This window comes from Pyrgilauda ruficollis, unplaced genomic scaffold (assembly GCF_017590135.1).
Source record: "Pyrgilauda ruficollis isolate IOZ18807 unplaced genomic scaffold, ASM1759013v1 scaffold85, whole genome shotgun sequence".
NCBI classification, from domain to species: Eukaryota; Metazoa; Chordata; class Aves; order Passeriformes; family Passeridae; genus Pyrgilauda; species Pyrgilauda ruficollis.
In genome coordinates, this window is record NW_024530488.1 from 2,497,668 (window position 1) to 2,568,581 (window position 70,914).

The 70,914-nt window shown below is 45.6% G+C and overlaps 3 protein-coding genes across 6 annotated transcripts in view; 1 reads left to right on the forward strand and 2 right to left on the reverse strand.

The window, feature by feature from the left end:
- Positions 1 to 14,123: 14,123 nt before the first annotated feature.
- Positions 14,124 to 30,276, reverse strand: DDX3X (DEAD-box helicase 3 X-linked). Of its 2 annotated transcripts, XM_041487883.1 has the most exons (17): positions 30,105 to 30,276; positions 27,978 to 28,035; positions 26,947 to 26,997; positions 23,299 to 23,422; positions 21,985 to 22,128; positions 21,801 to 21,900; positions 21,115 to 21,250; positions 20,678 to 20,763; positions 19,950 to 20,048; positions 19,714 to 19,874; positions 19,391 to 19,535; positions 19,126 to 19,270; positions 18,626 to 18,807; positions 18,418 to 18,535; positions 17,826 to 17,982; positions 16,952 to 17,079; positions 14,124 to 16,644 (listed from the first exon to the last, which is right to left on the reverse strand). In XM_041487883.1, the coding sequence occupies exons 1-17, from the start codon at positions 30,147 to 30,149 to the stop codon at positions 16,562 to 16,564; spliced, it is 1,962 nt and encodes a 653-aa protein (XP_041343817.1). In that variant the 5' UTR covers positions 30,150 to 30,276; the 3' UTR covers positions 14,124 to 16,561. The 2 variants fall into 2 exon arrangements, with proteins under 2 accessions (XP_041343817.1, XP_041343818.1); XM_041487884.1 differs by lacking the exons at positions 26,947 to 26,997; positions 27,978 to 28,035 and having other exon boundaries at positions 21,985 to 23,422; positions 30,105 to 30,263.
- Positions 30,277 to 55,651: 25,375 nt separating this feature from the next.
- On the forward strand, positions 55,652 to 59,524 carry RPL8 (ribosomal protein L8). The gene is made up of 6 exons (XM_041487845.1): positions 55,652 to 55,787; positions 55,944 to 56,087; positions 57,496 to 57,637; positions 57,934 to 58,152; positions 58,951 to 59,066; positions 59,325 to 59,524. The coding sequence occupies exons 2-6, from the start codon at positions 55,950 to 55,952 to the stop codon at positions 59,481 to 59,483; spliced, it is 774 nt and encodes a 257-aa protein (XP_041343779.1). The 5' UTR covers positions 55,652 to 55,787; positions 55,944 to 55,949; the 3' UTR covers positions 59,484 to 59,524.
- Positions 59,525 to 69,816: 10,292 nt separating this feature from the next.
- Positions 69,817 to 70,914, reverse strand: part of USP9X (ubiquitin specific peptidase 9 X-linked) — a 96,704-nt gene continuing 95,606 nt past the window's right edge. For all 3 annotated transcript variants that reach the window (XM_041487923.1, XM_041487921.1, XM_041487920.1), the window contains one exon: positions 69,817 to 70,914. This exon is cut by the window's right edge and continues 754 nt beyond it. The gene's annotated coding sequence lies outside the window, so the exon portion shown is untranslated.

Here is a 70,914-nt window from a genome sequence, read left to right on the forward strand (position 1 = left end):
GAACCTGGAAGGCATTTTCCCAGGCTGCCTGTAGTTTTATTTTGATATATTTTTCACCAAGAGTTCATTTACAGCCCATTAGAGCCAGGCTTGGGTATTTTATGAATGTAATACAGCAGCACACAAAGAGCACTTAATGCCTAAAGTCTTTAGAAGGCTTTTTAATTTTGTAACACAACTGAATTGTTTCATCACCGGATTTCTCATGCACCAAAGTGGGTAAGGCCTTGTGCAAACAGCTTTGCAGCATGTAAATAAAGCTTTCAGTCTTGATCTGTGCATGGTATAAAGCACCATCACTCTGCTCTTGTCATTTTGCATCAGCAGCTGCTGAGTTTTCCACTTTGAAACCTTAGGGACATTTTATTAATAGGGTGGGAGGAGTTCTGTGCAATAAACAGGATGTGATGTATTAGCAGTACATGCAAGCATGTTGCTTTATTTATTTTCCTTCTCCCTGGCTTAACAGCACCTGAGCTGAGCTGTGCTGGAAATACAGGGTGCAGTGTTCACCTGGCAATGCACCACAAGCTTGACCCACTGCACACAGCAGTGAGAACCTCTTGTGTGCTTTCTAGCTGCTGATTGCTCTCTTTAGGGTCCCGTTTGGAAGGCAGTGACACAGCCCTGGCTCTGCATTTTGCAAAGCAAAAGCCTTTTTGAGCAGGTGGGAGTGCAGCAGTGCGTGCACAGAGTTGCTGCCCCATGACTGACACTCGTGATAGACTGGTCCCTGATAAGATATGCACACACTCCTGGGCACTGGAAGCCATGTCCACAGCAAAGCCAGGACATGCTCAAAGTGTGGGACTCGTAAATCAGAAAGAACAAACTGTGCTGTGACCTACCAGAGCCTTCATGCTGCAGCTCCAGCCAGCCAAGCCATGCTTCCACAGCTGCAGCCCTTGTCAGCTTTCTGTTCAGTGATCCCTCCTTCTCTTCCCTGCTCCTAAGTGTCTTCCAAGTTACCACTAGTAACTGAATATATTTACTGAATATAACCAAGGTCTCCAAGAACCTCATGCACATTTGACATTCTTGTGCTGAACAGTAACATTTATGTAATTGAGGCATGTTTTTCCACTGCTGGGTTTTAAACACAGTGAATCCGGTCTGGTTTTAATGCTGGGTTTTTTTTCCTGAAAGGTCTACCAGGTCTCAAACAGAAGCTTTATCACCAGCATATCACTTGATGAAAAGCAAAAGTAGTGATTTATTCAGCCCCTTTAAAATTCCTGTATCATTAAACCAATGCAGCTCAAATGTTTGAGAAGCGTTGAGAGGAAAATATGTCTCTGTTAAGGCTCCAAGACTCTTGTCTTCCTGATTAAGTAAAAATAATTTAATACTTCTGAGACCTCCCACGCCATATTCTTCTCAGAGGAAAGGCAGGAAACAGTCTATCTGATGTTCCCTATTTGGGGAGAAATAGAAATACTTCAGAATTCCTTTATCTATCATAAGCTAGCTAAGAAGAAATTATTGGGGTTTTTTTACTTTCTTGCCAGCTTTAATCCACTGATAAGCCTGGAAAACTCAGTGCTCTCACCTGGGACTGACATGAAAGGACAAGTGAAAGTTGCAGATAATCATCCCTAAATAAGAGAAGTGGCATCATTACCTGCCATCCAGGCACAGTGTCTGTGGTGCTGTGTATGAGGTAAAAGGGGACACAGCAGTGACTCCACTTGGACAAATGACACTTGTAATTCAGCACTGCCTATTGTAACCACTAAGCAGCTTACAGAAATTTCCTCCAAATACTGTTATTCATCTGCCTAACTTGTGCTGTCATAAATACACTACACGGGGGGTTGCTGTAAGGGATGGCCTTTCTTTTCCATCAAAGGGAAAGTCATATACTGAGATTTAATCAAATGGCCTGCACAGCAAATTGGCAGCAAGCCTTTTGGCCCAAACATTTGATTCTATACCTGTGAACAGACACCATGATCCAGTCTGAGGTTTACAGTCCAGGAAGGTCACTGGAGGACTCTGCCCCTATTAAGCTGGGCACAGACATGTCCTATTCTAGCCTTGCACACAGAAGACTGCAATGCAAACACTGCAAGGCATTTCCAGGCTGCTGATGGATTTTACTTCCTTTTGTCTTTTATCTCCTAGAAGAAGCTGCATCTCCATCTCTCAGCTGTAACAGGTGAGGGGTGATGAGGAGGTCATAAATGGCCTGGGCAGGAGCTGAGAGCCCTGACACCAGCACTGGCTGTGACTCTGCAGAGGCCACTGGTGGCTCCTGTGGTCACTCATCACACCATGGGCCTGTGCAGCTGGATGAATATTTTAAACAACTGGGTTTTTGCCAAGTCAGAACACTCTCACAAACCAAGAGACCATCTCAGGACAAAGCCTGCCCAGGAAAAAGCCTGTTTCTAATTTGGCACAGCAGCTTGAAGCAAGAGGGTTCAGATCCCAGGACTGCCACAGCTGGAGTCTGTTTATGGAGGGGGTTTAAAACACAGCCTTAGCTGGTCCCTGAATTTCCTACAGCAAAGTGTAAAACACTGCTTGTTTATTCCCCAGACAGGAATTTCTGCTCAGGTCTGTAACATCTGGTTACAGTTTGTCAGCCACACTCTCACAGGTGAGACCAGAAGAGAAGAAGACCTCAGAGACCACTATGAAACAACCTCTCTAAGAAGCTCTCTTTAGCATCACTCTGAATTACAGAGTTAGACCTCCCTGCTCCCATGACTAATCCCATGGATTTGCATGGCAATTCAGATACAATGCTACTTCCCCAGATGCTGTACAAACATGGAGCAAAAGGCTGCAGGACATCACAGATGTCCTGGGACTGTGTTCCTGCTTTCCTATGAGTTTCCCCAGGTTTCCTGTTACTCCATGAGTCCTGGAATGCACACTGTCACCCTCCAGAGGGATGATGCCAGAGAGGTTTGCTCAGAGAGGTGCATTTCCTGTTCCTGGAAGTGTTCAAGGCCAGGCTGGATGGGGCTCTGACCACCTTGGTCAAGTGTGAAGTTCCCAGCCCACGGCAGCAAGGTTGGAACTGAGTGATTTTTAGGGTCCCACCTAACCCTAATTTTTCTGATCCCATTTGGGCAAAGGAGGTAAATAATGAAAAGGAGACATATTCCACAGCTGACAAAGTGAGATCAGGTATAAAGAGGTGGTCCAAGAAAGAGTTTATGCAGGAGTTCTGTGGTGTTAAAACCAAAGCACCTGGCAACAAGGTAAGTGAGAGACAGTGAAACAGATGGAAGAAGTTTGGAGCCTGGGACATGGGCAGTTCTCTGCCTTACACCCTGTGTGCTCTGGGGCCTCAGATCTCCCCTGAAATTGCTTCTGTCCATCAGAACACAGGGGAGCACATGAGCAGCTGTAACACATGTGACACCAAAACAGGAAAGCTGGAAGGGAAGAGTGAAAAGCTGTATTTGAACGTGCAAAATCCTTGTCCAGTTCAAACGGAATTATCCTCAGTTAAAAAGGAAGGACTCTCACACTGTTTAAGAGCCCAGCTCCAAAACTAATAGAACATCCAGTTTCCAATCCACAAGCTGTCATTTTTGAACAGACTGAGCAATCTGAGCAGACAGGTCTGTCTCTGCTCCCCTGGGTAACCATCTGCTGTGTGACTGTAGAGTGTGAGGGGCTACAGCCCTTGAAGAACAGCACCTTTAATCAAAAGCTGAGCTCTCAGCTAGATGAAGAGGCACTGGGCTAAATTAAAGATTAATGTTAGAAATTGAAGCATAAATTAAGCTCACTATTGGCTATATGGTGTTGAATTTGAAATGGAATTAATTTCTCATCACATGAAAGGGTCTTGAGCACTGTCTCTGGGATTTTTAGTGTCTCCCACTAAAGGACAGTAGTTTTATGTTATTTAAGTCAGCTAGGAGAAGCCTGGCTCCTCTCTAGCCTGGTTTACTGGCACTTCACAATGCAAATATGCACCCTGCACCAGCTGGGCCATGGAAACTTGAGGAGACATGGGAAGGAATGTTCTGACCCTGATGCACTCCATTCCTGCCCATCAGCAATCACCCAGCCAAGCCTGACATCTGTCTCTACTGTAGTGAAATCACTGTTTCCTCTCTCCCTAGCTGCTTCATTTCCAGTTTGATCTGCAAGAATCTGAACATGTTTTTTTCCTGCCTGCTCCTTTATTAACACTGCCATGCTATCCTGCAGGTAAGCTTCCCAGCAGACTTGAAAATGTGCTCTGAAAGTCACTGGTGATATAATGTACAGGAACAACAGAAATCAAACCCATCAACACACTCATTTCAGCTGCTGCTTTGCTCACTCTCCCATGCCCAGCACTATTCCAGGCCAGAACTCCAAGGACCAAGTGATTCCAGCAGAAGCACAGTGGGAACTTTCTGCTGGGAGAAAAGGAGAGGTACAACCCACTCCAGACTAATTCTGAGGGCAGCACCAGAGGTTAAATCTGGCTGGGTGGGAGGTGTCACCCCAGAGCCAAGGTTTTCCTCACCTCCCAGCCCAAGGAAATACAAATTTGAACTTCAAGGGAGATAATGGGAATAAAGAATAACACCAGCCACTCACAAGTTAAAAGCCTAAATAACTCCCACTATGAGAAGGAAAAAGATAATTTCTGTATGGAGAGGATCAGTTTAGTGATGTTCAAAAGAAAAATGTGGTATGCACCTTGTGAGGAGGGGGACTGTGGAATGCTCTGCATGGAAAACCAGGGAAGGACTCACTTCCACCACTTGAGTCTCAGTATTTTTCTCACTTCATCTCTTGCCAGCACGAGCTGATCCAGGACATTTTCTCTACCCACAGAGCTGATCAAGCACATCCTCCTGCCAGCCTGCAAGCGTCAGCAGGCAGCTTGCACCAGTGCCAGCACCCACAGCTGCCATCCCTCCTCCCTCCCCGCCAGCATCTCCGCTGCTTCCAGCCAGCCCCCAGGATACACGGACCGGGACACAGTCTGGGATCTGTCCCGTGACTAAAAGCAGGAAGATCCAAAGCTTTGATCTCATTTTGACGTTGCTTTTGACGTTGGAGGGCAAAGCCTACGCTGCAATTTCCTCAGCAGGGCTGAGATGCCTCCTCCTAGGTGTCAGACCCACTGCAGACCTCACTTAGAGCAGCCAGGACCAACCCCATGACTGAGCACCTGCTGCCTTCAAGGCTTGAGAAAGTCCCCTCCTTCAGACCAGCCCCTTGACACAGCAGAGGATGGATCACCCTCAGCTGCCCACCAGGAGCTCCCCATCGGGAGTGGTGGGAGCTGCTGAAATTTCTTCCCACTCAGCATCAGCAGCAAACTTTCCTTTTGAGAAAATGGCAAAAGCAAGGACAAATCCAGGGCTCAGGAATTGCCCTGACCCAGAACTTGGCACTTGGCCTTGTTGAAGCTCATGAGGTTCTCATGGTCCTGCTTGTCACCTGCACAGCTCCCCTGGGAGGCACAGCAAAAACAGCACACATTGCAATCTGGTCTGGAATTCCAGTTTCCAGCAAGGAAAAGATGTTCCTGCCCTCTAAGGCAAAGCTCTGAAAGGGCTGAAACCCAAGAGGAGCAAGATCTTACAATGACATTTCACTGCCAGCCTTCATACCTTAATCCAGGGCTGTTTTAGCACATGGATTGGGAAAAAAAGTCAGGGGAGGTTTTTTGGTTGGAGCTGCCATGGGTAAAGACAGATTGTGAAAGAAACAGAGCAGGCAAAGAAAGGCAGAAGAGAAAGGAGGACACAAAGAGCACTAAGATGAGAAGGTGCTGCTCTGAAAACCAAAGTGGAATTTACTGAGACGGAAGGGGACAGAAATCAAGAATTCTGAAACTTTTACTACTTTTATTTACTATCAAAATACAATTTCCTCCCTTGATCACAAGCCTCCTCCTGATAACAAGTCATCCAGTATAGCTTTCAGAAAGTGCTTGGTTTGAATGGATGTTGCAGGCTGCAGACACAATGAAACACAAAATGGCATTTTTCCTCCTTCTGGTTACTTTGACATCGCAGGACAGGAGACACTGGGAAGAAAAGGGCAGCCCTTTAATAGAACAGGATGGAGTAAAAAGGTCTCCTGATCTCTGTAGCTGCTCCCACAGGGATGTGAAGGCTGATGCCAGACCCCCAAGGGTTACATTAAGGGGTGTCTTCATGCAGCTGCTGGGTATTGAGGGGCAGCACTGCAATTTTATTCACTGGGCTTTGTAATTCTGCCACAAGCCAGGTGAGCAGGCCTCAGCCTCCTGGACACAAAGATTCTGTGCTCTTTCTATTTTGGAGGAGAAAGCCAGGCCCATTGGTAGCCAAAGCCCAGTGCCCAGAGGTGACACTAGCAGGGTTCTTTATCGCATGAAAAGATGTGTGGGGCTGTTCATTTAACTCTGCAGTTATTGCTTAGTGTGCCAACAGCATCACTCAGTAACACTGAGGGAAAGGGAAACCTTTCCTTTATGAAAACCAACAAAAACTCTGAGTTTGGCACTGGTATCTTTGGCAGGCCACTGAACACCTCTCCTGGCCCAGTGTCCCTAAGGAAAGTCCCCTTTTTGCCCGACCTTGGTGCTCTTCTCATCCCTTTTTGCCTGACCTTGGTGCTCTTCTCATCCCGTTCTGCCCGTGCTGGGTTGTGGGGCAGGGTGTCAGCAGAGATTTCTTCCCACTCAGCATCTGCAGGGAACTCCTTTCAAGAAAACGGTGGTGAAGGCATAGCAAGAGGCAGAATGCTTTGGAAATAATGCCTCAACTGTCTCTTGTGAGCCTGGAAAATTGCTTTGCAAGAGCAGTAATAGAGATGATGTAACACAAGCGTTGGCATCAGCAGAATCAGCCTTGCACAGTGCACAGAAGGAGACAAATTAACCCGGAGCTTAAAGGACCACTTTTGCTCTTGAAAATCCAATAGACAGTTTCTCTACATTTCTGACACCAGGTTGGGGCTATAAATCAGATATATTTTACAATCCACATACTGAACACATAGACTGCTGAGGCTGTACGTTTGTAAATTGGTGCTAACTTTGTAAAATGAAAATATAGAACGGTACAGTGAATAGCAAAGCAAAACAGGAACCCTGCTGCTCACTGGAGCTAAAATAAGGTTTTTCTTGCCAGGTGTCACCCACACAGGAGCCCTGAATGTGGTATTTACATACTTTTTAAACAGAGAGAGACATAATTCTCTCTCCCAGGATTTTTCTTGGGGAAGCTAGTGAGAAAGCTCAGAGAAGAAAACAATTCTTACCTCTACTTGTTGTTCTTGTTGTTTGGCACATGTGCAATGTGTTATAGAGATTGTTTACCAAAAGGGATTTGTTAATTAGATTCTGCTGCTAGTTGTTTAGACTGATTGACCAATTGGGTCAAAGCTGTGTTGTGACTGTCTGTAAGGGTTCATGGGTTTTTCTCTAGTATAATGTAATATAGTAGAGCTTTATAGAGCATTTGTTCAACCTTCTGAATCATGGAGTCAAGACTCTTGATTCGCTACGTTGGGGTCACCCTGCATCGATACCTGAGCCTACAGCAGCCAAGGCTGCACTGGTGACAGGCACTACAGATGCTGAGTCACACTGTGACAGAGAAAATGGGGTCACACACTGATACGAAGTGACCACACAGCAGAACAGCAGCTGTTCAACAAAACCATTCTGTGGCTGTTAGAAAATGCTGATACTTGAAAAAACATTTATAAGGTGGGGGCATTGTGAAAACCGGTCCAGAATTGTCAAAATGTCACTCTTCTTTAAAAGGGTGTGTTTTGAGAATTGGATTTAGAAACTAAAACCATTTTACTGCAATTTTTAATAAAGGAAGCAGTAGAAAAAAGCCCAAAGCTATCAAACAACCAAGACTTTATGTTATATCAAAGACATGCTATTTTGATCTGTATTGGCAAGGAGAAAAAAAAATTTAATTTTAAAGTTGAAAGATTGCATGGAAAAGGAAAAACATTTCATCCAGGTCAAATTTTAATAACACAGCATGCTCTAGTAAACAAAATTAAACATAAAACATAAATAAAAACCAGCCTCTTCCTCACTTTGGAGGTTTATCAGTCATTGCATTCTTGTTATTTTTATGCTATTGGTAAAACTGTAGTAAAAACCCCTAAGCAGCTGTATCTTCTCCTGAACTGAGGAGAATTCAAATACCACGTAGTTGATAAAGCAGTTTTTGAGGACCACATGCAAATTTGACAGCCATATCCATTTAGAGTTCTGCCAGCTACTGCTCTGGGCTGAAAGAATTCAGTGACCCAGCAGAGCTACGTTTAAATAACCTACAGTAACAAATCTGTTGAGGAAAGCCTTGCACAGCCATATTCCTGCAGCTATTACTTATCAGGTGCTGCCTGAGCAGCCCTGCAAACTATTCCTCTAGAAGCAGGCCTGTGGGAGCAGGAACATCGAGGGGAACAACAGCATGGAAAATTTCTGACTTTTGAGAAGGCAGGTGGATCTCTGAAATTACCCAAACCAAGCAGAGGTTGCAGATGGTGGGCAGAAAAAAGGAAGGGTACCTGGTTCAGAAGGATGAGGGCAGGTCTTTGTGACTCAGAGGAAAGTCTAAGTTCCTGGGCTTAGTAGAAAGAGCCAGGGAAGACAGAAGGAAAACAAAATGGTTTCAGGCTAGTGGGACAAATGGCACAAACACACAGCAGTAAATGACTGGTGGTCCCCAGCTCCATGGCTGGCAATTTAACACCTTACCTACACACTGATGGATATAAAACCCAGCACAGCACAGCATAATCATAGAGGATCTGGTGACTGCAAATAGAAAACCACTCCAACAACCACAGTTGAGTGCACCACAAAAAAGAATTTGTGTTTCCAACTGAACCATCCATGTGGAAACACATTCCTTGTCCCTAAACCTAATTTATAATTAATTCACATAATTCTTGGTAAGTCTTAACCTAAACTGCTTTCAGATGTTTCCATTGCTGCAAGTTCCATCTCCAATCCATTGCCTTCAGCACAAGAAACTGAGGTAGGGATGAACCTGTATGTGGTGTCTACAGCCTGTCCACATGGGCTTCAGTTAAGAAAGATGATCAGACTTCTAAACCAAAAGCTGTTAAAAAGTTCTGATCAGAGTAGTATGAAGCTTTCCTGACATGGGAGGGAGACTCCAGTATCCAAACTAAAAAGCATGGTTTGACCTCTGGTGCATCCCAGAGTCTTCACTGACTTAACAAGGCCTCAAGAAGTGACTGCTGTTATCAGACAGACACTCTACTGGCACACATCAACAACCAGATGTCAACAACATCAACAACAATGCCCTGATGCTTCCAGCTTGTTAAGACATTCATAATCCTAGAGCACAGCTCAGGCCAGAAAATTCAGCAGGGCACTGCAGGGTTCAGCTCTGTTTGCTGTGAGTTTTGGGGATGCTGTCACAGACTTGTCAGGGGCATTTCCAAGTCACAATTAACTCCTTTTAAAACCTCAGAGTTAACACCTCAGAGTTTTATAGCAAGTGAAGCAAAAGTAAATCACTCTGGTGTTAAACCAAAGACCAAAGAACAGAAGCAGAAAATCTCCTAAACCCCTGGTGACCACCACAAGGCTCATCCTGCATAGGGAACTCTGATTCCAAGGGAATTATTCCCAAAGGGTAATGAGTCCCAAGGCATGGGCAGTGGCTGCAGACTGAGTGAAGTTCCCATGCTATCACCAGGAGCCTGGGCTGCTCCCAGATCCCCAGGTCATTGTGAGAGGAAGCTGATGTTTGTGTGTCAGAGCAACACAGGGTCACTCACACAGAGGAGAGCTGGGCTTCCACACTAACTCGGCCACTGGCCTCTTGTTTGGCTGCTCTCCCTCCCCATTTCCTGGCAAGTCTGACCTCCTTAAAACTTTGCTGAGATTTACTCCTGAGAAGTTCTGCAGAAGCACCAGTGGTTGCAATGAGCCCATCATTTTAATTTATCCACATGAAATAGGCAAGTACTTGAGTCCCTGTGGGAATTTTCATAAAGCACACTGTGATTTAACAGTAGCCTAATTACCAGATTCCTCAGCTGCTTAAGGAGCCATGAGAAGAGGATGCATCCTTCCTCAGACCAGCTGATACAGTTAGAAAATTCAGGCAAGCTTTCAAGTACATGATCCTGCTATGTTTGTAGACTCACGCAACTCAACATAATTAAGTGCAGTCTTTTCACCCAGAGAGTCCTGGGCATATCTTCTTCATGCATAAATGGAGAGCTGGAAAAGATCAGCAATGTGGTACTCGGTGTCCATAAGCCAGTTCTCAGCTCTCCAATGTTTTTCTATTTCTTCAGAGAACACTTCCCTTAACCTGCATCTAATCTCTGACTAAGCTCAGCACACAAGTGGTATTTAACAAACAGCTTCCATTAAGAGTCCCAGTCCACTTAATTTCTGGCTGTTCCTTTGTAAATAACCCAGAGTGATCGCTGCACAAGAAATCTGCACAAGAAATGCTTTCAGTCACATGAGCCTGTGAGATCTCAAGTGCCATCAGAAGCAATGTTTGTTTTGACTGCAAGACGAAACAAGTATGTAGGGAAAGAAAAAAAAAAGTAAACAACGGAAGTTGGGTTAGAAAGAACAAGGGTAAGTATTTGAGAAATGCTATCAGAAATCTCATTTCTCTCTCTTGTTAGAGTAGAATAATCAAGGAATGTGCCAGGGTGTCCTATGCTCTTACTAGGCTGTCATTTTTTAAGCTGAATGTACCTGCAAATTACTGGTTTCAAGTAGAACCTAGAAGTCCCAGGTGAGATGACAGATGAGACTGGATATTGGTGCTGCAATTGCTGATTGAAAAAGCTGATGTCTTTACACTGACAGGATGACGAAGAGACAAAGAGAACAGTTGCAGCATGACATGTGAGTGACCCCAGGTAACCCAGAGCAGCAGCAACACAGCTGGGAGCAGATGTTTTGTGTCTTTGCCAAACCTTTCATTCTGCTTCCTTTTCAAATCTATCACTACTCCTTCTTTCCCAGTGAGTCATCAACTGAAGGAGATTAGACAAACCCTTTAGCCTCTGAAAAAAGCCCTGGTAATCAGGTCCCACCTTGAAGCAACAGCTCATTTTCTGCACTGAATATCTAAGCACGTAATGCCAACACTTGCTGCAGGCTGTGCTTCAGCCTTCCCGGCAAAGCCTGTAGTCCCTATGACCCTCGATGACAAACTCTAGTTTGCATGAAAGTCCAGTGGGAGCAAAGTTTTCATCACACCAAATACACAATTTGATGCCATCACTGTATTGAAACCTGCACAGATCATTAATCAGGCCCAGAATAGTGTAATCTATGCTCTGAACACACTGAATGTTTATTTGAACCATGCAATTCCTTCAGCAGCAATATTTTTTGCTAACAAATCAGATGATGGTGAATTTCCCCTGAAGTGGCAGGACAAAGAACAAGCTCTACCCTTCTTAGGATCCAGTTTGGAGCAGAATTTCAATGGTTTACAAAAATTCTCTGAGGAGATGCAGTGCCCTTAATGATTAAGTATACAGCAGAATTTGCTTATCCTCAAAGGACAGGCCAGACTTGCAGATCCATAGCACTGACAGCCTTTCCAGACCTTTCCTAGATAATGCCAGCTAAGAGGACAGCACTAGAGGAGCTCTTCATGGTAAATCAGCAAAGGCCCTCCCACCACTTACACTTTTCCTGGTCTTGGCTCTGCTCCAGGCCTGCCTCATTAACCACCAGCAGGTGACTTCAGCTTGTTAAGTGTCATCTTTCTGTGAGCACAGGATAATTACACAAACCACTTCCCACTTCCTGGGACTACTTGCACCACTGCTACCCATGTTATGCACAAGGCCACTGATTCCATGAAGCAACCAGCCAAGGGCTGACAGAACCAGACAGGATCTGTACTGCTGTCTTCTGACACAAAGTGGTAACCAAGACAGAAAACACAGCATGAAACTGTCACCTCAACAGCCTTGGCAATCTACCCCTCAAAAACAATCCACTTACAGGCTGTGGGGTTGGTTTGAGTGCTGGTGCAACAGCTCCAGCCAGGTTCACTGAAGTTCACAGCAGCAGTGAAACTCCAGACCCGTTCTTTGGCTCCCCTCCACCTAAGAATGAGCACTAACACTGGGATCTGTAATTCAGTGTGGTCTGTCATAACCGACTGCAGGCTATTTTCACAAACACATTGATCAATATGAGCAACAGTGAACACTGCACTGGATGAGGAGTCACAGACTTGGAAGGCTACAGACACACAGCTTTAACGAGGTTTATAGGGCAACTTCTGGCTGCCACAGCCCCAGCAGCATCCTGCTTGTTCAAGCTGCCTCTCCTGCGCTCAATCCTCACACCAAACAGTAACCCAGTCCCCCTGGTAACCCCATTGCTCTCTCTACTTCTATGAACTCCACACCAGGACATCAATCCAAGTCCCACCCCTATCACTGTAAGTCAAATAGTTTCAAGACCTCTCCTTATCTGCACAGGTCACAGTGACCTCACTGGCAAACCAAGAGCAGAATTTAGTACAACCTTCCTGCCATAACCTCTGCCACTGTTGGCATATGCACATTTATTGGCCAAAGACTGACTTTGCTGCACGCTTTGAAGGCCTCACACAACAAAGCTTCACAAAGACAAATAAATAATCATTTTTACCATTTAACTTCACAGCCTTTTTCTTCACAGCCTTGCCTACCTCTTCCCTTGCCTACCTCTTCACAAATATTTTCTCATTTACTGTGGGAAAAATGTTGCTACCCAGTATGCCAAGACCTACTGAAATACAAACTTCCACCTCTGTGGAAACACAGTGTGCTTCCCTTACCCCATAGCTTTGGTGTCTCAAGGCTCCTCATCCTCATTTTTCCCAGCCTAACTTCCACCTCCAGAGGTAAATGGTTTTCTCCAGTCTGTAGGAACGACCTTCCTGAGCACCAGACTTCCTCCTTTGGTTTTCACCCACTTTGTGCCCATTACTGCCTTACATTAGCCCTTCCACCACCTCTGCAAGCCCCAGTGCAGAGCACTGCCACCAGCCCTGTGCTCCTGGAGATTTGGCTGCCAAATGACTCCTCTGGCACTCCTGCACTCTGCCACGGACAAACCTTCACACTCAAAGCTGGAGTTCCAGATCCCACGGGCCACCTTCACAGTGCACATTTCCCTTGGCATATCCATCTCCTAAGTGTGGTTCTAGTATTTCTACAGATACACAGGGGAGGGAAAACTGCCTTTGGAAGGTATTTAAGTGCATGTTGCACATCCAGGGACATCGCATGACAACACAAAGCCCTGCATGATGAGGTTGATAATTAATGCAAGTCTAAAGCAGGTAAATTTAGTGTGGTCCAGTCAGTGTGCTCAATGCAGCTGCTCCAGCAAGCTATCCTGGGAATCAATCATCATCTCCATCCTGTCCGTTATTCTCCAAGGCCCATACACAGCACTGGATTGGTGGGGGAGGTTTCATTTCCTATATAGATCCAGGACTGCACATCCCACTTTTACCAATCCTTGCCCCATGCCATTCACCTGCATCACACTTCTATGGATCAGAGGTCCCAGGCATTACTTTTCCCCCTCCACCCTCTTCCTTACTCACCAGAAAATCACAAGTTTCTACAGTCATTTCAGCACCAAACAAAACCCAGGCTCTTTCTAAATTGCTTTCTCTCAAATGAAGCAAATTTATCTCACTTTAAAGAAATTGGAAACACCTGGATCTCTTGCTCTACTCCCTTAAATATTCCAGTATTTCACCTCATTTTGGCTTTTTAATACCTAGGAACAATGAACAGGTATGGCATCAAAACTGAAGGCTCTCTACAAGACATGCCTGTGAAATTCAGAGGGACAACAGAGACGAGCAGTCAGGGGCTGAGGAACCAAGCCCAACTCCGCAAGGTTTAATTAGGTTGTTACAGCCAAACTTGGTTCCCCTCATGAACAAACCCAGGTGGTTTTCGTCTGTCCCACTTGACAGTCACCCTGCACTGTGGGGCACAGGCCATTTTAGGTTCTTTCAGCCCTGAGCCTGGCTGCCATCTGCCACCACACTGACGTGTGCCACACTAGAGTCACCTGCTTCCAGAGCTGCACGTGAATGAGACTGCTGGGGCTACAGAGCTCATAAACCAGGAGTGACGCTTCACAAATGAATAGACTGTGCAGTTCAACTTTTTTATTTTAATAAAATCAAGAATATGCACAGCACATGCAGTGCTAGCATCTAAACTAATACAATAAGCAATTCTAAACCTACAGTGACTTGAAGTTCAATTTTCACATTCAGCAAGTTTAAATCCATTCTTGCATATTGGTTTGAATCCTTGTATCTGAACTGAAAATATTGCTGGCTGATAAAACTTGCTAAAATGCACAAGTCACTGATTATGCCAATACAACAAAGATAACCACATGTTTGAGGATTGCAATGTGCCAGACATTCACTGAAAAAAAAAAACACACAACTAAACAAAACTCACGCAACAAACATCTGAGAATCTGGACACTTCACATCAGTGTTTAGAAGTGTTTCATAAATATCTTAAGACAAGTGTATCAAAACCTTGGCATGTTTAATTTTAAGTTGCCAATTTTTGTTTTACTATCAGAAAGTTATGGCTATACTGCCAATGCCGGGTCTGCTTAATTTGACTTAAGAGTTTAATATGACTTAAACATTAAAAGCTCACACTACCCCGAAATATATAATTTCACGCATACGGTGACATTCAACATTCAAGTGCCAGTGTTTTTGTACTGTCTTTTGGTCAAGTTTCTTTAAACTTTCAAAGAATCACTTTTAGGCTTACAAAAATAAATATTTGTCAAAAATGTTCAATAAATATTACACAAAACTAGCAGCAAAAAGTATCTAGAAATCTGTCGTGTGCAAATAGTTTTCTTCCCAGCTATCATTCCCATGGTCCCAAATAAGTTTTAGAATCTATTTCCTTCTCCTTAAACAAGCTGCGTTCAATCTCCAAGAGACAAAATAAGATTGGAAGTTAAGGACACGCACACAAGACATATATAAAATTCTCTGAATGTGCAATAAAAGAAGTATTTTGTAAAAAGTTATGGGCAAAATGTACAAGGGCCTAAACCTAGACTTGAAATAGCACCATAACAAATGACCTCAATACTGTCAAGTGCACCTACTTAATAAAAGTTTTAGAACAAGGCACAATACACTTGAAAAAATCTATTGCACTTTAGGAGATTTTTGCCATTTTCCTATGCCACTGTAGATTAGTTGTTAAATGCTCTGGCCGCAAAGTTAGCACAGAAATTCCAAGTGGCAGAGGCATTTTTCTGGTGGACAATACTTATCTTTGGCCAGATTTAGCATAACAGACTATAAATACAATGGAAACCTATGCAACTAAAACTGACTAAAACTGCACTTTAATAGCAGAATTGAAACCTTGTGCAGTTTATGTACATTTCCAACCTCTGTGATCTCAGGTTTGTTTGTTACTCTTCTGGAGCCATTTTACAAAGTCTACAGTAAGCCAGTTTAACATCTCCACGCAGCTTGAACAGAGTAATGTGAATCTGCATTAAAATAAAGCCTGCTGCATAATTCTTCCTGTTCATACCCTCTTGACCAAAAAACATCAACACTAGCATGCGTTATTAGACCAAAAATTCAGTCAGGCCCTTACGGAGGACCAATCACTGCCATGGTCAGCCATTCTACCATTTCAATTTCATATGGCAGGCATTTTTAAAAAGTCTAAATAGATGAATTCTCCTAAAAACTATTTCAAGTTATCAGACCTTTAAACGTTCCCTGTAATGTTCTGCCCACATTTGGCTAGCTCACATTAATGATCTGCCTAAATATTGAAAAAGGAATTGCTGTATTTACTTGCATTAACTTCAAAAACAGTGCTTTTAATGTATGCATGTATCCATACATCATCTCATCATGACTGGAATGGCTTATTAAAGGCTATCAGGTTCTAAGTACCTATCCAGGATAGAGTGAGCAAATCAGAACTTTAACTTAGTACAGTTTTGCCACATTAGAAACTAATTGCATTGATATGCTTCAAGATGTTTTATTTTTCAAATCTGCAGATACCAAAGCCCTAATGCAGGCTACCGCATAAGTTTTTCTTTGTAATATTATGGATGAATCAGTGATTCCTGTTTAAGTTGTATCACACCTGTGTGCCAAGGTTTGATTTTAGCCCAAGTTCAGTAATTTTTATTTTGTCAAAACAATTGATATCTTGAGCATTACTGAGCCAACAGGACATCAAAATAAAAGTTGTCTAAAGTTAAAGGCACAGTACATTAACAAACAAATGATCCTCAGTCACAAAATTATAAATGCAGTTTCTGGGTGGGGATGGGTGGGAGGGGAGTTAATCCTGACTACAGCAATAAGAGTCTTCAAAACCACCTTCGAGATAGGGCTACTTGTTCCTTTATTTCCATCTTGTGACCTTGAGCTCCCTTAAAAAAAATTTCAGTGGAGAATCACAGCTGGTAATGTACTGCGAGTTCTTGAAGCTACACAAGGTATAGTCTGGCTAAGTTACATGTGGTTTCCATATTAGCTTGTTTGGTGGGGTATCTGCTGCAAGCAGATCAGTTGCCCCACCAGTCCACCCCCTGGGAGTTATAGTTTCCTCCATATCCATCACTGTTGTAGAAGCCTCCATAACCACCACCTATGAAAGGTAAGAGAAAGTGATGCTTAATTAACTCTAGAAGATTTGCACCTTTACAACAAGAAAACAATCCAGGTATCTGTTGTCCATTAAAGAACCCCACCCAGCAGTACTGTCAAATGCACAACACTAAACTACCACTGGAAAGGCAGACAGCATCAGACCACCAGTCAGGGAACCTGCACAGGCCTAGATCCAAGCAGGATGCTGAGACTGCACGACAAGCTCCAGACGCTCTCTTATTCTAACATTACATCTAGTTTTACCCCAACAAACATTCTGGGTGCAGCTGCCCAGCCCCTCTCACCTCCGAAGCCTCTGCTGCCGCTCCCGCCGCTGCGGCTGCTGGTTGACCGGCTGCTGCTGGAGCTGCTGCTGCCGAAGCCGCTGCTCGTCCGGTAGTCCCTGGCTCCGAAGCCTCCGCTGAACCGACTGCTGCAGAGGGCAAGAGATAAACACTCGAGTCAAACAGGTGGCATTGCACACACTGAGACTGACGTACTCTGACTCTGGGTACCAACCACAGCAGAGCAACAGCCACTGCTGAGGTGAGCACACTTTACAAGCATCCCAAGGCTACGTGGAAAGGCAAGTGACGCACTCATGATGTACACGATGAGTATTTTACAAGCATATTGCTAAATGGAAAAGAAAAAACTCATGCCAAACCCCATGTGGTTGGGTCATATTAACTACATTAAGAGAAGTGTTCTCTCATCCTACCCCTGTAGGCCAGTAAGCAAAGGTTTGTATTACAGTGTTACAGGTCTTCACAGCAAAACTATTTTACAAGTGGACTCAGACCTTCGTTCTGTTCTCTCTCCTTGTTTTGTCAGGAGGCACTGCACTACCTTCTCCTCAACATCAGAACAGCTGCTTAAGGTACATCTCTGGCACAGGGAGGAATGCATTTCTGTGTTTTATAGCTGCTTTTACAGTTCTAAAATGGTTTTTGATAACATATTCAGCTGTATCTAGCTGCTCACTTTAAGAGGAAAGGGGTTCATGTGTTAACTGCCTAATGAATAGATAGAACCACACAGACCCTGTCACCTTTGCACACACCAAGCTCAGCTTATACTGCACTTATCCCCTAAGTGTATTCTCAGACTGAGAACCAATAATAGAACTATCTCTTAACAGACTGAATATACACCTCTAGCCAAAGCTGTGCCTCTTACCTCTTAGATCGCCCACGGCTGCCTCCTCCTTTGTGATGCTGCTCATAGGCCATGTTCTCCAGCCAAGATGGTACTTCTTGCTTAGCCTCCACAAGGAGATCAAGCAAGTCCTTTGTAATGTTTATGTTCCTCTCATTGAAGAATGAAGTGGCAAGACCTGAAGGAGATACTCAGTTTTAGCTACACGCAATGCAAGTACACCAAAGCACTTAAACCCATTCCACATTCCAGTTCCTTACAGCCAAGCCTGAAAACACTAGAATTACTTAAAGAGAAAGCTGTTTGTGACCATTACTCCACCACAGCTAGTCACAAAATCATGTTTACTGACAGACACAGCAAACACCAGGCTTACATGGAGGAAGAGTTTTTTGACTGCACTAAGAACACTACCAAAGGAGAGGGTAAACTTTCCACAGTGGCTATACAGCAGTGAGCAGCTTTTGGTCGCAGAAGGCAGCTCACAGGATTCTCTCAAGTACTTATTTGAAATTTACTACTCAGTCTGTACGACTGCACCTATCAACTTAGGCATGGAGTAGGTATGAAGTAGATATGAAGTGCTGTTTGTAAAAACCCCAGGGATACTTACCAAGGTTTCCTACACGGCCTGTACGGCCAATACGATGTACGTACTCCTCAATGTCACTTGGCAAGTCGAAGTTTATGACATGCTTTACATTTGAGATATCCAGTCCTCTTGCTGCTACCTAGTGGTTAAATGATTCAATCAAATCTCAGTAAGACTCCACAGGCCAAGAAATAGAGCCACATGCTCAAGTTTCACAGATTTCACTTACTGCTGTGGCAACAAGAATGGGGCTCTTGCCAGAGCGGAACTGGTGCAGTGCTTCCTCTCTGTCCCTCTGGGAGCGATCTCCGTGGATACTTGTACAGGCATAGCCTTCATGGTACAGGAAGTCCTCTAGAGCATCCGCCCCCTTTTTAGTTTCCACGAACACCAGAGTCAACGAATCTTTACCTAAAAAAAATAAAAGCCCAGGTTAGCAGAAGAAAAGCCACACAGACAAACATGGGCTCCATAACCTGGTAACACACAGCTTCAATTCTCTGCCCGTTTATTCTAAAGTAACATCACTGGGGACTTCCCTCTCCTTTTTTTATTAACAGACATGCTTACATCAACTTGATACTGGCATTTCACCAGTGCAACACATTCACTGCATGTCAACAAAATACCCTTTCATTCACCTAATAAATAGAAATTCTTATTGTCCGAGTCATTAGATTTGCCTATTCTAAATTTTGTCTCATTTGCTTATCTGCAGCTGTTCTTTACCTGTGGCATTTAGCAGGTCAAGCAGGAACGATCGTTTGTCTGGCTCTTCCACCCATACTACTTTCTGTGTGATGTTCTCAGATGTAGAACCTACTCTGCCAACGGCCAGAAAGATGTATTCATCAAGGAAGTCACGAGCAAGCATCTAAAATGCAGGAGAAAAAAAAAAAAAAATCACAATCAAATCATACTTTTTCCCTCCTTCCAAAGGTGAAATTGCTTTGGCCTTGTGAGCTCTTCAAGTATTTAAACTCTCATTAAGTACCTGGATTTCCTTGGGGAAAGTAGCACTGAACATCATGGTGTGACGAACCCCCTTTGGTGGCATAGTATCTTGTTCAACAATTCGACGAATTTGAGGTTCAAACCCCATATCAAGCATTCTGTCAGCTTCATCAAGGACTAGATACCTGAACAGCAGTAAAAAAAACATCTTCACAACATTTTCCTGTAAGCTGTGCTCTGCTGTCTGCACTGGGTTACAAATTCCCAACTAGATGTTTAGACAGTCCAAAAGCTACAATCTGAGGTCCTTAACTCTATCCTGCTTTAAGCCATTTGTACATGGACAAGCAACACTTTACTTACTTGCAGAAATCCAGTCCAATCTTTCCTCTCTCCATCATATCAACCAGTCGTCCTGGAGTTGCTACAAGCAAGTGACATCCACGTTCCAAGTCACGGATCTGCTGGCCAATGTCTGCACCACCATATACAACACAGGGGCGAACTCTGGAGCGGTATGCAAACTGTAAAGCAAATTAAGTTAGCACCAAGAAAAATTCTACTTCAGTTATGCTATAACAACAAACTGTTAGATATACCTTTCTGGCTTCCTCATAGATCTGCACAGCCAATTCTCTAGTAGGAGCCAAGACCAGTGAGATTGGATATTGCTTACGGCGCCCGTACCTCCCATTCTCCTGAAGAAAAAAACAACCTTGGCATGAGCATCCAAAACACAAAGGGAAAGAAAAAAGCTACTACAGGCAATATTTAAGACAGGTCACCAAGTTTAAGAATGACAAAGCATGTCTGAGAGCCAATTTGAGCACTGCCCCTGAAAACAGCTCTATTACAGTGCCCAAGGTTCAGCTGTGGGTTACTGTGGCAATAGCTGCACAATCCTGGTCTATACAACAAGCACTGCCATCCTAAACTTCAGCAGCAGAGAAGTAACAGCCACAGAACCAGTTACTTCCTATTCTGAAATTACTATGACATAGATGTGAGACCAAGTAGCTTTTTCTAGCAAGGGAAGTGTCTTTTACACTTATGCAACCACAAAACCATTCATTTAAAAAAAAAAAACTGGACAGTTATGCATCCAACTCCTCAGGTAGGTAAAAAAGTAATCCACAGCTTGGAGTTTTTAAGGGAAACACCTGAAGTCTTCTAGAAGTAGAGATGCTTGGCTATCATACCAAAAAGATGACAACATGTAAGACCTATTGTGTCCAGCAGCATACATCAGCTCATGTGGGGAGAGAAAAAACCCCAAACCTATGACATTGGTCATCACTTTCCCAGGACTGGGTATTTGAATACTTGCCTTCATTGCTCTCAAGGCATCACCAGGGCCATCTGCATATATCTGGCTCAGTATTGGTAGAAGAAATGCAGCTGTTTTCCCAGACCCTAGTAGAATACAAGCCAGTATTAAGAGTTACTATCAACTACAGCACTAACCCTGCATCAGTAGCACAGTCCCAGTAACACCTGCATTGGGCTATGGCTACTACTTGTGGCACTGGAGCACCCTCAGCAGCCCAAAATCCTGACGTGAATGTGGTTTAAGACATGAACATGTCTCAGGACAAACAGAGTAAATCTAGTGAAGTCACATCTAAAGCACATGCAAGACTAAAACTAAAATTAGCTTCCAACACACAACTATTTCTACACTGCACAGTAGGTTCTACCTCTTACCTGCACTAATACAGGACCCCATTTCTACTGTGACTAAGCAGCAAGGAGTTATTGACTTACCTGTCTGAGCACAGGCCATTAAGTCTCTCTTTTCTTTAATAATAGGTATTGCATGTTTCTGGACTGGAGTAGGACGGGTGTAGCGTGTGAGTTCAATGTTTCCCATGATAATTTCTCCCATGTCAACATCACTGAACTGTAATATATTTAAAAGGAGTAAGATCAGAATCCTTCTCTTCAACCACCATGTAACACAGCATTCAGTTTAACAAGTCATTTATAAGGTACCTCGTTTCAGCCCTTCATAAAGAAATTGCCTATAAAGTTACAGAGTCACATAGATACTAAGTCCAGTTTTCTAAGCAATTCTTAAAAAGCCAGCCAAACCTGAAGTGCAGACTGCACTAGCACACACACTGTGCTTAGCCTAACACTGCCCAAGCCTTAGCAGCTGCTCCCCAATCAGCACCTCCAAAGCATTTCCACTTCTTCACAGGTTCACTGTTTAAGGACAAATTACAGTTAAAAAGTAAGCTATGAGTGTTAACTGAAAAAGCTTACACAATTTCTTCCCTGTCTTAGTTCATCATATGCAAGCCTCTTCTGCAGAACAGCTTAGCTGTAAGGAAGGGAAGACCATGTTTCCTTTCCTCCCTAAACTCCAGACATCAAGACATCAAAGCTATTCATGCAAAATAGTCACTATTAGATATATTAGCAAAACAGACTTTTTTTAAAAAACTTACACTTTCAATATGTGGAGGACAGTTGCTGCCTGTTGCTTCAACAGGAATATCATCGTATTTCTCAAAGTTAATGCCAGTATTGCTTCCTGAAAAGAGTTCCCTAAAAACAGAAGAGGAAAATATGTTTACTTGCTGGAATTATCAAATGACCCTCCCCACGAATCAGTACTATTCCATGACTTACTGTTCTAGGCGTTCACTTGGGGGGAGAGGCTTGGACCAGTCATCCTCATCTGATTTGTCACACCAGCGGCTGTTCCCGCCACCACGGTCAAATCTGCCGAAGCCACTTCGGTCATAGTCCCCGCCTCTGCCACGCTCCTCGTATCTAAACACAGCACCAGAATCAGACCACCCTTCCCAGGCAACAGGGGGTACTGACATGCAGAATCAAAGCCATAACAATTCAGCAGTGTATGCTCTGTGTATTACACACACAACCGTGGAACAATTCAAAATCATCAGGTTATTACATTTGCTTCTTGGCTTCCAGGAATTAGTCCTGGCCATCAGACCAGGACACATTTTTCTGTGCCAGAAAGGAGAGTTTGTCATGATTTCAGAGCTCAGTTCAGCTTAACACAGTGAACTTTGTATCACCATTTTTATTTGGTTAAGCATAACAAATGTAAACAGCCACCTGCTCGTGGAGCTGCAATCAAAGTTGCTCAGTCTTTGCCATTTCTTTGTAGGGAGCTCTGTTTAAACCTCCTAAGCAGCACTATTTTGTATTCCCCCCACCCTTTCCTCTGCCTCATCCTATACAGGTTTCCCATGTCCAGACAAAACCCTCCAGGGCTGCAATTTCTTCCTTTATTCCCCCACCGCACATGTGACCAAATACCTCCAATATGTCATATAATTATTTCATAAAGAGGGAGCTCACCTGTATTACTGACTTGGAAAGAAGGTGGAAGAAGTCCTTACCTCAACTGTTTAGTTTTTGGCCTGGTAAATCATGTTTGAGAAAAGTCTGGATACAGGACTAGGTCAGCTTTACTAAGTAGTCGGTAAAGGTCACTCTCACCACACTTGTGCATACAACGCATGATGTGTGTAAGACTGCTCAAGTAAGGCAGAGAACCTGCAAGAGTCTCACCCAGTTTTATTAACTACACTTTTTAAACAAGAAAAAAATATTGAAGAAAAAAAATCCATAGTGATGTACTGTGTGTGCTCCCAACAGCTCTTCACGGTTCTCCTGGAAGTAGCCACCCACCTAGCACTTCTTTGGTGAATGTTGAAGTCAGCCAGGCACTACAGCTGCAGTGAGTAGCTGGTGGCAGACTACAGGGCACATTTTTCAACATGCAAGTTGCCCATCCTTGAAATCATGTAACTTTAAAGGCAAGGTTCTCTCCCTCTCTCCTCCCCTCCCAGGCTCCTCCTACCTCATGCCGCTCACACCTGGAACCCTAATTTTAACATCAAGATTACAAGTGCAGTGCTAGAGCTGAGGCAGACTTCACGTGCACCACCCAGACAAACAGGTACTTGCCTCCCTCCTCGGGATCCGGTCCCACGGTCGAAGAAGCTGGATTTGGCGTCGCGGTCGGAGCGCGCACCGAAGCTGCTGTAGGCATCCTTGTCTCGTCTGGAGCTCCAGCCGCCGCTATCGAAACCTAGCAGAGAAAGGCACTTCAGCCAAACATTGCACAGTCCAGGCTTTTACAAAAAAAAAAAAAAAACACTTCTGTCCGGGAAGTCTTCACTGAAAGGTCTATGGGACTGAATTCCTTCACAAAGGGAAGACACGTGAATGTTAAGACTTGCTCAGAGACTGAGCATTTCTCATCGCCCATCAGAACTGAGATTCCTCCCTGCATGTACAAGCACATTGGGTTTGTTTAAAAAACATGCACTTGCTTTAATACAAGTATTTCAGTTGCCTACTCAAGAAAGATGGGCAGCAGAAGAAATTAAGATGCTAAGTCTTGCCAAGCCTCATCTACATCATCTCTCCAACACAAATCCTTGGCAACACATTTAAATGTTGGAGGTTAACAAGGCCTCTCAGATCAATAAATGATATCAGAAATCCAAACAGAGATTGGAATGTTTTATCAATCTACAAGTACACAAAGCAATGTGATCTGCACAGACTGACAGCACCATACTCAGATAAGGTATACATAGCCCTTCACAACAAATTAACCACAGTGTATTTTTCCACAGCACTTTTACCTTTGCCTACAGCAGGTGCCTACTAACATACGTTAACTCAAAAGAATACAAAGTACCTCAGCCCACCAATACCACAGTAGAAGACCTCACTTTTATTCTGCTACCAGAGCCTGTGAAGTAGCAAACATGCGAAGCTTTAAACACTGCTCTGGTACTGGACTAAGAAACTATAAATTCTCTTTCAGATGTTCAACATCCCCAACTTTGTGTAACATATTCAATCTCAGCTATGGGATTCCAGCAGAGAATAAGTTAAATAACTGAACAGATAAACAAATGTCGCTCTTGTGAGCATGCTTTGCCAGTTCCAAAGCACAAAACCAGTCCAGACCTATTCATGAGACAATAACAGCAACCACAGAACAAATTCATTCCAAAGAGAGGGGCTGTTCTAGGCCCACTCTCTCTAAAAAGGTTTTGCTACCAGAATTACCCTACCTTTTTCAATGTTCTCTAAAGAGTGTCATTCACCTTGCCTCTCTGTTTTTTAATTAAGAATTCTAGTACCCAGAATCCAGAAATGTATTGGTCACAAGGGAACTTTAAAAACTGTGATAACTGTAACTCTTTTGTCTGGATAACTGAAACAGACAGCAATAATAATCCATCCATGAAGTTTTAGCACACAAGATCATGGAATGCACTTCAAGACATCCTAAGTGCTTTAAGAAGCAGTATCAGTCCTTCAAGATATTAACTTCAAGGAAGTTATTTTGGCTTGTTTAAAGGACAGCTAAATACAGATTTTATTAAGAGTAACTTTCAGGCCACTACAACTATTTGGATATGTCATCCTGCCAAGGGATCTAATCGCAGTGGTACTTCAGGGATACAGATGTAGTTTCTTAACAGTAAAAGAACTCAACTGACACTGTATTCCCGATCTTCTACTAAGCCTGAGAAGCCCAAAGAGCCAAAATTTTATACTCCAAATAGCACACCTCATTCACCTAGCTCATTACAGCAGGTGAATAACTCATTTCTGAAGCTGGTGCCTTGACATAATTTTAAGGTAGCACACCAAAAACAGGTGTGCACATCCTGTTTCACCAACTCCAGGCCCTTCAGTCTGGCATTCCTACTCTGACTTTATTTGTGGATCAGCACAGAACACAGGACCAGGCCATACAAGTCAATTCTAAGTAAATGACAGCTATAATAGTCAGAATTTCAGACATCAAATGGCAAATTAAAGCTGGAATAAATCCCCTGAAAAAACCCATAACAGACCAGAGATGAACTTCTCTGAAGTGAATGACTACAATGCTGTGCAAAGACTACCCAATCCCCTGAAAAAACCATAACAGACCAGAGATGAACTTCTCTGAAGTGAATGACAACAATGCTGTGCAAAGACCCGGAAATTCCTCAAAATGTCAATGCTTTTGGGTTTTTTTAAGTAAAAACCCATAGAGATTCCATCCAGCACATCTTTCTTATGGCAGGGATAAGAACTCACTAAATTTATCAACTTCCAGAGCGGCTCTGTACTCCTTGCACCTATGAACAGCATTACAAACATCAATGCATCTCCCTCAACCAGCATGTCAATTCACATTTTGTAATACTAACACTAATCACTGCCAGCTCACTTGAAAACCTGCCACATACAGTAGCAATAATCTCTTTTTTAAAGACGGGAGAAATAGAATGATAGATTCCTTTAAGGAGGATAAGACCTTTAAGGTGAGTTCTTAACATTTACTTTTTGATCTACTATAGATCAGATTACAGTTTAAATATCCTACAACTTTCAGCTCTGGTAACACGCTGTTCATCACTTGGTGCTTCAGGCCACACTTCTTCCACATAAAAACCCCCAAACCAAACAAAAGAAAAAACCCAAACAAACAAACAACCCCAGAAAAACAGACAACAAAACAGAAAATCCTCTAGTAGCTTGGACATACACAAAGGCAAGACAAAAATAGACTGATTTTTCTTCACATGGTTTAAGGCTAGAATGGAGCATTTTTCATCTAGTCAGAGTTAAAGAGATAGCTCCAAAAGCTCTGTGAGATACATTATTATTTAAGTATTGCCCTCCGACCCACTCATAATGGAAGCCATCCTCCTGCAGTATTGAAAAGAATCTGTGAAAGTATTGGAAAGAATCTGAAAGTTTACAGCTTTAGAAGCAGATGACATCAAGTCCTCCCATGCCACAAACCCTCAATTCTTTACGTTGTAGCACTGCAGGAAGTGTTTTAGCTGCTGCATATTCTGGTGTATTTCAATAGGTGTTGGAGGAAATGTTTCTCTCATACCCACCCAAGTCACCAGACATGACAACACATGCTGCAGCACCTGCCCCCTTGGGATCTTACACAGAAAGGTCATGATTTACTTCACCAAAGTGTTCCAAGAAACTTTTCTTCTGTATTATGTTCTGTATAGGGATTCAAACAGAAGATGGAAGCATAAACCCCTAGGTAAACATGTGACCAAAACAGGTCATGTACTTCTTGTCTGCTTCATCAACAGCCTGCATTTCCTTCTGCAAGTGCTCCCAGGGGCTTCCATAAAAACTGCAGGAAGCTGAGTAAGGACAACACCTCTTTGTGTAAAGATATGCACTTACAAAGTGAAACTGTGCTGTTTGTTCATAATAAACAACTGACTGCTGTAAGTTTCACAACACAGTCACTAGCAGAAAAACTCCACTCAGACCAACACTCAAGATCAAACAGGAAGTTAAGATGAGAGACTCCATCTGGCTTCATTCACAGCTAATTGTTACACAGATCCACAAGGTATTTCATCAGTCAGATACTGAACTTGAGCTTAGGATAGAAGTTGGTGAAGGGATCGAGAACACACTGAAAGGAGAAGATAAAGTTGCCATGTTTTGCACAGTCAAGCAGTTTGTGTAATTGCCTTCAGCAGCACTGTCAGAACCTCTACAGTCTGCTCCTCCAGATGCAAGAGCCAGTTAAGTGCTGCCAGTGTTTCTGATACATACCCTGTTTTGAAGCTTCCCTGTTCCGCAAGTGAGGAGGAATGTATCGGCCTTCTAAAGGACAAAAGAAAGGCAGTGTTACAGGCCCGTGGTGTCAGCACATCCTGAAATGCTCATCTTGTCAACAACAGCTTCTGCTTAGTAAAAACATCTGCCTTTAAGGCCTCTTGCAGCATTTTAAACAGGAATCCTTTAATACAGCACTTGGTAGCATGCTCCCAGTTGAAGTTTAAAAGCTCCTGCATACCCATTTAGGCAGCTGGTTTAGGGCACAGATGTCTTGTGCTCCCCTAACCCAATCACACTCCCATTTATGGGTGTTACAGTGTCTACTACAAAACCGGCCTTCCTAGAACCTGTTAAGGCTTAAGCTGGTGCCAGACACTTGAGCAGCTAAAGATGTTTACTGTGACATTCAAGTACTGGCACTCACAGTATTACTACCAGTATTTTTCCTTCCCTTTAAATTCACCCATCCCCTCCATTCAGCTCAGATGAAACCAGAAGCCACAACAAACTGCCTCTGAATAGCATTCTTCATTTACAATCCAGAAACAGCTGTCTGCTAAAGCAACATGAATGAGAAAATATCAGCCACAAGCTGAATGTGAATTCCTGGAAGATTCTCCCCTCTTAACACACTTAAGCCTTGAATATCAGTATCACTTTCTATTCAGTGAACTGAGATCAGCAGAGCTGACATTCCTACTCTACCTGGTATTTTAAGAAAACAAATCACCACATTACTACAGTCAGTGGCCTCAGATGAGAGGCAACTGAAAATCTGGGACAGAACTGGAACACCGAGTTCTCTCAAGCTAATTAAGTGCTTCAGAAATGTGCACACACACTGTACCACTACAAAATTAAGTGGTTCTATCTAAAACACAATGTTTTCAAAGCAAGCTTAACTGGCAACCTCCTATTTCCTCATCAGCCTCTGTAAACTTTGGCTTTAGAAACTGCTTTTCACAGCTGCAAGCCCCCAATTTCTAAAAGTGTGTTTGTAAGCTTGAGAATTTGCATGTACTTACTGCTTGTAGAGCTTCCTTCACTCTGAGAGTCTGAGGAATTCAAGTCTAGACCAGAAAACTAGAAGAAATAAATAGCAACATGTTTTACCATGACTTTATGCAAAGATACAAATAAACCTTTTCGTTTATCAGAAACAAGCTACTGCAAAATTTTTTTTTACATTGCACCGAATTAGGTCTCCTATTATTACTCAGGCTGTATCATCTTTAATGTTTTTATACCCACCAATAAACAGAACCCACACGGGCAGCAAGGCCAGCAGAGCATCTCACACCCACCAAATCACTACCACAGACTTCTGCTTCACACTACCTGCACGCTGAAAAGCCATTTTAAATAGACTGAATTTCAGCCTATTTCAGTCAAATGCGTCCGGATTTGGGTCCTTTATAATTTTTTTTTTTGCTACAGAAACTGCAGCGCAAGTAATGCCAATTAATTGGGCACTTCACTTGTAGAGACTCAAGGTATTTTTAGCTGCTTAAACACTACTAAGACATTACAGTCTTCAGGCTTGAGGCAACTACTGCTCCCAAAACATTAGGTGATGTCTGCTGACATCTTCAGCAAACACAATTTTTTGGGCTGTTTTCCCAAAAAAACTCAATAGCCTTTATAGCCTTCAGTCTCACAGTAAAGTTTTCCCAAAGATGTTCAGTTCACGCAGTGCTGGTGTGCCACTCAGAGGTGTTAAGTCAAACACAATATGGACTCATTTCAGCAGAAAGCAGTGGGAAACCGATAAAGCTTAAGAAAGAAATGATTACAGTTGTTTGCCTGCATGGCAGGGATTACAAACATGTATCAGAAAAATAAGGCATGTTTAAACACAAGTTTTGTATTGCAGGGAAGTATTTTCCAACATGAGCTGAATTAATCCAAAAGACTCCAATGCATTGTGCTTTCCAGCGCTCAGCTACATGAGCTGCCGCCAAAGGCATTCAATTCTCTAAGAATCGGCTGACACCGTAACATCCCCACTTAAAAGGTCATCTTTCTAGCTGATCGAAGCATCAACGCAGGGCTTAAAAACAGTTCTTATTTTTAACAGCAATTTAAAGGCTCTCTGCTAGACCAAGGCAGCTCTCCACAATCAACAGGAAGCGACGGATCAATCCTCTCGCAGTGGATCCCCACGGTGGGGACGACACTTCTCCCAGGCGCTGCCTCGGTGGCGCAGCCCCGGCGCCATCTCAGTGCGGCACTGCGGGCTGGATTCCCGGCGCAGCAGGAGCAGCTAATCCGGCTGCCGGCGCCCGTCACGTGTGGCGCGGGGGGGCAGCGGGGGAGAAGGGAGAGGGGAGGGCAGGATCGTCTCCATGACCTACTTCGCGGGAGCGGCCGAGGGCGAGCGCTGCCCGGCCACGGTCCCGCTGCAGCAGATGGGGCTCTTCCTGCCCCTGCTGCCTTCCCCGAGGGTTAGATAATCGTCGATCCCGCCCAGCGCGGGGAGGAGGCGGGGGAATGCAGGAATGAAAAGGAAATAATAAAAAATGGTGCGGACCAACACGACTCCAGGCCCAAATGCGTCACCGGGGCCCGGCAGCACCGGAGTTCGAACAAAGGCGGCCGCCAGCGCCGCCTCCCCGGGGAAGGGGCGTCACACAAAGCGCCGCGTCGTGTGTGTGTCCCCCCTTCCCCCGCCCCGCACAATGGCGCCCATTGACCGCCCCTTCCTCCCCCTCCTCCCCCCCGCTGCAGTTCCCGCTGCGGCCGCCAGGGGCCGCTGCCGCTCCCGGCGCTCCCACACAAAGCGGGTCCGAGCGCGGCGCGGGGGCCACGGGGCCCAAGCGGGACCGGGGCCGGGCCGGGCAGCACCGGCGGCCCCGCACCCCCGCAACGCCGCCCCGGCCGCGGGGACAACGCACCCGTGAAAGGGGGACCCGGCGCGGCGCGGGGCCGCCGCACGGCGTTAACTGCGCAACGACCGAGTGCGCCACAACAGGCCGCGTAGGGGGGGAGGTGGGGGTTACCGCGGGGTGAACTGCGACACGGCCGCCGGGAAGCGAGGAGCGGAGCCCCACGCGAAGGTTCCCGACCACCCCTGCCGCCCTCCCTGCCCCAAGAGCCTCCACCGCGCGCTTCCTCCGGGTAACGGAGCGGCCTTTCCGCTTCTCGTCCCTCACCTGCTGGTCTAGACTGAGGGCATTTTCCACCGCCACATGACTCATAACGAGAGATCGGTCTCGGGCTCGTCCCGCTCCGCCTCGAGAAATGGGGATCCGCTGGGCCGGGAGGTCGCTGCCGTGGGTGTCACTGGTTCCGCCACGAATCGCTGCCCTGACTGAGCCCCCCCCGCCGCGGGCCCGGCCTTTATATAGGCCCCGCCCCCCGCGCGCCCGGCCGCGCGCGCTGACCTCAGCGCGCACGGCGACCGCCCCCCCCGCCCTCCCTTCCCGGCGCTATCGCGAGAACTCCGCGAAGCCCAGGGGCCCGTGAGAGACGCGCTCCCGGAGGTGTCGCGAGACTTCGGGGCGCCGGGCCCGCGCGGAGTCTCCGGCGGTACCGCGAGGTTTCCCCTCCCCCCGCTCCCGCCCGGCTCTGCTCGGGAGGAGAGCGGCGGCGAATTCTCGCGAGATCACAACACTTTTCCCCCCCACCCCACCCCAATACACAGCCTGCGCCGCGCTGTCCTTTTGTTCGCCGCTCTCGCGAGAGCGCACCACGCGCGCGCGGCCGAGACGCCTCTAGAAGGAGGCGGGCCCTGGGTCACGTGGGCGGGCGCCGCCGCCGCCATCTTGTCGCTCCCCCCTCTGCGGGCAGTGGCGCAGCGCGTAATGGCGGCGCCGCGGGGAGGAGGGGCGGCTGCGCCCGGAGCACACCGGCCTCCCTGCCCCGCCTGTCACTAGCGCGGGCCCGGACACGCCAACGTGCGGCTCTGTAGGGCTCACACCGTGCCCTGTGTGCCGCTCTCCAGCACAGTGCTGGTGGGTTCCGTAGTCACTGCGGATCTTCATCAGCTCTTTCTCCAAGCCCCTCAGCCGTCAAACACGCTGACGTGCCAAAGGGCTGCCCTTATTTTCCCTGTAGCGTCAGTTTTACCAGCTATCTCTACACAAATAGCCCCACCTTGGATTCATCAGGACTTTTAGACTGTAAGCATCAGTCAAATAGTTAACATCGAACCGGCATCAGGAAAAAAAAATACACAAATAACCCCATTCCCTTCTCCCACAGCCTGCTGACACAGAGAACAGTAAAGCTGCTTCCTTGAATTTGGGTCAGTAAAACGTGCTTAGGGGATCAGGACACAGGCTCTGAAGTCACAGGGAAGAGGACACGGGGTTTGGCTGGCCTTGAGCCACACACTGCAATTATTCCTCCATTTCCCTCCTGCCTCTTCCAAGAAGAAAACCACAGGGAAGATCCATTCTCCAGAAGGATGATTCACCGTGAGATTTAAAAACAAGACAGAACTTTTCCACAGTACTGGCATATTAAACAGCCCATCTCTGCCTAGGTTTTTCCTGCCCTTAAAATTAGAGCTCTAGAACCAAAGTCTCTCCGATGCAAAAATTAGGCCCCATGAGACAGGGTTTAAACAAGGTTTAAGATTTAAACATCCACCCATAAGTCCTTGAATGAGAAACACATGCTCCTCACAGACAAACCACTCAATTCTGTGATGCTCTGGTCTTAAACAAAACACTTACCAGCCCTCTGCTTTCGCCTTCCATAATGCTTCTCCAGCCAGCTACAGCTCCAGAGTTAAAGATTTATGCTTTATGTATTTCTTCCCCAGGTGCACCTATTTATATAATCTAAAAGCTCACAGGTTTTTTTCATTGAGGCTTCCTGACAGTTAAAAGGAAAAGGTCCCTGTATTTTTTAATAAGCTGTTACTGGATGTAGGCCCAAATTTTGTTTCTTTTGAAAGCAGGTTTTAAGTAATATTTTTAATTCCTTTTCTTCTTACAACTTTGCAGACAATTCTAAATTCTAAACAATTCTGCAGTTCCCTTTACATCCCTGCAACATCTACAGTGTTTTACAAACAAGGGCATTCTTCATGATAATTCATATGCACTAGAAAATGAAAATGAAATGAAAAGTACTTTATCCTTTGCTGTTTTAGAAGTATCACAGCAATTTAAACCCTGATCCTGCAGTCAGGGAAGTCAGTTCTTGGGGAAGTCAGTTTTCCCTCTGAGTTGCCATCTGCACTAGGCAAGACCGTTCTCAGTTTCACTTTTAATTCTCCCACAGCTGACTCAGACACAATTCCCTGGAGGAAGCTGAGCAGCTCATGAGCACTTGAGTCAACACCAGAGTCCTCACAAGCCCTGCTCATGTTAAACTCAGCAAGTTTTTGCCAGTGGGATCAGCCAAAACTCCTCAAAACCTGACACTGCCGGGCTCTGGGACACTGAGTTCTTAAATCCCAGCAAGCTCCCAAATCTGGTATTCCATCACCTGCAGAGCCCCATCTGGCAGGTGTTCTGAAAGGCTCCACTGAATGCCCCAAAACAGCCAGGAATGCAGCTTTCTGAGTCTTGAGGAGGTGGTGTTAGGAAGCCAATATCACCCACTGCCAGCAAGCCACGTGTGCTGTGAAATCAGTGTGTTTATGAAGTTGTATCTGAGATTTAGTGTTTTACCCAGTGCTGACAGACACTGACCTTGTGTACACGAGTTTTCTTATCTGCTTTGAAACTGTCAACAGGTCCTACGCTGCTGACCATCTTAACAAGCAGATTTCTCACTGTACACAGCTATGGACCTGCTTCTAAGGAAAGGAGGTATTTTACTAATGGTAAAGCAGCTCAGACATCCAGAGTGTGATAAAAAAATGATCCTACCATGGATGTAATTCTCAAGTCACAGTAGTGACGACTTGGTTCTTGTTCTACACAGCTGCCTATGAGACTAAGACCCCATACCATATTTTTGTGAGTTTTTCATACTGTAAGACAGCAGGGTAATCAAAATATAAATTTAACGTTGTCCAGCCACAAATTAGTAAAGGGGTTTGGAAACAGTGACTATCTCTCATTAATATCAGAGATCTGTCTTTAGCAGCATAATTTGCACATGTTCCATCTGATCATTTCCCAAATTTCTGTGGACATTTTTTGGCATCAGAAGGCAGAATCTTATTCAGTGTGTGGGACCAATGGTTCCTCTCACTGGCATTGGCAGTGATTACTACTAAACTGTGCCTGGACAGCATTTGACAGAATTCTTACAAAATACTCCCCTGTGCTGCAATGCTTTGTTCTATCACTGCCTTTCCTGAGTACATCTCTATCCTCAATCTTAGCACATAATGCCTTTAACTCACGTGAAGAATTAAAGGGAATCTGATTAAGAGCTGCTCTGTCCTTTGGCCAGTGTGCTGCCACCCAAGCCTTGCTGGCTGCCCTTCCCTTGTCTCTCCATGTTCCCAGACTGGTAGGTGGAATGCACACAGTCCATTGGAGGGGGCTTAGTGAAGAGCAGATTCATGATTAATCTCCGAAGAGATGCCTGGAGTTTGTTTTCAAGCTTCAAAGAAATTCTCATCTTGTCCTGAAAAACCACAAAAGACTGTTTACAGAAAGCAGGGACTCTTAGCTGAAAGAAGAGACAGAATCAGGAAGTTTTATAAGTTATGACTTTAGAGCAGGGGTACACACAAAAGATTTAGTCACTTCAAACATACACTAGTCCTTATCTGAGCCAGCACTCAAGGCTTCTCTCTCTCTCTTTTTTTTTTTTTTTTTTCCTTTCTTTACTGAAGTCCTGTTTCTATTTTCTGTAATGGTTTAGTGACATCAAGTAGATTAAGATCAAGTAGTCACAGGCTTCTGTGAGAACTGAGGAAGTACATGCATAGTTTTGTTCATATTTTTTCTTGTTACATGAGGATCAGACACAGGGGAAAGTGAGGCCATGAATGTGGACTCAGACTTTTAGGGGATGGAAGAGAGAATGTTTTTTGACTACAATGACAAGGGTTGTTGTCCCGAGTGAAAGAATGAATGGAGAGGATGTGGCAATTCTCTGAACACTGAAAATTTCTGAGTTGGGCTCTATTTTTTCATATCTTGCTAGCTTGGATTTTAAAAACCTTAATCATTTTTATTTCTCTGCATTCAGATTTCTGCATCATCCCCACTGGACTCCAAATTATATTGCCTCCCTCTTTCACTCTCCAAGTCTATGCACTGCTTTTGTCTTCCCAAATGCTGTTTTACACGTTCCAATTAGATTAAGGGCTTGCCTGCACAGGAAAGTTACACTACTATTAATTTGCTTTAAAGAAATTACGTTAAACCTAGGCAAAAAGCCACATGGGCTCCTTGGTATTCCTCTGCAGGAATACAAATGGCTTATTTCAGGTTAGATCAGGTCAATTAGGAGCAGGAAGAACTTGCAAAGCAGTAAGTTTTCCTACATCAGAACAAAGAGAGTCCAGCAGCTCCTTCTGCAGATTGCAACTTCCAAACGGGAAGAAAGGCTGGGGGCATGGTCCTGACCTCTGCAGGAGCCACAGTCTGCTGGACACAGCTAGCACAACACCAGGTGACTGCTTCTGTGGAGCAGCTCTTGCCCACTGCAGCTTTTTTCCTACCAGGACAGGCCAATCCACAGCACTCACAGGACAGAAGTAGGGACTGCTGCCTCTGTGCAAGATATTTACTTCCACTCTGTTCATGTAGGTATTAAATACTGAGCCCTATAAAAAAAAAAAAAATCAGCATGATGATGTTCAATACAGCAAAGTCATGAGTATCCATCTACTGCCCCTCTTTGAATGAATGCCTGGAGTTAACTGTTGGTTTACAAATAGATTGTGATTTTATGTGTGCCTTTCTCTGGTAGGCAAGCCCAAAGAAGAGAATGTGAAGACAAAAGAAGAGAGACTCATAGCAGCAAGGAGAAAGGAAAGAGGCACATCAGTAAATCTTGGATTCACATTCTCATTGTGAACTGGTTTGAACTAGTAAGCTCATAATTGCCTAAATCAAAACAGGCACCTAGTCAAGATGGCTCCTACATTAATCAGCATCAGTTGTACTTTGAAGGAGGCATTAATGTTTCTCATTTCAGTTTCTGTAAGCCTTTTCTAATTACCATTTCTAAATACCAAGTGCAACTTCTGTGTTATGTGACATAAATGTAACATTAGAGTCTTCTTTGAAAGCTCTTCAGAGCCTCACTGACCAGGTACCACTTGCCAGAGGTCTCCCCTCTGGTGTGAGGGGTTTGACTTCAGCTGCCAGCTGTGAGCACCTGGCAAGGTCTGACCTTTGCAGGTGGTGGTTGTGCAGTGTGGTGCAGATGCCAGGAGTGTTTGGGTTGAGAGAGTGGCCTCAGCCATCTGAGGAATGTCCAGTGTTGCTCCTTATTAAGTGAGAGGGTGACTCTGACAGTTCAGAAATGCCTGTGGGATTGTCAGGGTCCTGAGGACACCCCCAGCTCCCCACCGCCCTGCCAGGAACTGAAAGGACAAAACATGAAGCCCATGGAGCAAAGCCAACACTGGTCTTTGGGAGAAAGGGGAAAAAAGTCCCTCTTCCTATTTTCCTCGCTGTTGCTGCAGTGTTGGTTCTGTCATTTGGCAGGGGAAGAATCACCAGCAAGGGAATGGGGGTGGTGTAGGGACTTGTAATACAAAGGTTGGCGGCCTGAGTTAATGTCACCAGGTTAGCAGGTCATGAAGACCACAGGGCATCGACCTGCTGTCTCTCAGGGCATTCAGATATGGAAAAAACATGATTAGTCCTGACGACTGCCAGAGCTGAGACAGGTGGAGATACTGACAGTTCCATAGCTGTCAGCTATGCACAAACCCTGTGCATAGTCACCAATCCAAGAATAACCCAGGACTTCAGAGTTGGCATCCCTTGTGTTCTCTATGGCATCACACAGATCCTGGAGCCATTACCTGGCCACAAACTTCACATTGCCTGGATTTTTGGTTAAATGGCTTAAACATGCTGGCCTGGTGCCTGGTGGCTGCTCTTGTGAGTGTGAGAATAGGAATGTGGCTGAGTGAAACATGGTTTTTTTCTGGTTTTATTTTAAATTAAATCACTTTCTTCCCCTTTCCCCCTCATCCCCACCTCTCCTAATGTTTTCTACCTTGTTTATACCATGTTGGAGTAGTATTTCCTATAGAGGAACAAGGAGTAGTAAAAAGGAGCACCCATCTTTCAGATGGCAGCAGAAAAAGAATCTGCCATCTGAAAGGCAAGTTTTATTTAAAAATTTACTGTCAAGAGAAAAGTCTCTCTTTTTCTAGATGTATCTTCAAAGGCCACCCTGCTCCTCTTGCTGGCTTTGGTCAGCAGTGCAGGTCACACAGCTGGAACTCTGGCCCACTCCCTTGTAAGAGGCTTAGCTCAGGCTTCAATTGCATCTTGCAGCCTTTCCACTTAAATAATTAAAGATAAAGGGTTTTGGAGACATCTAGTCCATCACACTGCCTTAAGACTAAATATATCCATCCACTCTGGGTGGATGCTCATCAGACTGGATCTCCAGAATACCAACTGCATCCCCAAACTGGGGGAGGGCTCCCAGTCCTGACTGGCTTCTCCTAAGGGGCAGGGCCCCAGGATGCTGTCACATCACCACAGCCACTGCTCCCCAGCTCTGAGGAAGGAACCCCTGCTTCATGCTGAGACTGAAAAGCTGCTTAGTGAGCCAAGGGCTCCCAGCTCCTTTCAGACACCCACGGACATGGTGGAGCTGTAACCCTCCCACCCCTTTCCAAGGCAGGCAGCTCAGTGCCTGCAGTGAGGTAGGAGCTGCTGCTGCCTCTCTGTGAGACAGCAGCTCCTGGTGGCTTCCCTGTTCTCTAAAAGATGGAAAAATGCTGCTCTTCAGCTGTGAGAAGTGGCTGCACAGCTTGTTGTATGTCACCTCACTGTAGGGTAACTTTAGTCTCCATAGTAAACAGGAAGAATAGTTTATTTCCTTCCTTTTTGCAGTTGCTTTTTATGTTTTTGTGTGCTGCTATTTTGCCCCTCGTCAGACTTTGCTTCTCGAAACTGAATTGTTTTTCATTGTGCCTTACAGTTTATGTCTTCTGAACTTCTTGTAGAGCAGCAGTTTAGCATTTAAATGAATGTAGTGTTTATGAAATGAGCTGGACTGACAGGTATGGAAATGGAGACTTATGTCTTCGCAGATTAGATGCCACAGTGGTAGGAGGAGTGAGAACTCCATGCCTACCTTGTGATCTGGAAGAACTCTAGAGGCAAGAATAGGATGTAATGATGAAATCCATCAAAGTGGTTCAGGTTTCCTTTTTAATCAGTAGCCTCTAGGCTGTTTCAGCCTGCTAGCATTCATTTGTGCCACATGTGGTGGTGACTTTGTGATATGGACAAACCATTGCATAGCAAAGAGCTGTGTTAACCAACTCATTTCACATAAACTACCAGCCTTGTGGGGGTAGAGCATTCAGGCAGGGTTCATCTCTGGCCACAGAAAGGCTCTCCAGCCAAGCCAGTCACCTCCAGCCCCTGATACAGCCACAGCAAGAAAAAGACACTGAGGTCATGAATCATCTCATCCTAAGGTAGATATTTAAAATAGATCAGATAAGACATACCTTTAAATTGCCTACAGGGCAACAGGTTCAGGTGTATTGGTAGACACAGCAGACATCTAAAATTAGGTGAGCTGAGTCTCTCTCACCTGTGGAGTCAAACCAGTGACACCCAGGTCAAAAGCCCCACTTGCCATGGTGAACCTTCAGAGCACATCTTCTGCCTTTCTGAATTTACAGCCACCTCCAAACAACCAGCTGAGAGAATTATGGGGGTCTTCCACCAAATGGCTAAATATTTTCACTGATTTTCAGAAACAAAATTTATTACATCTTCCTTTTTAGTTTAGTGTGTAAATAGTCATTTTCTAGAAGAGGAATAGTTGCTTTTTGACTTCTGCTCATGAAAAGCAAATGCTTGGCTTAGGAAGCACAGATATTCATCATGGCTGTAATAATGATATTCTGCAGAGGGAAATTTTTATGTTGATTCATCTGATACAGTTGAACTGTAAGGATTTATCTTACAGATTCTTTGGCAAACAGGAACTTCAAAACAATGGGTTTTTACTCCCATAGCATTTTCTCCCCCTTCTCTCATTTTTGTTCTTTAGCTAATAGTTCATTAATAAGGAAGAAGATTCTTTTGATACCACAGCACGTCTGCTGACCCATTTCAGTGCAAGTGTATATATAACCAGTTGTTTGTTTGTACTTCTACAGGTGTTGCTGCTGTGCAGCTATGGGCTGTGGTTAAATTTCATAATGGAAAATCTGACAGGCAGTTAACTAATCCATGAGTCATATTTCGTAATAGCCTAAAGGTCTCTGATGTTCGACCTTCATTTGATACCCTTGCCATCAGGCAGTTTATACATAACCCATCTGAAGAGCATTCTTTATATAGATGACTGCATGCTGCCCTTTTATACCTGCAAGGATGGGCACTGCACTCACTGAGCCAGAGGAATCTGCTCTCTCTGACTGTGAATGGGGCTGGAGAGCTGCACTGCACGGGCCTCACCTGGGGAATGGGAGCAGTGGGAATCTCTCTGCTTGGTTTAAGCCTCCTGCAGGGCCCAGCTGAAAGGTGGGGACAGGGATGGGGAGCTGGTTTTGGACTCCACTCGCCCTAACTGGAATTCTGATTGGAATAACTCCAGTAATGGAAGTAGCAGTGAAGTAGCAGTGGAACTTCCAGCACTAACAACTCTGCTGAGTTCACCTGTGTGTGGCTCACTTCTGCTTGAGGCAGGAGAGACAGAATGAGACATCCTTTTGTCAGACTGTCCCAATGGGGATCCCTCCACTGCTGACAGCAGCAGAGTCCAGCCAGCATTACCAATGCCATGGTCCTAAAAGGAGCACCCAAAGTGGAGAAGGCTCACCTGGAGAATAATCCTCTTTATTTTCTAGCCTAAGGGTGAAAAAGCAACACAGTGCTTCTAAGGGGACCATAACATTGGCTTTCAGGACTTCTCAAGTCTCACAGGCAGCAAAGGATGTTGGCATTGCTGCTGTTTTTGAAGCTAAAATAAGGCAGACACATGACTTCAGTAACTGCATGTGAAGTTTACATACTGTGACTCATCGTAATAAAGAAACCTAAACAAAACCCCAGTGTGTCATTGAAGCTGGAATATGTTTTCCATACTAAATTCTTTTAGGTTTGCTTTGGCTTCTTTTTTACAGATGTAGAACAGTAGAGTATCTCAGGGATATTAACTCTTTGTTGTTGCAGGAGAGAAAGTTCTGATCTTCATGAATGGACCTATAGAAAACACAGGAGAATGTTATCTTATTTTTTGAAACCCTCTGGCACAACAATATTTAGAGCAGTGCCAAATGCTGGACAAGAGCAGCTGAGAAGACAAATGGAAAGAAGAAAACAAAGGAGAAAGAAGGGTTGCATCCCAAGATTTGGCAGACTGTCTCTTTAAGAAGCTCTGCCATTTCCAAATAACTATTTTATAATTGTCTGTAGGATAGCAGCAGGCACCAGGAGTGATGTATATGTAGCATGAGAATTGCCTGCTGTATATGGAAAAGTGCCTAGGGAGGGATTGGCACAGTGGGAGGGGGAGCATGGCCAGGCTGGCTGTAGGCACCAGTGAGGAGGTTTGTCATCCTGCTGAGTCAACAGGAGACACAGCACCTCCAACGGGGCTCTTGCCTGCTGGGTGTTCAACGTTAGGCAGCTGAAGTTACGTGGTAGGAGCCTATAATGACAGGCTCATGTGCATGCTCATTTATGCAGGGACTTCATTTTGCATGGATGATCTGGATTACCAGCTCCAGACCTCTTCCTCTGGAGTAAAGCTGGCACTGGGCTGGGCAAGGCTCACTGTGGATGTTTCTCAGGGCTCTCCTTGCAGCCCTTCTCAGGCCAATGCAGAAGGTAAGAGAAACCCAAACAAAGCTTTCAGTTGGATTCAGGTTCATTGCAGAGGGGCAACAGTGTTTGGAATCTGAGAAGGGAGCTGCTAAAAAGGGGTCAGGAGAAGGGAAAGGATTACACTGAAGATGTTTCTGCCCCACTGTCAGCAGTTCTACCTCTTTACCCACCTCTGCCTTCCACTCTCATAGGAACTGATTCTTGGCTGGTATTTTAATGGTGTGAATTCCTATTTATCAGCGCATGATAATAGTTGATACTTCTTATTGTACAGGTCCAGTTGTACAAGTTTCTGTCTAGTCAGTCGGAAAATTTTTGGCATCTAGACTATTCCAATGAGCAGGAAAGAGTTAGGGGTTTTCCATCTTTGCGAATAACTTCCCAAGAAGTCATCACCAAAAGTTGCATAAACACACAGTTATCCTTGTCATGCTCCAGGCCAAATGACACCATAGCTAGAATCAGAAAGTCAAGGGAGTTTTTTGCTGAGTGGTACTAATTAAATGAGTAGTACTGAGATAAACCTGGCAGAAGCAGTGTGGTTTAAACTCTAGACCTTTAGCCTTAGAGAACTTTCCATCCTGTTCAACTGCTCCCTTGTTCCACCAGCTCAGGCCCCAGCCTCACAGTGCCAGCCTTACTCAAAGATCCTTGTTGCTGTCATTTAGGGTCTCAGCAAGAGGAAGGGCCCAGCTACACAAATCCCACTGGCAGGACAGGGCTGCTGACACAAATGTAATATAATAAAACGCAGTGAAGAGTTGTATAACTTTCGTCTGATGATCTGAGGGACTCCTCTCCCAGTTTGCCCCTCAGTACCCACTGAACTATCACCTCCATCATGACTTTGGATCATATACATAACAAAAGTCTGGTTTATATCACTGGTTATGATACACATAACAAATTTCAGGATAGAGGAACTCTATTGTGTGCCTGTTCTACAACATGCCAAATTCTTGTTTTGGCTGATATTTTTGTCTTTTAAAAAATATTTTTTTCAAAGCCATCTTAATATCAGAAGATAATTTTAAATTTTGTCCATATTTCCACTCTTCTATTGCAGAATTGGCTGTAATTAAACTTTAAAATACAGGGATATCATTACCTGACATTTTTTGCCTCTTTTCCAAACAATATCTGGAACTGAAAATTAATAAAAGGAGCTACACCTTTTCAGTTCTTTGTTTAGCTCCTCTGACTTGTTTTCAGATTTCTCCAGTGCTTTCCAGGCTCTCAGTTTCACCTCCCTATTTTTTGGTTCCCTGAGCTTATGTGGTGTCTTTGATGCTGCAAAAGGGCAAGGTAAAGCACCAGAGGAAAAAAAAAAAAAGAGGTAAAGTACTGTGATAAAAGGACAGGCATCACCCCAGGGATTCATGGACTGAAACATCTTTAAAATTCTTCTTAAAAACAGGCTAGCTGGAAGCTACAGTGTCCTTTTAAGGACAGTTTATGTTAAGAAATCCTGCTTAGTCTTATGAGCAAGTTTTGGCTGAGCACAAGTGTTAATGACTTTTTGAAATGAAAAACATTCCTAAAGACAAAAATAGCTAGTACTGAAATCTCTCACAGTCATTACTTACAATTTCTGTGTGATCCCTTGTTCAGATTTATAATGGTTGCTTGGCATGCCAGCAGAACTTACAACTTTGTGGATTTGTCTTTAATGTTGTAATTAAAACCAGGATGATTTTGATGGGCCCCGAATAATTTGTAATTCTTGGGAGAGCTCTGTCTTTTAAATGGCCTTACATAAGATGTAATCTTCACTGACCTACGCATGCATACACACACACAGTTTTCTTAATGCTCATTTTCATCATGGAATTGTATACCTTTGGGGTCATTTCAACCTGATGTGTTTAAGAACAATTTTTTCCAGCCTTTCTCAAGAATTTGTAAGGCATTTAAGTTATCCTGAAGTAAAATACTCCTTTTTCTTCTGATAGGTGCCTCCAAATAGCTTGTCTCCCTTAGTCCTTTTATGAGAGTTAATGACATGGCCTTGAACAGTCCTTTCTTTCCTCCAGAGCAACATTTTCCATTTTACTGCCCACCCACTGGTGACACATGCTGGGGACCCTGCAGTGACTCCCCAGCATTTCCAGAGCTGTGCAGTCTGAAGGCCAGAACCTTCTCATTCTCCCTAATTCTGGGGTCATTATGCAGTATAAACCCCAAAATGTGATTTCCTACTAGTTCTCCATATTTGCTGGAGGGATGGATGTTCCTTATCATACAAACAAAAGGCCAGACTGGCATCACTCACACTCAACAGGGCAGAACCTGTTACAACAACAGTCAGTGAGGGGCAGTTATATGGGATGGATGAAGAGCTGGGTCCTCAAATGGGAATTTCTTCTTATTGGAACACACAGCTATTTATGAAGCCTGATATTTCATTAACAGGATTCCTCTATGGATACCTTGTCCTTTTAACTTGTCCTTAAAGCTCTTGTTGGGGGAATATCTCCTGTAAGATATTTTGAGCTTTGAACCTGCTTGTGCCTGGTGGTATTAATAACCCGGGGCAGGGAATGTTTATGTAGCACTAAGCACCATGGCAGCACTCAGTAAATAATGAAATAAATCAAAGGCTTTGTTTCTGTTTAAATACTGTGTTTGCCTTCTGTGGATACAGACCTGGATCCTGCTCAACAACCTCATTTGGGTGAAACTGGATATTGCACCACTGTTATTCCAGCTCCTTTAATGTATGGCAACTGTACAGACAATGCACTGCCTAATGAAGAACTCATAGAGTCCCACTTCTAAATGCTCTTTAAAAAAGCCAAAATCCATGGAACCAGCACCAAAAATATCCGGCAGGATTCTTGATTTTGATACAAATATACAATTTATGGAGAAAAGGCAAGAAGCAATTATGTCCAAATCAACACTTGCAGCATACAAGGACCATTGGGGTCCAAATTCACTGCTCCAAGGCAGAATTCCAGACATGCACTGAAAGTGCCAGGGCTGGGAAGTTACTCTGGCTGCTAAGAAGGGGATGCCCAAGCATATGAGAACCAACATAGGATTAGAAATGTGAAGAAAACCCCCACTATTTAACTACTTTAAAGCAATGAGCAGAGAAGAATTGGGAAGTCCAGAGTCATTGCATTCCATGATCTTGGCCCTCCAGGGCACACAGGAACCTGCACTAAAAATATCCGGCAGGATTCTTAATTTTTATATAAATACACAATTTATGGAGAAAAGGCAAGAAGTGATTATGTCCAAATCAACACTTGCAGCATACAAGGACCATTGGGGTCCAAATTCACTGCTCCAAGGCAGAATTCCAGACGTGCACTGAAAGTGCCAGGGCTGGGAAGTTACTCTGGCTGCTAAGAAGGGGATGCCCAAGCATATGAGAACCAACATAGAATTAGAAATGTGAAGAAAACCTCCATTATTTAACTGCTTTAAAGCAATTAACAGAGAAAAATTGGGAAGACCAGAGTGATTGCATTCCATGATCTTGGCCTTCCAGAGCACACGAAATCGCAAGATTTCGTTTCCCTTCCCAAAAGGAAGTGAAATTTCCTTCCTTTCGGAAAGGGAAACCAAATCTTGCGACCCAGGAAAGAAAGGCTTACAAATGCTCTGGAAAGGAGATACTGTCAAATGAAATGAGACTGAAAAAAAAACAAAAAACCCAGAAATTCGGGACGTTTAGTGACTAGAAGAAAATGGTCTGGGAGGAGATGTGGTGCAGTGCAAGGGACCAAAAGATGCCGAAACTAATCTCACAGATGCTGCAAAATCTGGAGGAAAAAAAATCAAGGAGGAAGACACAACTTTGAGGGGAAGATATGAGAGCCATGGCATGGATACTGAAAAAAAAAAAAAAATTGGCAAATTTAGTGACTGTAAGAAAATGGAGCAGGTTGTGCTTGTGCTGGGCTGTGGCTGCCCACCTCAGCCAGGCTGCCTTGGTGCGTGGGGCACGGCAGCGAGGAGCGAAGGCACTGTCAGAGCAGAAAGGGCTGCGGGAAGGGGAGAGGCGATGCCGCTTTGCATGTCTGGGCTGGTGCGAGTTCATCAGCTCTGCGTTTGAACGGCAGCCAGGTGCGGCGTACAAGTAACTCCTGTTTGCTGTGCCTGACCTAAATCCAAGTGTTGCTTTGTCAGGTTTTAAGCAACACGTGTTCTGTTTGCCTCCTGTGTGGTGGGGCTGCTGGGGCCCGGCTGTTAGCGCTGGGAACCCGATGATTCAGTCACAAAGTATGAGGGCTGTCCTGCAGCAGCGGGAGGAAGCGGGGACACGGAGCCTCGCTGTGCGTTTTGTGGTGGTCAGAGGTTTCAGTTCGCATCAAGAGGATTCTTATCTGGAAAGTTTCAAAGGGCTAAATATAGACCAACCTCACATGCGAGGTGGCAGTGAGGCTCTGCAAGCAACCCACTTCCCTGCTGTTCTAACAGTGCTCCTGGGGATATCATGCCTTGTTTGGTTGTTTGTTTGTTTATTAAATAGTCGTTTTTCAGGATTGACATCAATCAGAGCCCAGCCCTGCGACTCCACTGTTTCCCATCCTTGGCAATGGCTCCCCAGCAAGAATGCACAGCCAGCACAAGTGCTGGAGCTGCCCCCAATCCTCCATCCTCACTCCTGCTGGCCTGGGGGAAGACAGGAGTGTTACACAAGAGGTCTTGGGCTGGTGAGATAAACATCTGCTATTTGAGACTGTGCCTCAAACCACCACATTGCCATGAATGACATGTTTTCAATAGCAGGAAGCCAGGAATTACTCAATAGGAAGACTGAAGACTGCCAGCCCTTCTGCTGTGAGTCCTGCCTCTGGCTGGGGCATGAGGGAAGCCCTCCTGGCAGGACATGTGTGATCACCAGATCCCACTCCCTGCAGATACCCATGGCAAGACTGAGCAGAGCAAATGCCCTCTACCCACAGATGATCCCAAGGTTCTTTCCCCAGTGGAAGAACAGCCGTGGTGTGGAAGGCAGAGAGGGTGGAGGTGTCGTCAGTGAGAGAAGACTACAGCCAGTTGAGATTGTTGCTGTGTAAATCCACTTGGGCCCCAATCACTGCATGTGAGATTTTTCCAGGCAGTGAAGACAATTTCAAAGAACACCATTTGAACTCTAACCAAACAAGTAATTGAATAAAATATAAGCAGTCATGAAAAAGAAAATCTCTGCTTACAGGAGATTTCAAGATGATGTGACAAAAGTGAATTTATCAGAACATCGAATAGTCTACACCTATAATTAGTTTTTGGCTTTAATTAGGACAGCACTGCTGCCCTGCTAGGGGGTTTCCAGGGCCTGAGTGCATAATAGACCTGAGGAGCCCAATCTGGGACCCCCATCCCAGCAGTTTCTGGCTCTGGAACATGGCAGGGAGGGCACTGCCCATCTGCTGTGCACAGCCCCCTGCTCCCACTGCTTCCTGACATATATCTAAAAGAATAAAACCAGAACCATCCCAAAAGCAGAGGCTCTATGAATGCTGTCATACTTGCAAAGAAAAATTAAAATTAGTGCTGCTGCAGAATGACAGACGTGGAATAATACGCCAAAAACTAATTCTTGAAAGAAAGGAAATGTGTGCCTCCAGTACCTGAATCAAGATCTCAGTGTACAATGGCACAGGCAGAGAGGCTGTACAAAATCTTTAGCTGTTTAACCACTTGTGTGTGTTCCTGTGGGAAGGGAAGTGACAGATTAGTTTTCCTGTGGAGGATTCATTAGTATGCTGTGATTGGTGAGTCAGTATTTTTAGCTTAGTGAGCTCAAGATGTATTGTGGTTTAGGCCTCAGAAGTTACCAACTCTGGGTAACAAATTAAAAGGGAAAAAAAAAAAAAGAAAAGAGTGTGTTAGGAACAGAAGAGTGATTTTCCAAGCTCTTTTATGAACCATCCTCCTCACTTGTTTAGAATTAAGTGCCTATTAACTCCATTTCGGGAAGGTGGTGATTAAACTGGGTCAAATGGAAGTGATTAGCTTGGATTATCCCTGTCATGGAAAAATTCACTGGAAGATCTGAGAGGGAGGAAATTGCCACACAGATCCCAGCAAGTTCTGCTGGAAGGTGGATGGATTTGCTTTTCTCCCTGCAAAAGAGCTTTGGCTCACACAGGATCCCTCTAGATACCTCAGACTTGCTTTGAATCAAATAGTTTTAATATTGTAAATCTCAGGTCTGCTAGGGAAAGCAGTTGTCCCAGCATTGCTCCCACTTGTGCCTGTCACCCCAAGCTCACCTCTGCTGAATTTTGGAAGCATTCCTGGAGATACTGAAGTTGCCTTTCTCCAGGGGTCTTTAATGGAAAAAAACCCTTTCATTTCTAGTGCTAAAAATTACTAAGGAAATATTCAGATGGACAAGGAATAATAATATTAATAACAATAATAATTAGTACCACCATGCCTGTTGAGAGGGCAAACTCTGCAAGGCCAGCAACGGGGCCCAAAATGGAGAAAAATAAACCTTGTACTTGAGACTGGGTTGAGAATTTGGAAGACACCCTGGCAAGCCTCTCTCTCAGCATAATGGAGGACCATTATGTGATCCTGCCACAGAGAAACAAATATTTTGTGCCTGCCACGATTACTAAGAAATAAACAGCATTTTATTGCAGGGACTGACACAGAGAGTTAAGTTTCCTGCTGCCAAGGGGTTGCTTCCTCCTGGTGACATCTCCCAGCGCTCCCTGCTTGCCTGGCTCTGCTGCTCTGGTTGAAGGAGGTTTTCAGCTGACACCATTTCATCCCCTCTGCCACTGCCCTTCCTCTGGTGCTGTCCCAGAGCTGCCCTGGGGATGGGGGCCCAGTGCTCTGTGTGTGCAAACAAACGTGTCTGTGCACCAACATCTGCCCGTGCTCACAGCTGTGTTTACTTTATGCTGCCTATAGAAGAAAAGAGGATTATTTATGATCTAATCACGATGTGTTCCCCAAGCAAAACATTTTCTGCTCTGATTTATTGCTCACTTTAGGCCTGCCCCCAAGCATTGTTCTTATATTTGGAGCCAGTCGCATTTTTTTCCCATTTGGAAATGGAATTCCTAAATGTAATGGCATATTTAATGGAAAAAAAACCCCCGACAGTTACTTGGAGGGAGGAGGAATTTTACTTCTCTGTTTTCCCATTTTATGTTTGTTTTCTTTCTCACCTCCTTCCTTTTATTCTTTCTCTTATCTCTGAAAAAAGGAAGGAAAACCACTATTTGGAGGCAAGGTAGGAGCAATATTTTCTCCTCATTTTCAGTTAAGAGATTAGAAAAGTTCAAAAGTTTTACCCAGAAAAAGTCCACATGAAAAGTACTTGTCATTTTCTGATTAGCACTGTGGATACTATTGATCAAAAGTATCCAGCCAACGAACCTGTGTAAATTAAACACGCTTGTGCACTCTATGGAGCCAGCATTTCTTGGCAACTACAAAAGAAATGCTTTTTCTGTTTTAATTCACAGAGCTTTACAAAGCTTATGCAAGTGGCCTTAGAGCTTGGGTTTCTTTTTATCTCACAAATATCAAAAAAGAGAGGTTCCCCACCCCCCAGCCTTCTCTTGCTAAAGGACTTCTCGAAGGACCAACAAAATCAAATTAGTTTTGTAGGCTGCACTTAGAAGATAGAGGAGAATGCAGGTATTTAACAAATTGAGCTTTTCTCCCATGTGTTTCTCAGGAGTTTTGATTCAATCAGTCTCAGAAGAGTTTTTACACAGTCTGAATAAAAATTCTTTTAAAATCCATTTTTAAACCTTTCTCCCTTCCTCCATTTTTAGTTCCCCTCAGTAGCTCAGAATTCCTTTCTGTTTTGAGGCATGAAATCCCTTTAGCTCTATTGCCTACACAGCAAAGGAGAAGAACAAAGCGAGAGAATATGAAAAAGAAAACAACCCCCTAGAAAATAATTACATTTTCTTTTTTCCCAAAACCTTATCCATCATTATGCCATAAGAAAACAACAACAACAAATTATTACCAAAACATACACTTTTCCCCTGTCTTGTGGGAACACAGACATCTATCATGCAAGAGAGGATCCTGTGCTATTGGTTACTAAGATGGATGCACAGACTGCCCTGGCTGTAGCCTCCAGGAATGTTGTCACCAAACAAATGTTGCCATTAAAGAGTTGGTAGGAGGTCCATTAGGAAAGGAGAGGACAAAAACCTTTTTTTATTTTTTATTTCTGGGGGGGGTGTTGCGTAGGAAGACCAGCTAATAGCTAAATCTGGAAGTACAGCTGGGTGCTCTTAAATTAGAAATCTCTAGGAGGTCTCCCACACATCCCTGCAAGTTTGCTGAAGAGTTGTGCAGTGCTGCAGATCTGTTTCACCTCCCCCAGATTTTTCTGTTTCTTGCTAAGCTTCTCCATGGCTTTCAGCCTCTCAGTTAACTCCCCAGTGTCTCTCTGGCCAGGTCTCACTCCTTTTCCTCTCTCCTTCCAATTCTCTTAGTTCCTTGGTATGGTTTCAATCCTGTATCTCAGCTGCTCAAGAGGACAGAAAATTGGCTCAGTGGATTTCTCCCCTTCTCCATCAGCTGCCCCTGTTGTTTATCTCATTAAGAAAAAAATAAGCTGCTCCAGATGTATGAGTAAAAAAACACTTATTTTCTTACCCATTTTCTTGCATCACTCTTCCCTGCAGGCAATTTGATTGTTGTTTTACAATACAGAAGGTAATTTTCCTACATACAGTGTTGCTTGGCCCCGAATCTGGTGGATTGTCAATTTTCCCCTGCTTGCAGCTGAGAATAATTTTTCAGAAGAGATGGTCATGCTCCAGTCTAAGACAACCAGAACGGGGTTTGAGCTCTGCCTTGCAAGGACTCGTGCACAAAAGGCTGTGTTCTGCAACCCTGGATCTTAACCCCACACAATTTAGATACTTGAAAGCGATGGGATTTTCTCACCAGAGAGGTGGGCAGTTTTTCCAGGATCAGTGACTAGATTAATATATCATTAGAGATAGGGGAGATAAGTAGTTCCTCTCTTACTGATGATACACAAAGCAAATTTCTTTTTAAAATGTGAATATTTACCACAGTTACTGTGCAGGCTTTGAGGCTGCTGCACAGAGGGAATTATTATTACCGCCTTTAGTGGGAGGAAAAGAACAACAAGAAAAGAATAATAATCAATTACTGTTCCTCAACGCCTTCCTCGCTAAGGGTAAAATGAATCTTGGTTTGAAACTAAAATAAAGCGGAATTCCCGTGCTCATTGTTTCAGGAGAGATCCGCAGAAATCAGGTGCTGTGGGCTCAGGGCCTCTAGAGGTCACCAGAACCTAATTAATGAGCAGTGCTAAACCCGTCTGTGAAGTGCAAATTGCTTTGTTTTGATTGGGATTTTCCACCTCTGCGGCTCCGGGTCTCCCCTCTCCCGAGGAATCCGGACTGTCACTGCCCGGAATAACAGGAAACCGGCACGGCCATTCCCTGCTGGAGCTGGGCTGTGCAGGAGACAGCTCTCTTTGGGGGACAAGGCACGGTCACCGAAATGGCTTTTTATCTCTGCACACTGTTCCGATTTTATCCCGTGCTTCTGTGATAAATCCCGAGTCTCTTGTGCCTCCGGGCAATGGCTTTGCCACACCCAGGGAATTCCAGGGGTATTGCCAAAGCCAGGGGTGCCAGGTGTATGACAACAGTAACTCAAAAGGGAGCACGGGCTGAGCCCGCGGGTTGGGCACTTGGCAAGGATTCTTCTACCTAAATCCAAGGAAAAGCAAGGATTCTTCTACATAAATCCTTGCCTTGCAAATTATGATCTGCAAGGAAACCCTGTGAAGAGCATGCTTTCCTTCCAGGTCACCCTGTGCTGTATTTACAGGGAAGGTTCAGAGGAGAGCTGCAATTATGAAGTGATTGTCATGCGGTCAGGGACCTCATCTGCTTCATGTAAGAGCAGAAGGGAAAGCTCAAGTAATTTCCCTAGAACTCCCTCCAGGGTTTAGGAATGAGACAGGCTAGGGAACTTGGTACAGTTGAGGGAGACTGTTTATTTCAAGACAGCAAACAGAAGCTGATCCTTTCAGGAGAAATTCCTCTGGGGAGAGCAAAGGTATTTATTTTGGGAGCGGTCAGTGGAATGGACGCCTGTGGTGTCTCTGGAGAGGATTTTTCTCTCTGGAAAGCCAGGAGTGCTGAACGCAGAAGAGCCTGTACCCTGCCAGGATGCTGAGGGTGGTATGGGGGGCTGCTGCGAGGGGATCCTCACAAAGGGCTCCTTTACTTTTAGGTACAGATCACTGCAGGCCCAGGACGTTTCCTCGGAGTCCAAGGAGTTTTTCTGGATGCAGAATAGGAGATGAGGCTTTGCTCCTTCTGCAGTCCGTACAGGAGCTCCTGTGTGTGGCCCTTCTCTTGCCATGTGGCAGCAGGTGACTCCCCTGTGCCCTGCTCTGGAGCAGCAGTAATAGGATCTCCCCGAGGGTGTTTGCTGGGATTAGCAGGTGTGTTATTTTTGCAGACTGGAACTGTGACGCTGCAGGTTGGCAGCAGTCCACGTGTCAGTTCCTAATCCCAGGCAAAGCCCCCGAGAGCTCAGTAAAACCATAAACAGAGGTAAGTGCCCAACTAAAGGAGGTCAGGATTATATTCCTAGCAGCATACCATTCCCAGAGAGAAATCACAGCCATTTCCTCTCCTTTCTAAAGATGCACAGAGTTAAGGGCTTCCCTTCTCAGTTCCCTTTCAAGGCAGGGTCCTAGAGAAACTTTGCTGTTTCTTCCCCTTTTCCAAACAATAGTCTCATCAAAATTTCTTGGTGGCTGCCATCTGTTGCAAGCAGAACACCACCCCTTTTGCTATTTACAGTGCAATTAACCTTCAGCAAATTAGCTTGTGACTGTCATGAAAGGATTAATTAAGGCAACACACCCTTGACTTGTTCCCACTGTGCATTTATGCGGGTGCACCCACGGCTCTGCCAAAGCCCTTCCAGAATCAGAGGAGTCGTTTTTATCCTTTCTTTATTATCCCAGCAAATTTGCCAGCCAGGGGAGATGCTTGAGGGATGGGCTCCAGCCCATGGGAGTAGCTGTGGAGATAGAAGACCTGGCCTTGTCCAGCAGTGGGGGTAATTCCTCGTGTCACTGCCCTGGAATCAGGATGTGGGACCATGACTCAGCCAGCTCACAGTTGGAGTTGAAGCAGCCAAAGGATGAAGCTGCTTTCAAAATATCAGGCTGTGATGTGCTGCAGCCCTGCTTTGGAAGCACAGCCTATTTTGCCTAGCACCATCAGACTTCCATCTGGATTCCTGTGCCTGGGAGGCACGGGAGGCCAAGGCTTCCTGAGAGCCTCAGACCCCTGATCTGTGCAGATGTGCAGGATGTGTCTGGGTTAGCCAGACAACCCTGTGCTTGCTCCAGGCTTGGAGAATCCTCAGGGACATAAGCAAACTCTCCCGGCTCCAGCACAGCCTGAGTGCTGGTGGAAAAATAGGCTTCAGCCAGAGAATTCCAGCATAGTGGCCCTGCCTCTGCTCCTCTTCCCACCAGCTGTAACTCCTGGCAGAGATGCTGTGAGACTGGTAAAGGCTGTCATGTCTTAAAGCAAAGCAGCTTCTTGTTGTTTAATCCCAGATGGTAACTAAGTACCAGCAGCTGCTCACTCACTCGCCCACCTCCCCCTTCTGTGGGATGGGGAGGGGAATTGAAAAATGGCAAAATTCATGGGTTGAGATAACACCAGTTCAATACTTGAAATAAAGTTAAAAATAATAACAACAATAGGAAAAAGAGAGATGAATAAAGCCCACAACAGACAAGTGATGCAGAGTACAGCTGCTGACCCCCCAACCACTGCCCAGCCTGTCCCTGAGCAGTGGTGAGCCCCCCACCCAACTTCCCCCAGCTCATATGGACACAACACTCCGTGGTGAGGAATATCCCTTTGGCCAGCTTGGGTCAGCTGTCCTGGCCATGCTCCCTCACAGCTCCTCACTGGCAGAGCACGAGGCACTGGAAAGTCCTGGATTTAGAGTAAGCACTGCTTAACACACTGGTGTTTTAGTTGTTGCTGTGACTGTTGTTCTCATACTGAATCCAAACCACAGCCCTGTACCAGCTACTGGGAAAATTAACTCTGTTCCAGCCAAAAGCAGGATAGAGCTGCCAGAGATGATGTCCTGAAGGCAAAATCTCAGGGCTCAAAGCTGCACGAGAGCAGCTGCTGCACAGCAGTGCAGATGGTAGGCAGTGCCAGGGAACATCTGCACTGCTTTTGTTCTGCTGTCAGGAGCCCCGTGGCTCACACTGTCTTGCCCAGCAGGAGCTTGTCCTGCTGTAGCTCTGGCACTGCCACCTCCTCCTCATGCTGAGGAATATCCCACAAATTGGATCTGGGAGATGGCATCAGCCCAGGACCTGAGGGCCTCTTTTCAAACCAGAGCATCACCTCCACTCCTCAAAGTTTAAGAGAATTATGATCACTGGTAGTGCTCCACACTCGTATTTCTTTGTCACTGAGATTCTTAGGGCAAGACACAGCCACACTGTTCTGACAAACCTGGGCAGTGTTTTGTAATTACCATCCAGAGTAAACCACTTGCTTGCATTTCTTTGGATCCATTAATTCTGAAAGCACAGCTGAAGTAAATAATTGTTTCGAGATCAGTTCATACTTGGATGGGCCAGGTAATACAATGTTGTTATTTCTTGATGATGAAAGTGTTAACTAATGTTGTCTCTTATAAGAGAAGAAATCAGGTATAAAATTATATCATAATTAATGCAGTTCTGTCATCTCTTTGCATTTCTTCTGATTTCTGACTGCCATCTAGGCTGGAAAACTTGGAGGCTTTCAGGGTTTTGCATTCATGTGTGCATCCTAAGGAATCTTGAGTGCACAGAGACCTAGAGGCATACTATTCCTGGCTTCCTCCTGGTTTTTTCTGATGGAAAAATACTTAAGAGTCAGCTTGGATGATACCAGCCTTGGGGCCCTGGGCAGCAGCGTGCTCTGATCCTGAGGTGTGCATAAACACAGCCTGTGGTGACACAAATAGGTGACAACCACTCAGCACTACTGGGAGGAAAGGCTGAAACAGCCTCTGATGTGATGATGGGAAATCAGAACTCTTCACACTTCTGGAACAGACATTTCTACCCATATTCAGGACACCCAAAAAGCTGGCAGGGAGGAGTTAAGGATGATCCCAGTTCCAGCCTTACCCTCTGTGTTGCAGCAGTACCTGGGCAGGGAGGCAGCTGCCCAAGCCCACAACAGAATCCAGAGGCTGCAACTTCACAGATGATGACAGCACTGCGAAGACTGCACCACAAATTAAATAACAATAAAATTAAAACAAAGCATAGTTGATGCAGGATAATGAAACTGATAAGTGTAGTAAATCTTTTTAATTACATAACTACTTCTTACATGATTATGAAGTCCTTACTAAGAACGTGAAAGAGGAGTGACCAATGTAATTTGCTGGGTTTATGGACATCTTTTGGAAATTCAGGTTCCTATCTAGTTCCTTAGAGATCTAGAGACCTTGAGAGAGATCTTAGAGATCTAGGATCTAGAGATCCTTGTCTGATTTAGTAGCCATACCTAACCAGACTCCTGCTGCCACAGGAACCATAAATCAAAGTCTCAAGATGTTCCCACTCAACGTGAAGGTAAACTCAGTGTAAACCAAAGTGAGTGGCAGTTTGCCATCGTGCCCTGAGCTGTCACATGGGGCCCAGCTGTCACACTGTGTGAGGGACAGTGACCTCCAGCAGATGGGCAGGATGGACTCCTGGCCATGCTAATCCTTTCACCTGGGCTGAATCCAACAAGGATCCCGGCTCTAGCCTGTGGCATCAAGGGTTTTGCATCTTACAGGAGGGTGAGTTCCACCAGCCCCAGGAGGACTGTGGTGGGAAAGCTCACCTGTCAAGTCGTGGTGGATGTGTAGGGTCTTCAGCTGCAGGAGAGGAGCAATGGCATGTGTGGGGCAGATGAGCTGTTCCTAATTTCCAGTGAGTCAGATAAGGTTAAAGAGTCCATCTTCAGTGAACTGGGTCATTGGCAGTGACCTGTTCTGGAAAAGTGGCCTCTGATGCAGAAAATCTGGTGTTAAGGCACTTTTCATTTCCCCTTCCAGATGAAGCAGAAGTTGATTAAGAACACTAAGATGATTACCTCTGCTTTGCTGTATCTCTCAATTATGCCCTAATTAATATTGATTAAAATCTGGCAAAGGCAGCTTAAAGCACCTGCTGGGGTTTTATCTTCAGTTACTTCTCCACCCAAAACCTACAGCTCTTAAACTGCACCGTGCAGTCTATTACAGATCCTGTATCTGTATCTGTGATGGCTGGAGCCTCCTCCTACAAACTGCACCTTTGGCCCAGCTCTTTAAGGAAGGATTTGGCATGGCAGCTCTTAGCTCGGGGTCCCTGGTTGTTTATGTGAGATCCCAGGACAACAGGCTTGGGATCTCTTAGTTTTAGGTTTAAACTAAATGTTTCTCCCCCTATACTGGGCACTGGTGAGGCCACACCTCGAGTGCTGTGTCCAGTTCTGGGCCCCTCAGTTCAGGAGGGGCAGGAGGGAGCTGGGAATGTTTAGCCTGGAGAAAAGGAGGCTCAGGGGTGACCTTATTGCTCTCTCCAGCCCCCTGACAGGAGGCTGTAGCCAGGTGGAGACTGGTCAGTTCTCCCAGGTAACCAGGGACGGAGGAGAGGACCCATCAGGGGTGGTTTAGGTTGGACAGTAGGAAGGATTTCTTCACAGGAGGAATGATTAGACATTGGAATGGGCTGCCCAGGGTGGTGGTGCAGTCACTCTCCCTGGAGGTGTGTAAGGAAAGGCTGGATGTGGCACTCAGTGCCCTGGTCAGGGTGACACGGTGGTGTTCAGTCAAAGGTTGGATTCGATGATCTCCGAGATCTTTTCCAGCATAATCCAATCTGTGATTGCGTGAAGAAAGCCCTGGAGGAGTGGAGCCGTGCACTCCGAGCCCGTCCGCCCCCTTCCGCCCTGGGTATCCTTGCAGTGTGTCCAGGAGCATTTTAAAACACAGACAAGCAGGTCCTGGAACACCGGGACGGGAGCTGCCCCGGGATGGGAGCTGCCCCGGGACGGGCACTGCACTGGGATGGGAACTGCCCCGGGATGGCACTGCACTGGGATGGGAATTGTCCCGGGATGGGAACTGCCCCGGGATGGGAACTGCCCCGGGACGGGAACTGTTCCGGGATGGGAACTGCACTGGGATGGGAACTGCCCCGGGATGAGAATTGTCCCGGGATGGGAACTGCCCCGGGACGGGCGCTGCCCCGGGATGGGAATTGTCCCGGGACGGGAATTGTCCCGGGACGGGCGCTGCCCCGGCTCCCGCCTGGACCGGACCCGCGGCTCCGGAGCGAGGGGCAGAGAGCGCCGGGCCTGCCGTGGGAGCGCGCTGCCCGCAGACAGCAACCCCTGCTGCGGAGTACTTTTTATTGTCTATTTTCTACCTATATATTTCATGTATAGGTTTTGTTTATATTACCCATTGAAACGCATGCTGCAGTGTTTCACACCGGGCTTTGTCTGCCGCCGCTTTTAACGCTGTAAAATCAATTTATGGAATGGGGACAGCTTCGCGCGCGTCGCTTTTATCCCTTCTCCTTTGCGCAGTGAATGTGCTGACTCGCACCGCACGGCCGCACCCGTCCTGTCCGGATCTCGGAGCGCTCCCATCTGTCCGTGCCAGCTCGGGGCTCTCCCGGTTCCCGCGGCCCGCCCCATCCCGGGGCTCTCCCGGTTCCCGCGGCCCGCCCCATCCCGGGGCTCTCCCGGTTCCCGCGGCCCGCCCCATCCCGGGGCTCTCCCGCTGTCCCGGGCCCGGAGGAGCTGAGGGAACGCGGGGGCTCCGCCCCTTCTCACGTGACGTCACCGCGCCGGAAGGGCCTCGGCGCGCCCGTGACGTCAACGCTTCCTTCTTTCCCAGGGAGGCCGGAGCGAGGTAGGAGCGGGGAGGCCGCGATCCCGATCCCCGATCCCGATCCGCCGCCATCCGCGCCCGGGCGGCCGCGGGAAGGGGCGCAGCGGGGACGGGGCAGGGATGGGGTGCCGCTGAGCGCGTCGCGGGTGTCGCTGAGCTGTCCCCGTGTCCCCGCAGGGCGCCATGGGCCGCGTCATCCGCGGGCAGAGGAAAGGCGCGGGCTCCGTGTTCCGCGCCCACGTGAAGCACCGGAAGGGCCCGGCCAAGCTGCGCGCCGTGGACTTCGCCGAGCGGCACGGGTACATCAAGGGCATCGTCAAGGTACGGGCGGCCCCGGCCGCGCCGCTCGGGGCGCATTGGGCACCGCGTCCCCCGAGCTGCCGGCAGCGCCCGCGGGCCTCCGGCTGGTCCTTATCCTGTCTGTCCGGATCCCGGTTTTTCTGCTCTTAAATAGATCGTGTTCCGTGAAAAGTTAAACTGTTCTAGGTTTATGGGAAGATCTTAGCAGAGAGGGCACCCTCGGTCAGTTCTGCTGGAGCTTTGCTAAGAGTAGCAGTGCCAGCGTGGTTTTGTGTTTCCAGAGGAGTCCCTGTGCCTCTGGAAACGTGGCTGGGGAGTCTCCCATGTAGCTAATTGCGTATTAAAAAAATCAAATATTTGTAAATGCCAAGTGATACCCATCATTTCAGTGTTGAGCAGTGGGAGCAAGGCAGCAGCTGTATTTGGGGTGTGATGGTGGCTCAGAGGTGCCGCAGGGACTTTTTGGGTGTCAGGGACTGCAGAGTGCCAGCAGTGCTGCTGGCTGGGTGCTCTCAGCACCTTCAGCGTTCACAGCACGGTCATGTTCAGCTGTAGAGAGAATTTTCCTCACCCTCACCTCACTGAGGTGGTGGTAGAAGGTGGACAGCAAGATTTGACCTGAACTTGGTCACACACAGGAGAAAAAACGTCGGCAATGGGCACCAGCAGTTCGTGAGCTGTCCTGGAAGACAGACACGTCCTGGAGATGTGTCAGAGCCACTTGTCTGAAGTCTGTAAATGCATGGTTGGGTATTTTAATCCCAGAGTGCTTCAGGAGCAGAATGCATGTGTTTTTTCAAGTGTAAAAGAAACAAGTCTCTGCTGCTTTGTTTAGGAGCTCCAAAACCTTTGTTTTACCTGACTGCAGAATGTTAGAAATGCTGCAATCCCAAGGAAACACAGGGAAAGTCACTGCCTGTGCCCAGCTCTGTCCTGCCCAGAGGTGGTGGGGCAAAGTGAAAGTGGATTTCTTAGTATGGAGAGATGGATTCCTGCAGAATGTCAGGAACAAAACTGTTCAGACAGGATGAGCTACCAGCAGCACACGTCTCCAGGCATTATTTGTGACCAGTGAATGGTTTGGGCTGGAAGGGACCTTGAAGCTCATCCAGTTCCAATCCCTTGCAGTGGGCAGGGACACCTTCCACTATCCCAGCTTGCTCCAAGGCCCATCCAGCCTGGCTATGAACACTTCCAGGGCTGGGGCACCCACAGTTCCTCAGGGCAGCCTGTGCCAGGGAGGAGTTTCTCTGACAGGATGGGATGTAGGAACCGGCGTTGGTGTTGAATCAAATGTGAATCCTCAGCCCTGGGAAATGTCTTGCTGAGGCTCATCCCAGAGTAACCATGCCCCAGTTGTCTGGCTCCTGCAGAGCATTTGGCAGGGCCGTGCCCTGCCCTGCCCTGCAGCAGCTCTGCATTCCCACAGGACATCATCCATGACCCCGGGCGGGGCGCGCCGCTGGCCAAGATCGCCTTCCGCGACCCGTACCGCTTCAAGAAGCGCACGGAGCTCTTCATCGCCGCCGAGGGCATCCACACCGGGCAGTTCGTGTACTGCGGCAAGAAAGGTGGGCAGGGCTGGGGCTGGGGCTGGGCTGGGGCTGGAGCTGGGCTGGGGCTGGGGCTGGAGCTGGGCTGGGGCTGGCTGGGCTGGGGCTGGGGCTGGGGCTGGGCTGGGGCTGGGGCTGGGGCTGGGCTGGGCTGGGCTGGGGCTGGGCTGGGGCTGGGCTGCGTGTCCCAGCTGCTGGAGTTCAGGATGCTGGAGTGCAGCGCCCTGCTGCTGCAGCCCTCCCGTGTTCAGCAGGGCTGTAACCCCAGCCCAGGGCCCCCAGTGAAGCTGTGGCTGCTCTCTTGCTCCTTGCAGCCCAGCTGAACATCGGGAATGTTCTGCCCGTGGGCACCATGCCCGAGGGCACCATCGTGTGCTGCCTGGAGGAGAAGCCCGGTGACCGCGGGAAGCTGGCGCGCGCCTCCGGCAACTACGCCACCGTCATCTCCCACAACCCTGAAACCAAGAAAACCAGAGTGAAGCTGCCCTCAGGCTCCAAGAAAGTAATTTCTTCTGCAAACAGGGCTGTTGTGGGTAAGGAGCAATCACTGTGAACTTGTCACTGGGTGCTTGTCACTGAATCTTCCAAATAAGGCCCCACTTTAAATAAGCACCTTGAAAATAGTGCCACGTGCAGGCTGGACGGCCTCTGCTCAGGTGCCTGGCTTGTATTTTACACCTGCATTACTTTTGCATGTTGCTAACCTAAATTTGGAGGTTTGACCTAGTGAGAGGACAGAAAAGTAGATGCTCATTGTCCTCAGGCTGCAGTGGAATTGTTCAGCCTGTAAAATCTGCAGTTCTCGGGGAAGGACTTACATGGGAAATGGCATTTTGATTTCCTGCTTTTGGTACACTGAAGGAGCCTGTTGTTGGTGCCAGGTGGGTGGAGTGTTCTGGGAGGTCTGACAGGGAATGACAAAACCACTGCCAAGAAGCAGAGGCTGCAGCAGGTTTGTTGTGCACCTGACTGACAGCTGAGATGGCTGCTGGTGACACCTGCCTGCCTCTGCATGGAAGACACCAAAGTGAATAATCCAGTGTGTTAGTCCAGTAAAATTGACTCAGTAAATAATGAAACAAGTAGGTATTTGACCTCAAAGTTCTTCACAGTCCCCTGAGCTCTTTCAATTCATACTTCACTTGGAAAACTTAATGTTGCTCAGGAAATCGTCACGGTAAAACTGGCAGTGCTTTAGAAAGACAGCTCAATCCGTGTGTATTGGATCAGAAAGAAGGCTGTAGCTCAGCTCTGATGTGACTGTTGGTGTTGGCTTTCCATGGTACTGGTGTGCCCTGTTTGGGTGTCACCATTCCTGCCGTTCCCTGCAGGAATCGTGGCTGGTGGAGGCCGTATTGACAAGCCCATCCTGAAGGCCGGCCGTGCCTACCACAAGTACAAGGCCAAGAGGAACTGCTGGCCACGCGTCCGTGGTGTGGCCATGAACGTGAGTCTGTCTGGAGTCATCCCTGTCCCCTCTGGCAGTTCAGGAAAGATGTGTGGGGTATTGGGACGAGCCTGGCATGTATCTGGGAGGGAAGCTTCCCAGATAAATGTGCGGCCACGGGGTGAATTAGCAGCACTCCGTGGTGGCTGCACCACGTGAAAAGTGACGTAGTTGTTTCTTTGTCCCCTTCAATCTGTTGATTTCTGTTGACCACCAGTTTCTGTGGTTACATTGCTGTCTTGCTTTCCCCCTGCACAGCCTGTGGAGCATCCCTTCGGAGGAGGCAACCACCAGCACATCGGGAAGCCCTCGACCATCCGCAGGGACGCTCCCGCGGGACGCAAGGTCGGGCTGATCGCCGCGCGCCGCACGGGGCGGCTGCGGGGCACCAAGACTGTGCAGGAGAAGGAGAACTGAGCTCCCACCCCGGGGGCCACACAATAAATTTGTACAACAGAGCTCGTGTGGAGGTCGTGGTGTCTGCTGCTGCAGTGGGGATAAAATGGGATCGTGTTCAGCACAGGAAGCTGCGAGCGGAGTGTCGGGGTTTTTTTGCCTTGCCTTGGAGAGCAGGGATTCAGCCAGTGCTTGCAGTCTGTAAGCTGGTCCTGCAGGCTGGAGTGACACTGCTGTGGATGCTCTTTGCTCTGGTGTGATGTTCATGCTCGCCTGGGTCCGTGGAAGCTGCGGCTGACAAAGCAATCCAGCAATCCTGTGGTTAAACTTGGGAATCTGGCTGGAAGGATGCTCAGTTTCCTAAGTTCATAACCTCTAACATAATGGTTTTCCATTTTTATCTTTTGGAGTGGGGGAAGCTTAAAAGCTGCAAACTTGGGAAGTATTTCAGCTGCTCTCACAAGGTTTGGGCTTCCTTTTGGAAATTGAACCAAATGAAAGGTGGCAAAAAAATTCGAGGTGTTACACAGACTGCCCCCTTTACTCATCAGTTTTTGGGAAGGGCAGGCAGCTTCAAACATCTCTGCAGGTTGGTCATGATGGGATATTCCAAGGTGCTGCAGTAACGTGGGCAGTAGCACTGATGTCCACTGGGAAGCCATGTCCTCCAAGAATAGCTGTCCTGTGTAAAGCCAGCTTTTGTAAGGGAATGAGAAAAGTAATAGGGTTTAGTGCAAAATGGCTTTATTAACAGCTTTTCTGGACTGGCCTTAGCGGGGAAAAATCCGAAAGCAGATGGGGCTGACCTTCGTGTCTGAGCACACCCAAAGCCAGGGCTGCTGTTGATCTGGCTGTGCTGGAGGAGTCTGAGCCAAGGACCAGACTTCCATGTATGGGAATGACTTGCATTGATGGGAATCCAGTTGAAGTGGGAAAAGTCCTTTGTACACCCACCCACAAATCCAGTACTGGAGCTGACCACGTTTGTCTGGGGAGGGAAAGGCAATTTAAAAATCCCAAACCACACCTTGGAGAAAGGCATCAGAGCCCACTGGGGAGAAGAAGCGAAACGAGGGCAAGTTTTGTTTGTTTATATTGCTCCAATTCCATCAAGGTCTGAAGTTCACATCTGTTCTTGCCACGAGGTCAGAAGCTCTTGGGTACCTCTGCTTTCCTGACAGGGCTCCCAGTGTAACACTCCTCCCAAACACCATCAGAGGAGCAGCTGAAGTACTTCATGTTCCACCAAAATTTGTAGTAAATAAAGGACTTGCAGAAAATCAAGGTTTCCAACCATGTTTGGCTTATATTTTCTCAGGAAAGGGGAGATGGTTCCTGACCCTTGGCTGCCTCTGCTGCTGTTCCAGGCTCTGACAGTGCCCACCAGTGTTCACAGCCACAGGGTCAGTGCACCAAGTCCATGAGTAGGGAGTAATTAATACAAATTACTAAATAAGTACCATATTACAGTGTTTAATGCAGCTCCAAACACGTTTAATGTAAACACATAGGATGCAATGCCAGAAGTCTCTAAATTCACACAGTAGCATGAGGATTTCAAAGATTTTTCTCCTTCACCAAACTCCAGTTGCAGCTACTATTCCAGTGCAGTCTCCTGTTACCAGCATGAAGGTGGAACAAAAAAGCCACTGTGATCCTGGCAAATGACCAGAAGACTCAAGGGGCAAAATGCTCCTCCAGCCCCAACACCTGCAGTGCTAAAAGTCTGTGAAAAGAAACATGAGGGAAGAGGGAGTAAGATAAAGCAAATAAACAATGAAAGGCTGTAAAGAAGCCAATATTTAATGAAAAAATTAAGTAAACTGATTTGTAAAAAAAAAAAAAAACAACCCCACAACTTTTCTCCTTTGTTCTCTCTGCAGGCGTTTTTGTGAGCACACAAATTAACAGATTAAACAAGCAGACTCCAGCTAAATCCAAAATTGGTTTCTACCCCAAATTTCCAACCCCCTGTTTCATAAACTGAAATATATTTTCTAAACCAAATGTCTAATTTAAGCTGTAGGATAGAGGTGAACTCCAGCAGTTTACATGACGGGCAGTTAAGACAATTAACAATACAATAAGAATAAAAAAATAAGCATAAAAATATACAGGTGAATTCCTAACAAGCTTAACTTCAGGCTGGGAGGATCTGTGAGAGCACTGAACAGAAAATGAAAATGGGCTGGAGTTAAGGCAGTCCCTGTCCCGTGTCCCTGGGCTGAGCACCAGCAGCAGGTTCAGTGAGCAGGGCAGGGGCTCCCTCCGAATCTGCAGTGCAGAAATGAGAAATCATTTCTGCAATCTGAGATTTCTGCAATCTGCAATTCTGCATTTCTGCAATCTAAGTCCAGACACTGAGACTGATTTCATCAATCTGAGTCTCCAGTGTCCAGACACTGAGACTGATTTCATCAATCTGAGTGTCCAGCCAGGGACACTGGGAGGAGCAGGAGCTGCTGAGCACAGGAAGGAACAAACCTGGCCGTGAGCTGGGAGGGTGTCCCGGCCGGACTGAGGCAGCTCCAACACAAAAACACTCTCAAATGTAAATGAGGCAAAATCAACGCAAAGCGCGTTCAGTAGAAAGCACCCGGCTCCTCCTGTGGTCTTGCCCTTCTTCTACCCCCACTGCTCACGGTATGGAATCATAGGCTGGTTTGGGGCTGAAAGGACCTGGAAGATTATCTAGTTCCAACCCCCCTGCTGTGGGAGTAATTATGTAATGTGTTGTAATTATGCTTTAATTGTGTATCATAATCAGCAACCTCCTGCTCAAACCAACTGTTTTAGCAGCATGACAGAATACCCAGTCAATTTGCTTATATGGTTTATATCCAGGATGCTTCACTTCATGGAGGAGCATCTCAATTCCCAACCCTAATACTGCACAGAAGACATGAGCTACTATAGGTACAGTCAAACCTAAAAACCAAAGCCATGCTCGTTAGTAAAACAATACTAATCATGATTATTATTATATTATTAAACCCCCTCACATAAAGATTAGCACAGTTACAGAAATCTTGAAATGAAGCAAAGTGTTTTAAAGAAAGATATTAAGTGTTCCTCCAGAATTCTCAGAGGTTATTTCCAATATATGGCTTTGTTTTTTAAAAGAAAAATTTTTTAAAAATAAAAGTATACGTACCAGTGAAGCACTAAAGCCTTCCTTCAGAAGGGCTTCAAATTTCCATCTACTGAAAGAGCAAACAGCATTTTCTTTATACTTTTTAAAGGGTGTGTTGAGAAGCACCTAGTGCTACCTTGTACACAAATTCCTCCCCAGTAACAGAACCCCCATCAGCATCACTGTCCCCTGCCAACACCCCGTGGGAGCTGTAGGGTCACTTCACCCGGAGGTCACTGCCCCGGGGCTTTCCACAGCACCACTCCCACCCTGACTGCCCAGCCTGAGAAATCAGAAAGGGGAGCAGCTCTGGAGGAGCCACAGCCGGCCACACACTGGTGCAGGCAGGGCAGAACTGCAGAGGGAGATGCAAGGAAACAATGTGAGGTGAAAAAAGGCCAGAGCAAACCCATGCAGGGAGTTTCTGCAAAAAGAAGAGAGGGAAACAAGCTCCAGCAGCAAGATAATGATCCTGACTGTTACGCTGAAGTTACCAGGTAAGTATCTATCAAATCCAAGGGAAATGCTTCGGGCTGTGTTTTCAGCTAATGTAAAAACCACAGGAGCCCAAATTCTAAAAGGTTTCAGGGAGTCAGGTGATCAATAAATCATTACAACCTCCACAGAGGTTAAATTAAAAAATGGCTATTTTTGTCCTGTGGCATTAACAAATTCTCAGAGAGAAATGTGAGAACAGAAACATTTGTGGGAGTTGTTTTACATTTTTGCTGTTTTCATCAAAAGCTTTCTTCTCCCAGTTTACCCCCCACCCCCAGTGATCTGCTGGGATACATCCAGAGTGTACCCTAAATTCTCAGTTTTGCCACCATGTCGATGTCCAGAGAATTCACACTCACATCCACTCAGATGGGTGACATCGACCGAGCAGACCAAGGAAAAACTCAGGTGCTACAGAATCACAGAAGTGTCAGGGTTGGAGGGACCCCTGGAGATCACCCGGTCCATCCCCCTGCCAAGGCAGGGTCACCTGGAGCAGGTGACACAGGAGTGCATCCAGGTGGGTCTGGAATGTCTCCAAACAGGGAGACTCCACAGCTGTTCCAGAGCTCTGCCACTTTCACTGTAAAGAAGTTCTTCCTCATGCCAAGCTGGAACCTTTTGTGTCACCTGCTTCCATAATGTCCTTTTACATTTTTTTTTTTTTTAATTTCATGTAAGTACCACGAATTCCTAGAAATTTGCCACTGTTTTCCACTTTCATTTGCATATCTTCCAGAGCAAACTTGGGGATCCAGAGGTTTCCAGTAGCTCTCCATTGGACCCACCTCACGTTCCTCTGGGAGATGGCCCTGGCTCTGGCAGAGCAAAGCAAGGGGCACGGGGCAGGCACGGGGGTCACAGCAGCTCCCCAGCAGCTGCACCAGCTCCTCTCGACTGCAATGTGACAGGAACTGTCCCTGGAGCAGCTGCCACTCCCAGAGCCTCTGGCCCTCACAGGCACGAAGGTGATGCCAGGAGCGTTCCCAGCTTGTCTCCAGCCACTGCAGCACCATCAAACCACTCTGTGGGTGCTACAGGAGGTGCAGAGGCAGCAGCAAACCTGGCTCAACTCCAGCTTTATTTCCCTGTCTTCATCACAGCGAGTCTCCTCCACCAACAACTTGGTTATGTTGTATTTTAATAAATTCAACACAAGAGGCCTCCACTAGCCCGTTCTTCAATTAAGTCCACATTTTATTTATGGTTTGCTGTTGGTACTTCAATCAGATTTATATATACATAATCTAAAACCTACATCAAAACCATGTTGACTGCTCTGAAGACCGAGAGAAGTGACACGATCGAAGTTTTCTTCCACAGCTCTATGGTAAGTCTACATTCCCACAGCAGGTTTTTGGTTCAGGTTGCAGAAGTGTTCAGAATGCCAATGCCAGGTCTCTCTCAGACTCGGAGTGGGAGGGTTACAGTTCTCTTTCAGCATTTCAGTCTTACACACAACCACAGTAGCAATCAGTAACATTTTTTTGCTCTAGATTAACACCTGGGTTGATCTGCAGAATTCTGGCTTTTCACATGCCCACATCTCCCTTCCTAAACCCTCACCAACACAGCTGGAAAACCAAGTCCCTCCCTGCGATTGCTGCGTAATTTGAACATTAATTGTGAGAGGATCTGATGCTGCTTCACACGGGAGGCAGCACGAGAGGCTGAGGAGAAGCGCTTGAGAGTCCTCACGGTGCCACCTGCAAAACGCCAGCTCCTTCACTTGGATGCACACACAGGTACCCCAAACAATTCCATTTATCCCCAGGGAGGCAGGGATGCCCGTGCCTGCCCAGCAAACAGCCCCACCAGGAATTTGTGCACCTTGGCCTGGCCCAGGGCAGCTCCCGCACGGCCGGAGCCGCTCCCGGCAATGAACGACAAGAGGTAGAAAGTATTCACAGAAGCAGCTTGGCCCTCGCTCAGCCCATCCCTGCCTTTATTTGCTCAGAGGATTAGACTTGGTACAGATCTTAGCGAAGAAGAAGAAGAATAGAAAATGCTTTACATGCTACTTAATCGGAAGTTCCTGCTCGGAACAGCCCCCGGAGCGCTGTGGTTCAGGACAGGCCCCGCACAAAGGCTCAGCAGCTGCTGCCACGGGGCTGCGTGGGGCCAGGCACAGCACAGCTCCAGCTCCCCAGGGATTTCACACAGCACGACCTCTCCCTTCAGCAAAATATTCCCATTTCTGCTGTTTCACCTGTCCTCAGTCACGCACAGGGCAGGCAGACAGAATTGGTGAGTATCAGTAAGTCCTGAAGAATTCATCTTCACATTTCTAAGCTTTGGAATTTGCTTCCAGAAGACCTTCTGAGGACTTTAAAGCACCTACCAGATATTTAAATACAATCAAGTATATTAAGTGTCCAACTTTTCAGTTCGCCTTCTTTTCCAGAGTAGATTCCAGCAAAACCTACTGCTTTTATTCACCTGTAGAATAATGGTTCAATATAGAAAATGGAGGGAAAAAATACCCCAAACAACAACCAACCAAAGAAAACCAATAAGCTACAAGCTATTAGAATTCCAGACTGCCATCAGCAGCACAAAGCTTTCCTATCCCACATAAATGAGAAGATTTAAGAGATGACAAAGCCCACCTGGTCAAGGCTGTGGCTGCTGCTACTGCACTGTGAAAGGCTCCAGGCTGCCTGGCAAATGTGGGGGCTTTTTGGGTTTTTCCCTTGCAGCAGCAAACAGCAGGACAGCAGGTGTGGGTAAAAACAGGAGGTAAACAATCATCATGGCAAGTGAAGGGATTTGATTCCAAGAAAATACAAAAATATTGAATATAAAAATGATCCTTGCAATCCAAAGTGAAAAACTCTGTAAGACAGAATCACAAGAAATGACGGACAGGAATTTAAGAGTGAGGGACAAGAACTGAGCAGCATTTCAATAAATAAAGCTACAAAAAAGGCCAATAATACCTTTAAAAGCTGCACCTACAGAGGTATCACTACAGCAAAGGAACAGAACTGCTCACTTAATGGCTCAGGTGAAACCACACTTGGAAAGCATTCATCCAGCCCTGGGCATTGTATGAAAACAGGAACAGCACGACACCACAGCAGAAATGTGGATCAGGGAACAGCTTATAGGGGAAAACCAAACACTTAAACATTTTGCTCTGGTGTGGACTAAAGGGGACATCACTGCAAATGCAGACTGTGCAGCTCACACCACTTAGGGCAAAATACACCAATTTACTGGAATAGTAGTTGCAAATTAAGAACAAAAATCAACATTATCAGACATTTTGAATACTATAGAAACAGAGAAGGGCATGATCTTGTTTTCCTGCACTGGATGTTTTGCTATGCTCAGATTGTAGATGAAGTCATGGAACCTTTTTCCTCTTGTTTTCATTACTCAAGGTTATCTAATGGTTAAAAACTAGAAGACATTTTTTTGCACATTATTTTGACCACCAAACAATGACCTTGTTGTTTCAGAACTGTGCTGATATGATTTAAGGCTATATTAAATTCTTCCAAGGAAACAGCCTGTAGGTCAGTTTTATTATCAAAAAGTGGCTTCAAGGAGTTCTAAAGCTAAAAAATACAGAGTTGGGTATTTAAAAATCTGATTAAAAGTTAGCCCTTATTCAGGAGTGTTTTTCTCCTTCAGAAACTGGTTCCCCTGTGCTTGTTTTGATTTGTCTGCAAACAAGAGCTCTGTCTTCTGTGCCACCCACTGACTGAGCTGGCTTGACCCCAACATATCACCAACTTCCACTCTTACAGTGCTGAAATCAACTGAACCCACACAAATGCTGCTGAAATCCATGGATCCACCACAACTTGCATTAGAAAATCAGAGTGCAGGATGGGGATGTCTGAATTTAATGGCTGGAATCCCTTGTCAACACTTCAGACACAGCCTACCCCTAACAGGCACTGCAGGGGTGGGGCTGTGCACTTGCTCTTGTGAAAAAATGACACAGGAATGGCTACTGCACACTTAAAAAGAGCTCAGGGGAGACTTTTATACCTTAGAAATAAAAGGAAATTTATGGTAAGAACCTCTCCAGTGTGAAAAGTGACAGTGCTCGGGCTGGGTTAAAGCCCTTCCTCCAGTCTGGATCAGAGGCCAAGTGTCAGCCAAGAGTGTGCTGACATGGAAACCCCACTGGAAGGCAGGGACAGGGACACCCTGGAATGGCACAGAGGACACACACAGCTCACTCTGACCCCAGCTGCCAGCCAGGAGAAAATTCATTGAGCTCTTAAGAGTGGTTTGGTGTCACCTTCCCCACCAGACCACCTGCAAGGAGAGCAGGAATCCTGCAGGAGGAAGCAGCTGGGATCCTTCCACTCTGCCTTCTGCCACTGCAGCACCTCGGCGCAGCACGTGGTTTGTGCAAGACACTTCCTACTGCTCCCAGAATGCCTCTTCTGTCTGGCTCTAGGCAAGGCAGCTGCAGACTTCATTCCCAAGACCTCACGGCTGTGGGAAAGTGGTAACATGAACATGATGGAGAGTATGAAAAGTAAGAAGACAGAGAGCCAAAATCACTGTTGTCCTGTTTATGCTGTGCTGGAGCAGAGCCACAAATGGGAAACTCCCATACCTGTCCTAAGAAATGTGAGGTTGGCATCAGCATCTCCCCCTCCCAAAAATAAAGGTGTGTCTTTTGCCACGGGAGAGAGAATTTGCTTCCAATGTGGAATTGAGAGTGTGGGATAACAAGGTTTAACTAAGATATTTAAATGCTTAATTGGTTACTCTGCAAATTTTCCAACATGCCACTTCTTCCTCCAATTTATACAGTCAAGTCTTTAACTTCATTTCTAGTTAAATTCATTGCACTGAAAGCTTCCCTGTAATGCCCAGTAACTGGAACTCATGCCAACAAAAACATGGAGCCGCTTTGCCCTGACACAGTTCATCAGCCTATTCATTTCTGGCAAAAGACTTAAGAGGTAGACAAAATTTATTGAAACCAAAAATGAAGTAAATTGCTACAGCAGCCAATTTTTGCCCATTTTAACTGTGGCAGAATGGCTAATCTCATTCTCTCCTGGATCTCAGGAAATAAACAGGAAGTTTTGGAACTGTAAGTGCTTTTTCATGATACATATGCTAAAACACACAAGCTAGGCACAACAGAGTGGCTGAGAAGGCATAATAGCAAATATAACACAAATCTCTCATGTTGCCTAAAGTTTCACTCAGAAAAAGAAAAAAAGAAATGTCAATGGGGGAATTTAATTTCTTTCTGGCTCGATTTCAGCAAGATACACAAGCTTGAAAAACAGAGAACTCAAATTTTCAGAGCTTGTAGTCAGCTGGGAAAATAATGTGAAAAATTCCAAATCAAGCAGAGTCCTGTTCTGCTTGTCCATTCCTACAAGTTCAGGTCCTGCAGGACAAACAAGCTTTGATAGAACCCTGAGCCATCTCCTTGTTGTCAAAGGGGTAACACAGGTGCAGGTGACCAACTCTGTGACCAAAACATAGCACATTTACTGATACACAAACAGTGACTGAATTCTTTTTATATATGGCTGTACTATTTTTAACACTGACAGCAGCAAGTGTTAAAAGCTTAATGTAGTCACTAAACAACCACAATCCAAATGTACAAGATGGAGAAATTCTGCTCAGTAAGGTTATGGATTTCCCCCAAGGTCAAACTACACACTAACCCTGACTCAACATCACCTATGGATTTTCAGTTTCTATGTATTCCATGTTACACTGCCAGGAACACCAGGAATTGCTGTACTATTTATTGGCTCATTTTTATGGAAGACCAGAGATTCCCTAGAAACTGTTCTAAACAGAAAACAGGACTGAAATCAGTGATGGGGGAATTAAATCTTTAGGCACTTTGAGGGGTACTGCTCTAGAGTGTGCCATCACCAACGAGGTATCGCCAGGAGCATCGCCTGGAGCCACCTGCCAAAATGCTGCCACAGAAACGTGCATATCAAACTTTTTGCTTGTACAGTATGTGTTAAGAAGTACAATTCAAAATGGTTTTGCCCAGAGTGAAGAAAACATTGCACCTTCCACTGGAGCTGCCTGTTTAAAAAGCAACAGCTGCAGCAAACAATATGGGTTTACTCTTCTTCATGTCACAGAGATGAACAAAATCCTCAGTTTGCTGCCTGGAAAACAACTGCCACTGCAGCCATTCCCAGTTCTGGGGCAGGGCTGGGTGTGGCTGGAGAAAGCCACAGCCTTAAAGTGTCACAGGTTGGACATGTCTCTACAATCATTGCACTATTAAAAGCAAACACATTTGGCAAGGCTGAACTAGCACATTATATATTTTACCTATATAGTACAAAAAACGTAATAATCGCCTCTGAGATAGCCTGTTTAACAATTACTGGTCCAAATAAATATTTCAACTTGAGAACTCAGGGTAGAATTTTTGTAGTTAAAACCTCCAACAAGCATCCCCAAACATAAATGGGAACACGTTATCCAAATTTACTAAATCCAGGTAAAATGGTATTACTAAAAAACTATGAAGAAAATCTGAATTAACTTGAGCACTAGGAAAAACATGGAAGCATAAAAGTGATCATTGCTACACAGCATATTCAAAAATCTTCTGTGTCTCTCCCTTGTTACACTAAATGCCTAAGAATGCACTTGGACTGAATTTTCCATTGTTCATTTCAAAACTACGGACCTTTAATTTGATAAGCAGCTTTGTTTCTATCAACTCATTCGTAAAAAACACCATCAAGCTTGTGCTCTTAAATATATATATGTATATATAAAAACATACAAAAAGTACAAGATAAATCACATTAAGAAACTTTTACAGTGTAATTGTCCTGATTATTTTATTCTTGAGGGCCAATTTTTTTTTTTTTTTGTGCACAGAATCTCAATGTGACTGTTGTTCCAGAATTCAGCATAGTGCCACTGCACAGAATTCACCTTTCTGTGCAGTCCATTAAAAAACAAAACCCCAAAAAACAACACACACCACAGGACAAAACATTCTTCTTAAATCAAATTCTATTTGTGAATTCAGCAAAATAATTTCTATAAAATAAAACAGCAAAATATTTAAATAGTATAGGGTGGGCTGTATCTGTTTTGCAGGGGTATTTGGTTTTTAGACAGGTTCCAAAAAAATTACACACATTCAAGTTACCAATTTTCATTTAAATACAGTATTTACTGATGCGGTTCTTTAAGTCTTTAAACAAATGTTTATTCTGGAATAGAGATACCTCAGAATTGTACTTGACTAACCAGTAGTTTCTTTTATATTTAAACCCTGCTTCTAATGTTAAGATTTTCTGTATAATGGATAAAGAGCTAAGACAATTCTCGCTTTCAAGTAGAACTGTGAACGAGCAGAAAACCAGCAAGTTAACTTGGTGCAGTGGCACTCACAAGTACTCTGTGATTTTGTTGACTTCCACTTCACTGGGATGCAGTAGAAGGAAAGTGTTAGAAGTTTATCTAATAAGCTCTACCAAAGAAACAAAACAAGCACACCAAATACAGTCTATTATGCTCCAGGCATCCTGGCATAGCAAATTTTTGCATATTTGTTTTAAATCTTTTAAATTCCTATTACTGAAAACTAAGTGTTCTTTATCCCACCCAGAGAGAGAACTGTCAAACATCAGATGTGAGGAACATATGTGAAACTGAAAACCACTTGTTTGTCACATTTTCCCTCCCCATTTTATAGTCTAGGTGTAAGAAGAAAAAGTTCTGAGCAATACAGTTGTCACATTGGGACAACTGCTCTCACGCTTGTTTTTTTTTTTTTTTTATTCCCCTCATTGGCTACACTAACTTGGTGTGAAGCCATGCTAAATGTTACAGCAT

Bases quoted from the DNA above. Each gene is read 5' to 3' on its own strand.
- RPL8 (XM_041487845.1), top strand. From the start codon at position 55,950: ATGGGCCGCGTCATCCGCGGGCAGAGGAAAGGCGCGGGCTCCGTGTTC. The intron at 57,638-57,933 runs GTGGGCAGGGCT...TGCTCCTTGCAG, and splicing joins CGTGTACTGCGGCAAGAAAG to CCCAGCTGAACATCGGGAAT. The intron at 58,153-58,950 runs GTAAGGAGCAAT...CGTTCCCTGCAG, and splicing joins TGCAAACAGGGCTGTTGTGG to GAATCGTGGCTGGTGGAGGC.
- DDX3X (XM_041487883.1), bottom strand. From the start codon at position 30,149: ATGAGTCATGTGGCGGTGGAAAATGCCCTCAGTCTAGACCAGCAG. The intron at 22,129-23,298 runs GCAAGTACCTGT...TGCTGTGTTTAG, and splicing joins ACCGGATCCCGAGGAGGGAG to ATACGAGGAGCGTGGCAGAG. The intron at 21,901-21,984 runs GTAAGTCATGGA...TTCTGTTTTTAG, and splicing joins CCAAGTGAACGCCTAGAACA to GGAACTCTTTTCAGGAAGCA.